This window comes from Budorcas taxicolor, chromosome 10 (assembly GCF_023091745.1).
Source record: "Budorcas taxicolor isolate Tak-1 chromosome 10, Takin1.1, whole genome shotgun sequence".
NCBI lineage: Eukaryota > Metazoa > Chordata > Mammalia > Artiodactyla > Bovidae > Budorcas > Budorcas taxicolor.
In genome coordinates, this window is record NC_068919.1 from 97,379,359 (window position 1) to 97,451,447 (window position 72,089).

The 72,089-nt window shown below is 43.4% G+C and overlaps 1 non-coding gene across 1 annotated transcript; it reads right to left on the bottom strand.

Annotated features, from left to right (window-relative positions):
• Positions 1–8,724: 8,724 nt before the first annotated feature.
• TRNAW-CCA (transfer RNA tryptophan (anticodon CCA)) lies at positions 8,725–8,796 on the bottom strand. The gene has a single exon. It is a non-coding gene; the product is annotated as a tRNA-Trp (tRNA).
• Positions 8,797–72,089: the final 63,293 nt, after the last annotated feature.

The following is a 72,089-nucleotide window of genomic DNA, read 5'->3' on the forward strand; positions in this document are numbered from 1 at the left end:
GCGGGAGACCCAGAAGGACCAATGACGTGGTTCCAATCTAAGTCTGAAAGTCGAAGAACCAGAGGACCCAACAGTATACGCTTTCAGCCCAAAGCCTGGCAGCCTGCAAAGTCATGATGTTCCGGTTCAGTCACCCTTTACCTTTCTCTCTCTTTCTCTCTTTCTCTCTCTCTCTCTCTCTCTCTCTCTCTCTCTCTCTCTCACACACACACACACACACACACACACACACCACCTAGCAAAGGTAGCTCATTTTCTTTGCATGCTTTTTAGCACCAACTACATTAGCTATTTTACTGAACGCTCTTTATTCATGATCTTGTTTAGTCCTCATAGCAACTGTGATTTAGGAACTTATTATTCCCTCTTTGGGCTTTCTTGGGGGCTAAAATGGTAAAGAATTGCCTGCAATTCAGAAGAGCTGGGTTCAATCCCTAGATTGGGAAGACCCCCTGGGGAGGGTATGGCTACCCACTCCAGTATTCTTGCCAGGAGAATCCCATGAACAGAGGAGGCTGGTGGGCTACAGCTCATGGGATCACAAAGAGTCAGACACGACTGAGCAACTAACACCATTCCCTCTTTAAAAACGAAGAAACTGAGGTCTAGGAGGTTTGTCTGAGGTCACAAGTGGAAAATTCAGAAACAGCACCCAGTTGCACTTTCTCCAGAATGCTTTTCCCAAGAAGTCAATTCATTGATTAACTTCACTCCACGCAAGTTTATTGAACACTTAGTTCAGTTGCTCAGTCATGTTCAACTCTTTGGAACCCCATGAACCACAGAACACCAGGCCTCCCTGTCCATCACCAACTCCCAGAGTTTACTCAAACTCATGTCCATTGAGTCAGTGATGCCATCCAACCATCTCATCCTCTGTCATCCCCTTCTCCTCCCGCCTTCAATCTTTCCCAGTATCTGCTGGGAAAGAGCACTCACTATGTTGCCATTTGAGGTCCAGTGTTGGGTGTGCAGCGGAGAATGGAAGAAGTAAAGCCTTGACCATCACAGAGCTTACACTGAACTGCATGCATTCTTCACAGCAGCAGTCCCCAACTATTTAAGCACCAGTTTCCTGGAACACTATTTTTCCACAGACAGGGGGAGGAGAGGATGCTTTGGGGAAGACTCAAGAGCATTACATTTAATGTACCCCTATGAGAATCCCTGGTGGCTCAGATGGTAGAGAATCTCCTGCAGTGCAGGAGACCCGGGTTCAACCCCTGGGTTGGGAAGATCCCCTGGAAAAGGGAATGGCAGCTAAGGATCTGTGTGGCCCTCTACAAGTTAAAAGCTATTCTCTGGGGCAAAAAAAGAAAATCTTACTCTTTTTATATATACAGCACAGATATTGCTGGTGCAGGAGGGCCGAGAGGAGCTGCTCCATGTTCAAGGTCAGCAGGGGCGGCAGTGAGGAGATATCACTCGTCCAAGGTAAGCAGCAGTGGCTGCGCTTTGCTGGAGCAGCCATGAAGAGATACCCCACGTCCAAGGTAAGAGAAACCCAAGTAAGATGGTAGCTGTTGCAAGAAGGCTTCAGAGGGCAGACACACTGAAACCATAATCACAGAAAACTAGTCAATCTAATCACACGGACCACAGCCTTGTCTAACTCAATGAAACTAAGCCATGCCCTGTGGGGCCACCCCAGATGGGTGGGTCATGGTAGAGAGGTCTGACAGAATGTGGTCCACTGGAGAAGGGAATGGCAAGCCACTTCAGTATTCTTGCCTTGAGAACCCCATGAACAGTATGAAAAGGCAAAATGATAGGATACTGAAAGAGGAACTCCCCAGGTTGTTAGGTGCCCAATATGCTACTGGAGATCAGTGGAGAAATAACTCCAGAAAGAATGAAGGGATGGTGCCAAAGCAAAAACAATACCCAGCTGTGGATGTGACTGGTGATAGAAGCAAGGTCTGATGCTGTAAAGAGCAATATTGCATAGGAACCTGGAATGTTCGGTCCATGAATCAAGGCAAAGTGGAAGTAGTCAAACAGGAGATGGCAAGAGTGAACGTCGACATTCTAGGAATCAGCAAACTAAAATGGACTGGAATGGGTGAATTTAACTCAGATGACCATTATATATCTACCACTGCAGGCAGGAATCCCTTAGAAGAAATGGAGTAGCCATCATGGTCAACAAAAGAGTCCAAAATGCAGTACTTGGATGCAATCTCAAAAATGACAGAATGATCTCTGTTTCCAAGGCAAACCATTCAATATCACAGTAATCCAAGTCTATGCCCCAACCAGTAACGCTGAAGAAGCTGAAGTTGAACGGTTCTATGAAGACCTACAAGACCTTCTAGAACTAACACCCAAAAAAGATGTCCTTTTCATTATAGGGGACTGGAATGCAAAAGTAGGAAGTCAAGAAACACCTGGAGTAACAGGCAAATTTGGCCTTGGAATATGGAATGAAGCAGGACAAAGGTTAATAGAGTTTTGCCAAGAGAACGCGCTGATCATAGCAAACACCTCCTTCCAACAACACAAGAGAAGACTCTACACGTGGACATCACCAGATGGTCAACACTGAAATCAGATTGATTATATTCTTTGCAGCCAAAGATGGAGAAGTTCTATACAGTCAGCAAAAACAAGACCAGGAGCTGACTGTGGCTCAGATCATGAGTCTTTATCACAAAATTCAGACTGAAATTGAAGAAAGTAGGAAAAACCACTAGACCATTCAGGTATGACCTAAATCAAATCCCTTATGATTATACAGTGGAAGTGAGAAATAGATTTAAGGGCCTAGATCTGATAGACACAGTGCCTGATGAACTATGGAATGAGGTTTGTGACATTGTACAGGAGACAAGGATCAAGACCATCCCCATGGAAAAGAAATGCAAAAAAGCAAAATGGCTGTCTGGGGAGGCCTTACAAATAGCTGTGAAAAGAACAGAAGCAAAAAGCAAAGGAGAAAAGGAAAGATATAAGCGTCTGAATGCAGAGTTCTAGAGAATAGCAAGAAGAGATAAGAAAGCCTTCTTCAGCGATCAATGCAAAGAAATAGAGGAAAACAACAGAAGGGGAAAGACTAGAGATCTCTTCACACAAATTAGAGATACTAAGGGAACATTTCATGCAATGATGGGCTTGATAAAGGACAGAAATGGTCTGGACCTAACAGAAGCAGAAGATTAAGAAGAGGTGGCAAGAATACATGGAAGAATTGTACAAAAAAGAGCTTCATGACCCAGAAAATCACGATGGTGTGATCACTCACCTAGAGCCAGACATCCTGGAATGTGAAGTCAAGTGGGCCTTAGAAAGCATCACTATGAACAAAGCTAGTGGAGGTGATGGAATTCCAGTTGAGCTATTTCAAATCCTGAAAGATGATGCTGTGAAAGTGCTGCCCTCAATATGCCAGCATATTTGGAAAACTCAGCAGTGGCCACAGGACTGGAAAAGGTCAGTTTTCATTCCAAACCCAAAGAAAGGCAATGCTAAAGAATGCTCAAACTACCGCACAATCACACTCATCTCACACTCTAGTAAAGTAATGCTCAAAATTCTCCAAGCCAGGCTTCAGCAATATGTGAACCGTGAACTTCCAGATGTTCAAGCTGGTTTTAGAAAAGGCAGAGGAACCAGAGATCAAATTGCCAACATCCGCTGGATCATGGAAAAAGCAAGAGAGTTCCAGAAAAACATCTATTTCTGCTTTATTGACTATGCCAAAGCCTTTGACTGTGTGGATCACAATAAACTGGGGAAAATTCTGAAAGAGATGGGAATATCAGACCACCTGACCTGCCTCTTGAGAAATCTGTATGCAGGTCAGGAAGCAACAGTTAGAACTGGACAACAGACTGGTTCCAAATAGGAAAAGGAGTATGTCACGGCTGTATATTGTCACCCTGCTTATTTAACTTCTATGCAGAGTACATCATGAGAAACGCTGGGCTGGAAGAAGCACAAGCTGGAATCAAGATTGCCACGAGATATAACAATAACCTCAGATATGCAGATGACACCACCCTTATCGCAGAAAGTGAAGAGGAACTAAAGAGCCTCTTGATGAGAGTGAAAGAGGAGAGTGAAAAAGTTGGCTTAAAGCTCAACATTCAGAAAACGAAGATCATGGCATCTGGTCCCATCACTTCATGGCAAATAGATGGGGAAACAGTGGAAACAGTGTCAGACTTTATTTTGGGTGGCTCCAAAATCACTGCAGATGGTGATTGCAGCCATGAAATTTAAAGATGCTTTCTCCTTGGAAGGAAAGTTATGACCAACCTAGATAGTATATTCAAAAGCAGAGACATTACTTTATCGACTAAGGTCCATCTAGTCAAGGCTATTCTTTTTCCTGTGGTCATGTATGGATGTGAGAGTTGGACTGTGAAGAAAGCTGAGAGCCGAAGAATTGATGCTTTTGAACTGTGGTGTTGGAGGAGACTCTTGAGAGTCCCTTGGACTGCAAGGAGATCCCACCAGTCCATTCTGAAGGAGATCAGCCCTGGATGTTCTTTGGAAGGACTGATGCCAAAGCTGAAACTCCAATACTTTGGCCACCTCATGTGAAGAGTTGACTCATTGGAAAAGATTCTGATGCTGGGAGGGGTTGAGGACAGGAGGAGAAGGGGACGACAGAGGATGAGATGGCTGGATGGCATCACCGACTCGATGGACACGAGTTTGAGTGAACTTCGGGAGCTGGTGATGGACAGGGAGGCCTGGTGTGCTGCAGTTCATGGGGTTGCAGAGTCGGACACGACTGAGGGACTGAACTGAACTGAACAGATATTGCGCAGTACATAAACAGATGGATAGCGTATTTATGGAGGCAGGTGATCAGGAAAAAATGTCGACAAAACTCCTTAGAGGATGATAATGAAAAGCAGGTTGAGAAATGCTGCTCTGATATGACATGCATCTACTAAGCAAATAATTACACAAATAAATATGATGACACACTGTCTCATATACTATGAAGCAATAGGAAAATGTATTATAAAAGTGAATTTCTTAAAAAAGAGTGATCTCATATTCAGAAGGTCAGAGAAATCATTTCTGTGTAAATGACATTTAAGCTGAAAACTGAAGAGTTTCCCAGGGTAAGAGCAACACGTGTGAAAGGCTTTGGGGGTGTGGATTAGTCAGAGTTCTCCAGAGTAACAAAGCTAACAAGATTAATAGGATGTACGTGTGTGTGTGTATGTGTGTGTAGACAGAGAGAGAGAGAACGATGATTCTAATGAACTGGATCATTGAATTGTGAAGCCAAAATTCTTCAGGCATGCCAGCAGGCAACAGACCCAGGGAAGAGTCAGTGTTGCAGCTCAGACCTGAAGGCAGTGCTGGCAGAACTCTTTGTTGCTTAAGGGAATTTGCACTTTGTTCTCTTTAAGGCCTTCTACTGGTTGAATGGAGAAGACACTTGAGAGTCCCTTGGACTGCAAGGAGATCCAACCAGTCCATTCTGAAGGAGATCAGCCCTGGGATTTCTTTGGAAGGAATGATGCTAAAGCTGAAACTCCAGTACTTTGGCCACCTCATGAGAAGAGTTGACTCATTGGAAAAGACTCTGATGCTGGGAGGGATTGAGGGCAGGAGAAGAAGGGGACGACTGAGGATGAGATAGCTGGATGGCATCACTGACTCGATGGACATGAGTCTGGGTGAACTCTGGGAGTTGGTGATGGACAAGGAGGCCTGGCGTGCTACGATTCATGGGGTCGCAGAGAGTCGGACACGACTGAGCGACTGAACTGAACTGAACTGATTGAATCAGGCCCCCTCACAGGATGAAGGGTAACTGCTTTTACTCAAAGTCCACTGATTGATAACTTAATCTCATCAAAATCTATCCAATGCAGAATAATACTTGACGTAATATCTAGGCACGGTAATCCAGCCAAGTGGGCACATAAAGTAATCATTACACTCTGTCTCGGTATTTTGAAGAATGGAAAGAAAGCAGTTTGGTTGAAGGAGGAGCTAGGAGGGACATGGTGCAGGATGAAGCCTCAAAGGCAGCAGCAGCAGACTGAGAGGGCTCTGCAGTCATAATGAGGGTCGGAACCAGAGCCTACATGTGATGGAAAACCGCTGGAGGCTTCCATGGAAAGGGGTGAGTTGATTTACTTTGTCGTCACTGTAACTAAGAACCACTGATGGGACAGATGAATGGAGAAAGAAGTTGTGGTACATATACAGATGAGGGAATATTACTCAGCCATAAAATGGAATGAATTTGAATCAGCTGAAGTGAGGTAGGTAAACGTAGAGCCTGTTACACAGAGTGAATATGTCAGAAACCAAACACCCGAGTATCATCAGTTCAGTTCAGTTCAGTTCAGTTCAGTCACTCAGTCGTGTCCAGCTCTTTGCGACCCCATGGACTGCAGCACGCCAGGCCTCCCTGTCCATCACCAACTCCTGGAGTACACCCAAACTCGTGTCCATCAAGTCGGAGCTGCCATCCAGCCATCTCACCCTCTGTTGTCCTGCTCTCCTTCTGTGCCCAGTCCCTCCCAGCATCAGAGTCTTTTCCAATGAGTCAACTCTTCACATGAGGTGGCCAAAGTATTGGAGTTTCAGCTTCAGCATCAGTCCTTCCAATGAATACCCAAGACTGATCTCCTTTAGAATGAACTGGTTGGATCTCATTGCAGTCCAGGGGACTCTCAAGAGTCTCCTCCAACACCACAATTCAAAAGCATCAATTCTTTGGCACTCAGCTTTCTTCACAGTCCAACTCTCACATCCATACATGACCACAGGAAAAACCATAGCCTTGACCAGGTGGACTTTTGTTGGCAAAGTAATATCTCTGCTTTTTAATATGCTCTCCAGGTTGGTCATAACTTTCCTTCCAAGGAGCAAGCGTCTTTTAATTTCATGGCTGCAATCACCATCTGCAGTGATTTTGGAGCCCCCCAAAATAAAGTCTGACACTGTTTCCACTGTTTCCCCATCTATTTGCCATGAAGTGATGGGACCAGATGCCATGATCTTCGTTTTCTGAATGTTGAGCTTTAAGCCAACTTTTTCACTCTCCCCTTTCACTTTCATCAAGAGGCTGTTTAGTTCCTTTTCACTTTCTGCCATAAGGGTGGTGTCATCTGGATATCTGAGGTTATTGATATTTCTCCCAGAAATCTTGATTTCAGCTCCAGCCCAGTGTTTCTCATAATCCCTTAAATAACCCTATATGCCATGTTACTATTTACTTTATATATCACATCTAATAATTGTCTGCTTCCCTAAAAGGAAACAAAGCAGCAGTTTAAATACAAAAAAAAAAAAAAGAAAAAAGCAGCACTGATGCTAAGTAATGATAGCAGATGTGAGAGAGCAGGCTGAGCCTCCAGGACAGACTTTGTGATGATTTGGACTAGAATAATAGACTTGTGGGGGGAAATGCTTGGGTCCCATATATACTTAGGTAAAGACTCACTGGGATTCGTTGATAGATCTGGTGTGTAAGTTTGAGAGGGAGAATCAAAAGTTTATCCTCATATTCCTGGAGTTCTTCAAGAATTCCTGCACCATCACTGTCTCAGTGAAGCTCTCCCTGATTCCACCCACTCCTGGTCATGCAGCTCTGGCAAAACTAACTTGCAGTCTTTTGCACATTTTTTTTCCTGTCTGCCTTCTCCACTGGCTCATTACTGCCTCAACTTATTTACCTTTGTATAACTGATTAGCACTGACCCAGGTTCTCATTAACTGACAAATAAATGTGTGGCCATGGAAAGCAGACAGAATTAGGAGTCCTAATTCCATCTTTAACCTTTACCAGGGGCCTAGCAATCATCTAACGTTCACCTTGCCGTCACTGAGCTTCAGTCCTTTCCTTCTTTGGAAAAGTTAATTCCTGCTCTGGGTAACTTTCTGTGGCTACTGTATCACATAAAATAATACATGTGAAATGTACAGAAAGAAGTACTGCTGTGTAGAAAAAAAAATTGATATTCCATCATTTTAAAAATAAGCCAACAACAGTATGGATACATAACAATTGTTCATTTCAGCTTATTACACGGATAAGACATTAATTTCATGCTTTATAAAGAGCGTTCTCTACTATGTATAAAAGCCATTGAGAAAAATAAGGATCAGAGTAACTGGGATTTTTCAAAGTGATAAAATGCACATAAATATAAAAAGGGTGTAAGCAGCAAATATGGTCTAATATTTCTGTTCATTAAGAACTATTCTGTTTCTGTTAAAATCAGGAGAGAAGCTCTAAAAATACTTAAGTAGAAGACAATTTTTTTCATATATATATATATATGTTGATCTTATATACATAGTGTTCAAGAGGTATTCTGTCTTGTTTGATTTTGGTTACATATCACAATGTGATCAAAAATAGATCTATTTCTATTTTGAAATTTGAAAGATAAACCATAAAATTTTCAAAAAGAAACAGGTCAATACCAGAGTTTAGACTCATAGTTAACGTTACTAATTCTCTGTCCCAAAATCTGACCATGAACATTATTATAAAATTTGAAAAACACAGTTGTGTCTAGGTTGCCCTATTTAAAAGTTAGACCACAAAAATAAACGACACAAAAATTGAGAATTGGAGATGAAATGTAAGAATATTTTATTTCTTTGTATCTCTGCTCTTATTGAGTCATGTCCGATTCTTTGCGACCCCGTGGACTGTAACCTACTAGGCTTCTCCATCCATGGGATTCTCCAGGCAAGAATACTGGAGTGGATTGCCATTCCCTTCTCCAGGGGATCTTCCCAACCCAGGAATCGAACCTAGGTCTCCCGCATTGGAGGCAGACGCTTTAACCTCTGAGCCACCAGGGAACCTCTTATTGAGTAGTAAGAATTATCTAAAGGGAATATTTCTACAAGTTTTCTTGCTGAACAAGGCATATCTTCTGGGTAATGTCTCTCTATATATATACTTATGATATGGGTGTGTAACCTAGTATTGATTTAGCATTTACTGACTTCCCTGGTGGCTCAGATGGTAAAGCATCTGCCTACAATGCAGGAGACCCAGGTTCATTCCCTGGGTCGGGAAGATCTCCTGGAGAAGCAAATGGCACCCCACTCCAGTATTCTTGCCTGGAAAATCCCATGGACAGAGGAGCCTGTTAGACTGCAGTCCATGGGGTCGCAAAGAGTCAGACACGACTGAGCAACTTCACCTTCACTTAAATGTAAGTTAAAAAGTACTTTATATTGTTATAGACAAAAGAAAATCCAAAACTAATCATCAAGGAAGAATATCTGCTCTACTCCCTAGAAATAATATATTGTCTATAAAATGCATATATGTTAGAAATCTGAAACTTGAGATGATTCTGTCTCTTCAAAGCTTCCTGTAAACTGACTGTATTAAATTCCTACTTATATTTCTCAGCACTCATGCATGCGCATACGCAGATGCACAGACAAACGTTCTATAAACAGAGGAAAGAAAAGTGAAAGTGGAAGGCGCTCAGTCGTGTCCGACTCTTTGCGACCCCATGGACTAAACAGCCCATTGTATTCTCCAGGCCAGAATACTGGAGTCGGTAGCTTTTCCCTTCTCCAGGAGATCTTCCCAACCCAGGTATCGAACCGGGGTCTCCACCATTGTAGGCAGATTCTTTACTAACTGAGCTATCAGGGAAACTCCATAAATGAAAGAATCACCTAAATAATCACCTTAGAAAGATATTTTAAAGCCCTCAGGATGTGTACTATCATCATATGTTTGTGATTTTGATATAACAGATTTAAATTCACCAAATAAGCAAGATACCTTCATGATCTGTCTTCAGAAGCATTCTTAGAATTTAAAACTTTCCTAAACATAAAATGATTTACAGATCTCTTTGTTGCATCATTCTATTTTCGGTCAAATCAGTCATACAGTCTATTGGGTCATTCCACTGGATGACTTGAATAATATTTTTCAAAGGCCAACTATCTAACTGAAGAGAGCAGTTGTGTGTGTGTGTGCATGTGTGTGTGTGTGCGTGTGTGTGTGTGTATGTGTGTGTGTTAGTTGCTCAGTCGTGTCCAACTCTTTGTGACCCCACCAGGCTCCTCTGTCCATGGGATTCTCTAGCCAGGATACTGAAGTGGGTTGCCATTCCCGTCTCCAGGGGATCTTCTCAACCCAGGGATCAAACCTCTATCTCTGACATCTCCTGCATTGGCAGGTGAGTTCTTTACCACTAGCACCACCTGGGAAGCCTGTATTATACATATGTTGTTCAGTCACTCAGTCATGTCCAACTCATTGCGACTCCATGGACTGCAGCATGCAAGGCTTCCCTGTCCTTCAACATCTCCCAGAGCTTGCACAAAGTCATGTCCATTGAGTCAGTGATGCCATCCAGCCATCTCATCCTCTGTCATCCCCTTCTCCTCCTGCCTTCAGTCTTTTCAAATCAGGGTCTTTTCAAATGAGTCAGTTCTTAGCATCGGGTAGCCACAGTATTGGAGCTTCAGCTTCAGCATCAGTCCTTCCAATGAATATTCAGGACCGATTTCCTTTAGGATGGACTGGTTGGATCGTCTTGCAGTCCAAGGGACTCTCAAGAGTCTTCTCCAACACCATACTTCAAAAGCATCAATTCTTCGGTGCTCAGCTTTCTTTATAGTCCAACTCTCACATCCATACATGACCACTGGAAAAACCATAGCCTTGACTAGACAGACTTTTGTTGGCAAAGTAATGTCTCTGCTTTTGAATATGCTGCCTATGTTTGTCATAACTTTTCTTCCAAGGGGCAAGTGCCTTTTACTTTCACGGCTGCAATCACCATCTGCAGTGATTTTGGAGCCCCCCAAAATAAAGTCTCTCACTGTTTCCACGGTTTCCCATCTATTTCCCATGAAGTGATGGGACCAGATGCCATGATCTTAGTTTTCTGAATGTTGAGTCTTAAGCCAGCTTTTTCACTCTTCTCTTTCACTTTCATCAAGAGGCTTTTTAATTCCTCTTCACTTTCTGCCATAAGGGTGGTGTCATCTGCATATCTGAGGTTATTGATATTTCTCCCAGCAATCTTGATTCCAGCTTGTGCTTCATCCAGCCTGCCATTTCATTTATTCATACAAGTTAAATAAGCAGGGTGACAATGTACTGTCTTGATGTACTCCTTTCCCAGTTTCGAACCAGTCCTTTGTTTCATGTCCAGTTTTAAATGTTGCTTCTTGACCTGCATACAGGTTTCACAGGAGGCAGGTAAGGTGGTCTGGTATTCCCATCACTTCAAGAATTTTTCACAGCTTGTTGTGATCTACACACTCAAAGGATTTAGTGTAGTCTTTGAGACAGAAGTAGATGTTTTTCTGGAATTCTCTTGCTTTTTCAATGATCAAACAGATGTTAGCAATTTGATCTCTGGCACCTCTGCCTTTTCTAAATCCAGTTTGAATATCTGGAAGTTCTCAGTTCACATACTTGAAGAAGTTTAAGCATACATTGGAGAATTTTGAGCATTACTTTGCTAGCATGTGAGATGAGTACAATTGTGCAGTAGCTTGAGCATTCTTTGGCATTGCCTTTCTTAGGGACTGGAATGAACACTCACCTTTTCCAGTCCTGTGGCCACTGCTGGGTTTTCCAAATTTGCCGGTGTATTGAATGCAGCACTTTCACAGCATCACCTTCCAGGATTTGAAATAGGTCAGCTGGAATTCCATCACCTCCACTAGCTTTGTTCATAGTGATGCTTCCTAAGGTCCACTTAACTTCGCACTCCAGGATGTCTGGCTCTAGGTGAGTGATCACACCATCGTGGTTATCTGGGTCATGAAGATCTTTTTTGTATAGTTCTTCTGTGGGGTCTTGCCACCTTTTCTTAATATCTTCTGCTTCTGTTAGATCCATACCATTCCTGTCATTTATTGGGCCCATCCACACATATATATTATATATTTTATAATACTCTGATCAATCTAAAAGAAATTTTTAAAAAGTTAAAATGTTTTGTGAATAGGATGCTTGAGCAGTTTCTTATCGACTACCATTTCATTTCACATCTGGAAGATGTGTCTTCTGTTTCTCTTTTATGGAATCACTGTGCTGAATAAGTTTGGAGGTAGTAATTGATTAAAAAAAAACTAGAATGCCATTATCAACTCTAGGTTTTACTTCCAATTTTATCTTATGAAACCAGAATCAAACTTCTATTGAGCAATAAAATTAATTAATCCTTCTGTATTCTCTTAAGCACGATTATAACGCTAACACAGAACAAAATTTTTCTGATTATTTCTTGCAGCACATTTTCAAAATTATAATAGATCTTGCGTTCTTTTTTCATTTTTATTTTTTAATTAGTTTTTTTTATTTTACTTTACAATACGGTATTGGTTTTGTTGTGTTCTTTTTTAAAGTCGTAGGACTACCTAGCAAATTAAAAATCTTGTGCATTTCTTTTTGTTGAAAGAGTAAAGTCACTATCGCTATTATTCGGTTTGCAAATATTATTATTTTACTTAGCAATTTGGAAAGCCAGTCAACAAAACACATACAAAAAATAACTGCAAGCACATTTTATTTTCTTGTGCTTTGCAGATACTGTTCTTAACAAATTGAATGTTTGTGGCAACTTTGTGTGAAGCAAGATCACTGGCACTGTTTTTCTAACAGTATTTGTTCCCTTCATACTTCTGTGCCACATTTTGATAATTCTTATAATAATTCAACCTTTTTCAATATTATTATATTTGTTATAATGACTTATGATCAGTAATCTTTGATGTTACTATTTCAAACATATTTAACTCACTGAAGGGTCGGATGATGGTTAGACACTTTTAGCAATAAAAAAATTTAATTAAGGGATATACATTGTTATTTTAGGTATCGTGCTACTGTACACTTAGCAGGCTATAATATACACGTGAGTTTAAAATGCATTGGGAAACCAAAAATACCGTGTGACTCACGTTATCATAGTATTTGCTTTATTGTGATGACTTGGAGCTGACAGACTTTCTTTCCTTGGGCTCCAAAATCACTGCAGACGGTGACTGCAGCCATGAAATTGAAAAACACTTGCTCCTTGGAAGAAAAGCTATGACAAACCTAGACAGCATATTAACAAGCAAAGATATTACTTTGCCAGCAAAGGTCTGTATAGTCAAAGCTATGGCTTTTTCAGTAGTCATGTATAAATGTGAAAGTTGGACTATAAAGAAAGCTGAGCACCAAAGAACTGATGCTTTTGAACTGTGGTATTGGAGAAGACTATTGAGAGTTCCTTGGACTGCAAGACGATCCAACCAGTCAATCCTAAAGGAAATCAGTCCTGAATATTCACTGGAAAGGTTGATGCTAAAACTCCAATATTTTGGCCACCTGATGCTAAGAACTGACTCATTTGAAAAGACCTTGATGCTGGGAAAGATTGAAGGTGGGAGGAGAAGGGGACAACAGAGGATGAGATGGTTGGATGGCATCACCGATTCAATGGACATAAGTTTAAGCAAGCTCCAGGGATTGGTGATGGACAGGGAAGCCTGGCGTGCTGCAGTCCATAGTGTTGCAAAGAGTCAGACATGATTGAGCAACCGAACTGAACTGAACTGGAACTGAACCTTCCCAGTGTCGTAGGTCTGAATGTACATGGCATTGAAGTCCTATTCTATAAGACAATAAAGCCAGTGAGTCCTGTTGCAGTGTAGGTTTGTCTCTCATTCTGTGTGAACTTTGCAACCAGCCAATTAATCCCAAGCCACTATTCAAAAGTGAAGTGTGAAAACTAAAATACGGAGTTGTCTGACTCTGCAAACAGGTAAAAATATACTTTGTGTATGTTTTAAATATATTACATACGTATTTGTATTTGTGTTAATATACACACACAGAGAGAAACACATTCTGAGTATAGTTTTACTCATCCATTCATTTCCTAAATAGCTATGGAGTGTTTGTTAAATGTCAGCACATATGCCAGTAAGTTATTGCTGCAAAAGCGTAAACCACAAAAATGTAATCATTAAAATCATAGTCATTGACTATTACAGTGTGAGTGTCTCTAGATCACTGGGAGGTCTATTGCCGTAGGCAGGGTCTGTGGGCTGGCCCCGGGTCTGTGGGCTGGCCCCGGGTCTGCGGGCTGGCCCCGGGTCTGCGGGCTGGTCCCGGGTCTGCGGGCTGGTCCTGGGTCTGTGGGCTGGTCCCCTCCTTTGTGCACCTGTAGAGAAGCCGACGGCTCAGGACACCAACAAAGGAACAAGGTGGACAGGGCTGCACCACAATCCCGTGGGGCTGATGCTCAGAACAGGCAGCCATCCCCTCTGCCTCACTCCAGGGGCTGAAGCAAATGACGTGGTGTTGGGAAACAGATTCCACCTCTCTAGTGGATTCCACCTCTCCTCCTACAAAATCAGGAGACTCAGGGTATGGATGCAGAGGCCCATCAAGAATTAAGGTCCTGGATGCCATCAGCTACACCTGCTAGAGGCAGGAATTCTCAGTTGTAGAAGTCCTCGGCAGGGATCGAAAAAAGCATAACGATAACCTGGAGGGAACAATACTTTAAAAATCTTCATTACAACAGTATTGGGACTTTCCTGGTGGTCAAGTGGCTGACTCCCTGCTCCCAGGGCAGAGGGCCCAGGTTCGATCCCCAGTCGGAGAACTAGATCCCACGTCCCATAGCTAAGGGTTCGTGTGCTGCAACGAAAATCAAATATCCTGCGTGCCTCAACTAAGTCCAAGTTGCAAATACATCAAGGAGAATAAACGTTAAAAAGAGCATTTATTTAACAAATAAAAGTATCAAAAGACATGGTTCCAGATCCAACCCAGCTGGCAAATCGTCCTGTGTTTACCGGTGGGAAGAGTCTCTCTTGGGGTAGGACACTGGGAGAGAAAGGGAGGAATCCTTTGTTCCCCTTTCATGCCTGATCCTTGAGTTGCAGAGCAGTGCAGAAAAGCAGGATGCTTGGAAACAGGCAAAGCTTGCATTCAGGGGCATCTGCCCCACCTCCTACTCATTGTTTGCACCCATTTAGGATGATAGAAGTACTCCCTGACCTTCTGTCATGATTTTTCTCTACATTTGAAATACAAAAAAACAAAAATCTGATCCCACACAGAGAATTCTCATAGACTGACCACAAAGATCTTTATCCATTTTAGGAACTTGACAGCTGATACAACAGAATGTAAATCCACATTCTTCTAGGATGAAACCCACCATACTTCAAATCCTCCTTCCTCGCCTTCTGCTTAGGCTGAGCTCCTCTTGAGGGAAGCCGCTGGGGACCACTAGTCCCTGACTTCCCTTACGTGCAAAAGACGCCCCCCAGGATACCGCCTTCAGCTCCTGCCATAAAGCTTTGCTGTGTGCCACTCGACTGCAGATGAGCCATGAACCATTGCTACATCCTCAAGAAGCGGAAGGACTTGGTCTGTTGGGCAGGGCACCCGCTGAAGTCCTAGAAGAAACAGCACACGTGGTCGTAGCGGATTCAGGGCTGTTTGTATCTTGGAAAACAGCTGTCACTTTGTGTTCAGGGAGTGATTCCAGAATATGAAGGCTGAATGTTAGGGTATTGAAGTCAGAGGTTGTCAAAAAAAGAAAAAAAAGATAAGCAAGTTAGTTTCTGATCAGAGTGAAAATAACTTATAATAAATTGATACAACTCTTCTGGGTAGAAGTGTTCAATTGGTGATTCAACGTTCAGTTGTGAGTCTGCCAAAAATGGATTTTTTGTTTGGTATTTCTTTGCATTTTTCCAGCCTTGTGTGTTTGGTGTGTGTTTTAATATCTAAATTTAAAGATGCACGTGACATCCACTTACAGTGGAAAAGGCTTACCAGCTGGCCCTCTTAGCTATCAAATGCAAATATGAAAATTCAGCACAGCACACTTCTGATATTATAATTGGCGAGTGTGGAAAATGAATTCTGACTGAAGTTATCTGTAGTTCCAACAGAAGTTGATAAAGTATTTAATAGACTTTTAATACAGTTTCTGAGGCCCAAATCACAAAAAAGCAGCTTGCCATGCAAACCATTCCCTAACTCTCCATCGGCAGGGCAAGGCTTCCAAGAAAAAGATTCACTGTGTTTTCTTCAGTGGAGTTGAGTTCATTTATAGTTCCAAGGAGAGGATCTTGCAGCTAACAGCTTTTGCTAATAGTTCCTCAGTAGAGAGACAGGGCTCAATAGATAGAGCCAAAAGGAATCTTGTAAAAGCAGGCAAGATGTTAAGAAGTGGTATAGAAAGCTCTTTAATGACAGAAATGTGGATTAAGTAAATCCTCTGCATTCTGCTAGAGAAAAAGGAGCAAGGCACATTTTAATTAGGGCCATAGGCTTCCCTGGAGGTCCAGTGGTGAAGCGTCCACCTTGCAATCCAAGAGACACCGGTTCGATCCCTGGTCCGGGAAGATCCCACACACTACGGAACAAGTAAGCCCGTCTGCCGCTACTACTGAACCCACGCTCTCGAGTTCGCATGCCTAGAACCTATGCTCTGCAGGAGAAGAAGCCACCGCAGTGAGAAACCCGAGAACTGCAAGGAATAGTAGAGAAAGCCTGGATGCATCAGAAAGACCCACCTCAGCCAAAAAGCCAAATAAATCTTTTTTAAAAAAATGTATGCCCTAGAATTTGGATGTGAGAAAATGCAGGGAAAAAAGAAATTTTCTCTACTAAAGGGTTGTTCCCATTGCAGTTGGTTTGACTATAAATTCATATAATCTCAAGACTGTATTTTATGCTGCTGATTAATAGAATAACGTCCCTCTACCCTCAAAGGTGTTCATGTCCTAATCTCCGAACTTGTGAATTTGTTGCCTTAAATGGCAGAAGGACTTAGTAGATGAGACTAGGGTTAAGTACCTTGAGATGGGAAGATGATCCTGGGTTATCTGAGTGAGCCTAATCTAATCATACTTGTATCAGAGCACTCACATTTAGAGCAGAAAATTGGCAGGCTGGAGATTTGTGATGAGGGGGAAATGGTAAGAAGGGTGCTGTGGTGCTGGCCATGAAGACTGCTTTGGTGCGCTAGGGCTGCCATGACAAAATATCCCAGACTGAGCGGCTGAAACAACCAAATTTTCTTCTCAAGTTCTGGAGGCCGGAAGTCCAAGATAAAGGTGTCAGCTGGTTTCTCATGAGGCCTCCCTTCATGGCTGGCTGGTAGCCCCCTCCTCCCTGTGTCCTCACATGCCTGTCTCTGTGGCAAGACATCACCCTGATATCTTACAAGGGCTTCAGAGGGTAAACAACCTGCCTGCAATGCAAGATCCCCAAGTTCAATTGCCAGGTCGGAAAGATCCCCTGGAGAAGGGAATGGCAACCCACACCAGTATTCTCGCCCAGAGAATTCCATGGACAGAGGAGCCTGGCGGTCTACAGTCGCAAAGCATAAGACATGATTGAGCAAACCAACACTTTCACTCACACTTTCTTCTAAAGACCCCAGTCGTGGACACTGAGATGTCTTGTAGGCAGTGAGTGAAGATCCATTGTGCAGTGCGTCTTCCCATTGGTTTTCACACCTGTATCAGTTTTGTAAAACACTTTTTGATTCTTCTAGATGTTTGTAGCTCGACTGGCTTCTCACATAAAACATTAACAAAATCCTTGGTGTTTCTGAAGAGTGCTTCCACACATGCATTCATCTCCTGTTTCTATTTTCTGGCTGGATTTCATTTGTTAAGCAATTCAAGACCTGTTTAATGTCTTTGCAGTTATTCCCATCTGCAGCAATTCTAACTCCTGGTTCAATTTGTTAACTGAAGAGCCAGCAGAAAGATTGGGAAAGGCCCAAACCAGATTAAATAATTTCTTTGGTTATTTTTCTTACCAGTACATCACTAGCCATTCCATTTTGAAATATTAACCTCATATTAATATGCTTAATTACATCACTAGCTGTACTTTTAAAGCTAAAATTGTGTTTTTAATATGCTACTGCTGTCCAATAATAGAAACTTTATAGGAAACAAGGACAAGTGAAGGCTTCTCAAGTACAAATTCTTCTCTGCATATGTTGTCAGAATCCAGCTGATGAAATTTGTCCCCCTACTCCATACCCTTTAAAAATAACTTTTTTTCCCCCAAATGTGTACCCATGCACTCTCCTTCCTGATTTGTCAGAGTGATGGACTGCAGATTATAAAATTCATGGATGCCTCCCTTTTTCCATTCTCTCACCAGACGAACTGGGCAAACACGACAGTTTTGAGAAATTGATCTATTTTATTGTTCAGATAAAAGGGGGATCTTCTTGTCAAACATTTTTTTGCAACAGAAATTCCTTCCAGGATGAGATCATTGTGTGTATTTATCTTAATCAGTCCTCTTCCTTAGTAGGCAAATTTGATAGTGTATTAAACACAATGACAGGACTCCCTAGCTCATAATGTGTCCTTTTACTCCAAAGTGCGTGGGAAAATAAAGATCCAGAACATATGGTACCTTGGGGATCCTAGACCAAGCATTCCAGCAGACTCCAAGCTCTTTCCTTTTATTCAGAGCTCTCCTTGCACTCAACGCACAATGAACTCTGTCCCTCTGCTTAGAAACAGGCTTAAGGTTTTCCTTTACCCCAGAGTTAATCTTTCTAACCTTCAAATGATATCAAATGAGTCCATGATTTGAGTCAAATGATTTCAAGAAAGAGAGAGAGAGCAAGGACAGAAGGATGAAAGGAGAGCGGAGGGAGGGGAAAAACACTCTTTTTTAGCTTCTACCCCAAACCTCTTGGCTTTATGGCTGCCTTATTCAGATAGATTTTATTCTCGGGTGTTACCAATAGCAAATATAATAGCATCTCTGCGGCACAAGTTTCTCCTTTAATAGAGATAGCAGTCAAAGGCCAACAGGGTCACCAGAGTACACCCGTGAGGGCGGCAGACCTTAGGGAAATGCCGGGGACTGAGGTTCTTCCAACCCCAGCCTCTGTTGCTAGGTGAGCACTGGACCAAGTACAGAAACATAAATACTGACTTTTATAGAAAAGACCGAATTTTTTTTTTTACATCTGTTTTCAAATTTTCTGTATGCCAGGGGATAGCTAAGTTGGCAAAGAATCCGCCTGCAATTCAGGAGTCTCCAATCCGATTCCTGGGTTGGGAAGATCCCCTGGAGAAGGGAAAGGCTACCCACTCCAGTATTCTGGCCTGAAGAATTCCATGGACTGTATAGCCCATGGGGTCCAAAGAATCGGACACGACTGAGCAATTTTGCGTATTGTATATAGATGCATACTACAGACGCCTTTGGTCTGAATGTGCTCCCCTTGTGTCCCTTTTGTTGTAAGTCTGATTTTCTTGATCTCTCTTCTCCCCAAATTCTCCTGAATCGTCATAGCACTTTGTGTCTCTTTTTGTACTTTTTATATTTTTCATTATTTCAGTAAATGTATCCTTTATCACTTCACCCCCTACCAGTAAGGGAGCCTTCAGCCAGGAGCTGGTGTTAGCATTGAGGATATTTATCATGCATCAGAGCAGGTCACCTAGCGTAGGATACCTCCAGTTTGGGTTATTTAAACAACTGAAAGACACACCAGGAACCCAGATTCTTGCCACCTTTTTCTATCCTGACAGGTGCTCTGAGGACAAGCTTTCTTCTGGGCAGCAAGCAAATATAGTGTTCCCAGGTATCACATTTAAAAATCAGAATATACTTCATTCTCTGGAACTTTCCAGGTGGTCCAGTGGTTAAAAATCTGCCTTCCAGTATACAGATCATGGGTTCAATCCCTGGTCTTGGAACTAAGATCTCATTGGCCACCTGGTAATAACTAAGACCCAGTGCAGCCAAATTAATAAATGCTTGTGTATGTTACGTCACTTCAGTCAGGTCTGACTCTATAAGACCCCAAGGACTCCTTGAGGTCCTTGAGCCCACCAGGCTCCTCTGTCCGTGGGACTCTCCAGGCAAGAATACTGGAGTAGGTTGCCATTTCTTTCATATATATATATATATATATATATATATATATATATATGTCTTTTTATTTTTAAATTAATTTTTTAATTGAAGGATAACTCTTTACAGAATTTTGTTTTCATATATTTCATTCTTATGTCTCTTGATATCACTGAAGCAACCTTTCTCAGAAGCCTCTGCTGCCAGCCACCCTTTGTGTCTTCTTGGTCAGTATTGAATCACTTGCCCCACAAACCCCTTGTTTGCCAGAGATGGGTTTAGACCGACTGGAATCTCACCTAAATCAACGTGATGGAGCATGAGCCATCAGAATCAAAAATGAAGTCACTTCAGTAAAGAACAAGAGCAATACATTCTTGAACTTGATGGCATCACTAACTCAATGGACATGGGTTTGGGTGGACTCTGGGAGTTGGTGATGGACAGGGAGGCCTGGCGTGCTGCAGCTCATGGGGTCGCAAAGAGTCGGACATGACTGAGCAACTGAACTGAACTGAACCCACAATATCTGTGACAATCTCCTACCAGATTATAAATTTCATGGGAATGAGGATTATATTCTTGAGTGAACAGGTCCAAGACAGAGCAGGAATGAAGACTGTGAATTAATGCACTGCTAATGCACTTTAGTACCGAACTTGACATCTAATAAGAACTGAATAAATATTTGATTAACTGAACAGATTTAAGAAGTCCCTTAACAGAGGTCTATCCAGGACACCATGAGAGAGGAAAATAAAGGAAGAGTACCTTTGCATGGGAGGGTCAGAGAGGTCTTTAGCACAGAGATAATACATTGGGAGCAACTATTAGGCTCTTATTAAATCTATTTGTCTTCATTAAGCGAATTTATTATTCTTTCACCATCGTTGCCAGGTGGAATGACTCAGCTACACGCCCGGCCTACTGAGGTCACAGCCAGAATTTACTATTCTTCTCTCCTTCACTAGGCTCACACAATTGGAACATATCTCTTTATCTAAAAATAACTCAATAGTGACAAGCAAGACAGCAAAGCCACCTCCTATCTGTGTTCCAGATACTAAGGTCTTGAAACCCTTACAGCGTTAAAAGAAGGTCAACCAGTAAGTCTGTGATATTCTTTTTGTTGTTGTTTTTCATCGTGGATTTTTCTTTTGCAATAGTTTTTATTTTTATGTATTTTTGGCCATGCCCTGCAGCATGTGGGATCCTAGTTCCTCAACCAGGGATCAAACCCAAGCCCCCTGCAGTGGAAGCAGGGAGTCCCAACCGCTGGACCATCAGAGAATTTCCTGTGATATTCTTACTATTTCCTAAATACCTGTCTTATTACCTCCGAGTAGTAATATCTTTGATCTGAGAGCAGAGATTCTTCATTTCTTGCCTCCAGCTTCTCCATTTTCTCACAGATTGATATGAATAAAGAATGCCACTCCACCTCAGCCTTGCATTTTCCTCCTGAATGATACCAGGATTGGGTAATCAAATCAATTTATTGTTAATCTGGAGGCATTTTCTTTCCAATGGGACTTGTCAGACACATTTATGTCCTTTGAAATCACTGTAATTGACCCAGTAGAGCTAAAACGTGGAGCAGCACCTGTCTGCTCAGGCAATCAATGGCAAAACAGGAGGTGCTGAGAGCAGAAATCCTGGCCCCTCATCCCTCCTGAGCACTTAGGCCGTGATGGGTAGGAGGAGAGTCCCGGGAGACTTCCCAGCTCCAGCGTCAGCTAATGAATGCGTCCCCATGAAACAGCAAATGGATAGCCATTCAGGATGAAAGACAGCAGCTCATAAAAGGAACCAAAGCCATGACCGCTGGTCGCAGCTGCGCACTGTGCTGGCAGCTAGCACTGACTGCCGTCCAAGGGAAGGAGGACATTCTGGACCTTCCAGCCATCCCAGGGTAGCAACTGATACTATTTGATGCAGACGAAGTGCTTGGTCAACCCACAGGATCATGAGAAATAAGATCCTCTTGTTATTCAAAGCCCATATGCTTGGGGGTCGTCTATTACACAGCAGTAGCTGCTGGGAACATTGATATCCTCTGAGAAAAATGGGAGAGGCCCTGAGGACCATGAGGGACTGATACCAGGGTAGTAACTGGTCCTGAGAGTTGCCTTGGTTTCCAAAGACTGTCCTTTTCTACTTTGGAGGTTTGTTTAGCCTCCAAGTAAACCCCTCTTTTCTGCTCTAGATGGCTTATCTCACTTGCAACAACTAATTCACCAAATCAGGAAGAAATAGGGCTCAGACCAAAAAGCTCAGCTCTGGATACTGGGTATAAGCCCGGGACTTTGAGGGTGAAGCAGGGTCTACTCCAGGAGGATCCTGGGTCCTGAGTAAAAGTCAAAAGAAGGGTTAAGAAAGAAGTGCACAGAGGCACCAGGAAAGGCCAGGCAGACAACACCCAGCCTAACAAGCAGGGCTGCTCAGATCTCCCCTCCAAAGTGCTAGGAGGGCCTGGAAGCAGGGCAGAGGCTGCGTCTGGAGGCGTGGTGGCCCTGTGTCCCTGAAGATGGCAGACAAGGATGGACACTGCCCCTGCCCACCACGCGGAGGCTGCTGGAGGGAGGACAAGAGGCCGAGAACGGCAATGTAGCCTCTGTCTGTCAGTGCCAGACCCACACCTGCCTTACCCTCAGCCTCGCCTCTCTGTGGGGCTTTCCATGTCCACTAGGAGCTTGAACGGTGAGCACGCAATGAGAGACAGGAAATGAAAGGAAAATGGAAGAAGGGAGGCTTCCCAGAGTCACCCTGGTGCAAAGGCCACCTGATGCAAAGAGCTGACTCCTTGGAAAAGACCTTGATGCTGGGAAAGATTGAAGGCGGGGAAAGGGGAGGACAGAGGATGAGACGGTTGGATGGCATCACCGACTCGATGGACATGAGTTTGAGCAAGTTCTGGGAGCTGGTGATGGACAAGGAAACCAGGCGTGCTGAAATGAACTGAGTCACCCTTCTCAGCCTCAGCTTTCTCTATGTCTGTGTATTATAACTCAGTTTGAAGGTGAGAGCAGCTTAGAGTCTAAGTAGAGTAGGTAAGGGGGCTTTGCAGGTGGCGCTAATGGTAAAGAATCTGCCTGCCAATGCAGGAGACTCGAGAGACCTGGGTTCAGTCCCTGTATTGGGAAGACCCTCTGAAGTAAGAAATTGCAAACCACTCCAGTATTCTTGCCTGGAAAATTCCACAGACAGAGGAGCCTAGCGGGCTACAGTCCATGGGGTCACAAAGAGTCAGACATGACTGACAGAGCACACCCACGTAAGAAGCAGTAGAAGACAGTCTGAGCAGGCGCGGGTCTGACCAAAGCATCGGCTTGCAGCCTTACTCCACCCGTCTGGTTGTTATTAGCAGGGCAGAGCAACTTGGGAGGAAGTCGAAATCTACATAAGTTGATGGGGCAGTTGACAGGTAAAGAGAACTCTAACTCAGAGCTAGAACTGGAGGGTAAGGCTTGTAGTAATCAGGATGGGTTGGGTTGTACCACGATAACAAACTTAAAAAGCCCTTGACTTAGAGTGGAAAAGTTTCTTTCTTACTCACAGTATCTCTGTCACAGTTATCAGTGGACCTCAGCTCATCACAGTCACTCAAAGACTTAAGCCTTGTTTAGCTGCACCCTGTGTTAGAAGCTCTGCCTGGCAGTGGCACTCCAGGTTTGCCTCCATTGCTCTGGTCAAGATAAATCACACGGCCGTACACACATCAGGAAGATGGGGCTACGTGATCCTCCCAAGAGCAGGGACTTCAACATGCGTGAAGAACAAAAGCCTGCCACGGGGCCCAGGCTGTGAAAGGACCAAGGCGGGACTCCAGACATCTGCAGGCTCAGGTGCTCAGAATCTCACCAAGTGAAGGATTTGAGCACAGAGAGGTGAGACATGCTTCTCTGAGACTGTGCAATTAGGCTCACAGAAGACTGGTGAAAGCAGGCTCCTGAAGCCAGTAATAAAAATAGATAATAGCAATGATAGCAACTGTCATCCACTGAATCTCCCTTTTGGGGGCCGGAACCTTTCTATCTCTTAGATCTATCTTATCCTCCATCATACGCCATGCATGCATCATTCTATCCTCAAGAAATAAATGGGTCTAGTGCTTCTACTTGGAGAAGGAAATGGCAACCCATTCCAGTGTTCTTGCCTGGAGAATCCCATGGACAGAGGGGCCCGGTGGGGCTGCGGTCTATGGGGTTGCAAAGAGTCGGACACGACCAAGCAACTAACACACACACAGTGCTTCTACTATACTACAGAGGAAGACTGGGTCCAGAAAGATTCTATCACTTGATCACGGTCAAGTGCAGAAACTGGCAGAGTCAGGATCTGAATGTACCTCTAGTTGCATCCAAAACCCAAGATATTTGTTCTCCGCCTGCAGTCCTATCCTGCCTCTCTCGGCACAAATGCAGAGTAGGGTCAGCAATGAGAAACACGCCATCTGACCTGCCAAGCCAGTGGCCAGATCTACAGAGATGTTCACATGAGTGGCTTGAGTGTACTGTGAGCCCACAGTATTGTGGAGGGTGGAAGGAGGAGCGCGGGGTGGGGGGTACAGGGGAGCAAGTTTCTTCTTCCAGATTAAACCCCACTGCCTGTTATCCACAGCTCTCCTGATGGTTCCATAGTAAAGAATCTGACTGCCGATGCAGGAGACGTGGGTTCGATCCCTGGGTCGAGAAGATCCCCTGGAGGAGGAAATGGCAACCCACAGGATTCTTGCCGGGAAAATCCCGTGGACAGAGGAGCCTGGGGGGCTACAGTCCATGGGGTCACAAAGAGTCGGACACAACTTAGTAACTAAACAACAATGCGTTCCTTCCACATCTATCAAGACCCCAGTGCAGCAGAAACCAGCAGCTCAAGAGTTATTTGTTGCAAGTCAGGGTCAAACTTTTCTCTTCCATGCCTTCCAGTGAGCCTTTTAACAAACACAAATCCCCAAGTCAAATTGCACTGCTGAGGAGCAGCTGTGAGGCATTCTGCCACGCAGAGTGCCGTCTCCACTGACTTCACAGATGAGGGGCTTTCACTTCGCTAGAGATTTACTCAGAGCATCGCTTCTGCTGAGCTGCACACCCATAATGAAGGCGGTCAGTGTTCTCCATCTCTCCTCCATGTCCCCATGTACTTGTTCACTTAATGTAAGCCTCAAGCCTGATAGAGTTCAAATTAAAATGCTGTTTGTCATTGATCATGAAAAATACATCCAACTATGAGACATAGTAGTTAAATTGGAATTTAATACCAGATGTTCCCCAGCTAAAGAAATAAGGCATCTCGGGGCATACCGACCACCTTGGTAGATGCCCCAGGCCTCCTCAGAGCACATCTGAGTTGTATGCTTTTTACTGGATGATATAGGTCAAATAGTTGAAAGAAGACTTTGGTCATCTCTGGAGGCTTATCTCGCTGAGAAATCAAGAGACTCAGAAAATGCATCATCTCACTGAATGATCCAAAGATCTTCAGCAACATTAAGCAATCACATATCAAGTTCCCAGTGGGTTCCAGGCTTTCTGCTCAGCAACAGGAAAATAAAGGTAAATGAGACATCATGCCTGCTCGCAGAGACTCTGTCTGGAGGGGGCTACAGACACGAACACTATGCCACAGGAACAATGCAAGGTGCCAGGGAAACACTGTGGAAACACCAAGGTGTGGGGATTTACCTTTTCTTCCACGAAATTCATAAGCCAAATTAACACGACTGCTTTCAAATAAAGCAGGGTGGGGCTTTGATTACCTGTATGATTGCAAATAACCAGATAGCTGCTCTCAATGAATGAGGAATAACCTGATTGTTGTGATGGTTGTGTTCTGTATTGGATGTGCTTTCTATTTTATTTATTGATGGATATTTATTTATTTGGCCTCACAGGGTCTTAGCTACAGCACATGGGATCAAACCCGGGCCCCCTGCATTGGGAGTGCAGAGTCTCAACCACTGGACCCCCAGGAAGTCCTGGGTGTGCTTTTTGTTGTCGTCATCCAGGTGCTCAGTCGGGTCTGACTCTTTGCAGCCCCATGATCTACAGTGTGCCAAGCTTCCCTGTCCTTCTCTGCCTCCAGGAGTTTCATGGGTGTGCTTTCTCAAAGCTGCTAAATATTTGTCTCAAAATTCAGTCAGTTCAGTTGCTCAGTCGTGTCTGACTCTTTGCGACCCCATGAATTGCAGCACGCCAGACCTCCCTGCCCACCACCAACTCCCAGAGTTCACCCAAACTCATGTAAATCGGGTCAGTGATGCCATCCAGCCATCTCATTCTCTATCATCCTCTTCTCCTCCTGCCCCCAATCCCTCCCAGCATCAGTCTTTTTTCCAATGAGTCAACTCCCCATCAGGTGGCCAAAGTATTGGAGTTTCAGCTTCAGCATCAGTCCTTCCAATGAACACCCAGGACTGGTCTCCTTTAGGATGGACTGGTTGGATCTCCTTGCAGTCCAAGGGACTCTCAAGAGTCTTCTCCAACACCACACTTCAAAAGCATCAATTCTTTGGTGTTCATCTTTCTTCACAGTCCAACTCTCACATCCATACATGACCACTGGAAAAACCATAGCCTTGACTAGACGGACCTCTGTTGACAAAGTGATATCTCTGCTTTTTAATATGCTATCTAGGTTGGTCATAACTTTCCTTCCAAGGAGTTAGCGTCTTTTAATTTCATGGCTGCAATCACCATCTGCAGTGATTTTGTCTCAAAATTATTCAACTAAAATATCAGTTTCAGCTTGGATACACAGAGAGATGAAAAATAGCATCCAAACTCCTAACAAAAGACAAACTGCAAATTGCTGAATTTTCTGGGACTCACCAGAAAGTTTAGACTATGGAGAAAGAAAATAGACACTGTGACATCTGGGAAGACAATGGTACCTGGAGGGAGAAACAGGAACCAAGGGTTTCTTTCCTTGGGGCAGAGGCTGCTGGACGTCATATAAGCTAGTACGAAGAAGTGAGCTTCCCAGGTGGGGCTAGTGGTAAAGAACTCACGGGTCCATGCTGTAAATGTGAGAGATGCGGGTTCAACCTCTGGGTCAGGAAGATGCCCTGCAGAGGACATGGCGGCCCAGTCCAGTACTCTTGCCTGCAGAATCCCATGGACAGAGGGCCCAGAAGAGCCACAGTCCATGGGGCTGCAAAGAGTCGGACACGATTGAAGTGACTGAGCACACAGATGAAGAAGCAGCAAAAATATTTTAATTAGTTGTTACAGTATAACAAATCACAATTAATTAATTGCACGAGTGTGAGAGTATGCCACCTTCAGGAGCCACAGATATAAGAGGATTCACGCTCTCGTGCACACTGTCTGTCCACAAACCCACAGATGTTCAGAGGGAGACTGGGAGAATCCCGAGAATGTTTCTCAGATACGAATGTTCTGGGAAGTGGAACAGCAGCCACTACTGAGATTTTACGTGGACCCATCTCTACCATTGTCCCTAAATAACACAGGGAAGGGTAACTAACAAAGTCTGTTACCTTAGGACACTGGTGGAAGGAAGAAGTCCACAAAGCCCAATGCTGGGGGGTGGGGCAGAATGCTTGCGGGTCCACACACGAAAGCTGGAGCAGATGCAAGATCACAGAACTGAGAGCCAGGAGTGAAGTGTCTGCTTAGCACTGAGGCTTCCTAGGAGTCTCAGAGAATTCCTCCACACCCCCAACTCTACCACCTAGAGCTAGCTATCTCAAGCGAAAGTTACGGGAGAGTAGAACTGACAGAGGTATAAGAGATATAATCTCTTCAGGGCAAAGCAGAGAGGAAAACCCAAACCCAAGAGAAAGTGGAAATTGAGAAAATGACCTCTGTTAAACCAACCCACACCCCTAACACAAGATATTGTTAAAGGAATTTGATGCCTGCGGTAAACTCGGGGTAACTATGGCAACAGCAAGCCTCAAGCACAACTTAACTCCTAACCAGACTAATTTACTCTTGCCACAACTTTAAAACCTAAGCAGAAAAGGCATGTTTATTTCTAAACATAAAAAATATTTTTTTTACTAACTACTCTCCTAGATAAGATGTCTGGGTTTTACCACACATACTAAAAGGCAAGAGAAAAGACACTGCAAAGCGATAAAGCAATCATTGGAACCAGATTTTGGTATAAAAAAACATACTGTAACTATTGGACAGAGCATTTGAATAACTTATTAAGGTATTAAAGATACTAATGTAAAAAGTAGACAGCATGTAAGTTCAGAGGGCTCACTTCAGCAGAGTTGGTACTTCTAATAAAGAACCCAAAGTAAATGCTTTCAAAAAAAAATTGTAAATGGAGAGTAATTTCTATGGGTTTTAGTAGACTGAACATGGCCAAGGTAAGAAGTGATAAACTTGGAGCTAGAAATTATCCAAGCCGAAATGCAAAGGGAAAACGAGTGGAAATAAAAACAGTTCTCGTGAACTGTAGGAAAATATCAAATGTTCCAAGATATATATGACTTAAATCACAGAAGAAGAAGACATTTTGATGGATATTAAGTATTTTGCCAAGATTTTTCCAAAATTAAGAACAGACGTCAAACTCCAAATCCAAGAAGCTCAGAGAACACCATGTAGAATTTAAAAAAAAAAAAAAATCTAACCAAGACATATCTTATTTGAATTGCTGTAAACCAAAAACGTAAGGGCATCCAAAGAACAGAGGTATATTAACGATTGGAGAACCAAAGTTACAGGAACCTTCTCATCAGGAATCATATGAACAGAAGGACAATGGGTGATATCTTTAAAGTTCTGAAAGAAAAAGGTACTGTCAACATAAATTCTATACTCACTGAAAATACCTTTTATTAAAAACCCAAAGGAAAGATTTCTCTTGTGGTCCGGTGGTTGAGAGTCTGCCTGCCAGTGGCGGGGGACATGGATTTGATCCTGGCCCAGGAGGATTTCACATGCCTCAGGGGGCTGAGCCCATGTGCCACGATTATGGAGACTAGGTTCTAGAGCCTTCAGGCTGCAGCTACGGAAGTCCTCGCACCGAGGGCCTGTGCTTCACGGTGGAAGAAGCCACCTCAGCGAGAACCCCGGCACTCCGCAGCAGAGTAGCCCTGGGTCACTGCGGAGAAAGTCCGCGCTCGCAAGGAAGACCCGGCACAGCCAACAGACCAATTAATTAAACACACACACACACGAAGGAGAGTTTTCTTAGGTAAACTAAAGCCAAGCGAAGTTATTGCCAATAGACATTTTCTTTAAAAAAAAAAAAAAAAAAAAAAAAGTAAGGAAAGCTCTTCAGACAGAAGGAATGTGTCAGTCAGAAACTTGAATCTACAAAAAGTAATTAATGATGTTGGAAGTGGAAAACAATGAAGGTAAAAATGAAAGAGCTTTTATCCATATTTGTAGTTGTTCTAAAGGATGACTGTCTAAGTGGGTTCTTTACCATGCGTGCCTCCTGGGTCAGCCTACACTGGTATCCTGACAGCGCTGATATAATCACATGAGCCCTTAAACTCAGGCTGGAAGCGGAAGTTGGAGACACTTGAAGCAGGAAAACTCCACGTAGCATTTCTTCTCTGGAGATGAACGGGACTTGTGGGACGGAGTGCTGGTGGTCTTAAACAGTCAAAGATAGTCAGCCATGGAGCAGGGAGGGACCTCAGATCCACAGCCACAGAAAACTTCATCCCACCAGTTTCTGAATGAATTTGGAATCAGGTTCTTCCTCAGTGCCTCCAAGTGGGAGCCCAACCCAGGTAGGGCTTGGAGCGTGAAACCCCAAGAATAAAAATGCCCATCAAGCCCACCCAGATTTCTGACTACAGAACTGTGAGATAAAACACGGGTGCAGTTTTAAGTTACTCTACTTGCGGTAATGTTTCACAGAGTGATAGAAAAATAATGCTTGGCCAATAAGTGCAAGCAAACGAGAAATACACTTAAACCGAAATGGAGAAATTTTCCAGAAAATTATCTCAGGTAGGGGGAAATCTGAGCCATAGGGAACATTGCTCCAGCAAGCTAGAAATAACAAAAATTGTGGTCACCTTAGCTTTGCAAAAGATGGGAGAAAATCACCAGACATAGTTGGCGGCGGGGGGGGCGGGGAAACAAGAAGGTGACCATTTTAAGTATTCAGGGCAAATATTTTCATGCAAAATTCCCTCCAAGAAGACAAGAAAAATTCTCAGATAGCAATTTCTGATGAATTTTCTGAATAAATTTCAAGAGAAATTTACTCAATTGAAATAGTGACAAGATTTGGCTCCTGAAAGACATGACTAGCAAAATTCAAAATGCTTTCGGAGCCATGAACAATACGTTGTATGATGTAGCAAACCAAGTGTCTGATTTACAAAATCAACTCGAGAAAATAGAGATAAAGAAAAAATAAGGAAAAACCAAGAGAATGATGAAGGACCCATCCCAGAGACCTAAAACATATAAAACCACAATTCCAGAAGAAGGGAACAAAGTAAATATGGGCTATGCCATAAACAACAAATATTAGACTATTTGTTTTGTAAAAGAAGAACATTTCAGATTGAAAGAGTTCACTTGAATCCGGGCAAAATCAAAGAAAATGTGCATATGTAGCTGTACACAAGTTCATTTTTTTTTAATTTATAAGAAAAAAATACTTTAGAAATAAGAAAACAGGGGAAAAGAGGGTGGGAGAAGAAGCAGACAAAATAGTTGCTGACAAAGAAAAAAATGCTCTGACATCAAAACTGCAGTAACACTGGATGTCCTCATGTTTGAGTTCAAAAACTGGTGATCCAGGTTATATTCAGTCAGAAAATCTAGTTGTGAAAATATTCCAAGTGTTTTTTAAAATTAAAAAGTCTTACTACAACAAGCCTAAATGTTTTGTGACATTCCTGGCAAAATGGGAACTTAAAATTTTTAGAGAGCCCTCTATAAGTTATACATAACTCTCTTCATAATTGTGTCAATGGTCAACCATGTTTTCAAGCATCCAAAAAGAATGCATTTATTCACACAAGAAACTGTGGGGCACAGTTAACAAAACCCTGGATTTGGAGCCATAATGCTGACTTGAGTCTAAACCCTGCCTTCTTCCTGCCTGCCAGATGTGTGATTTCCATAAAATGACTTTTCATGTTTGGGGACTTTGGTTTCTTCTGCTATGACATGGGCATAAGAATGTGTGTTCTGGGGTCCACGTCATGCTCCCAGCACTTCTTATTAGGATGCATGAAGACCAGAAAACTGATGACATACGCAAAAACATAACAAGAGGTTAGAGTTTCTGAAATTTGGGGGTTAATCACAAAAAAAAAAAACACCCAAAACAGATGTTAAAAGGAGCCACAAGATAAGCTACTAAATACTGGTACTTCCTGCCTCAAGTTCTTAACAACTTATTAAAAGTCCACGTATATTCATGGAAAAGATTGTTATCTTTAGAAGCATGGGTATAGAACATTCTAGACTTCACTTATTCCTCTGTTTCCCTTTTCACCTACACCTCCAAACAGTATTATATTATTCAGAGTAGGCATCTTCACAATAGACAACCCCGGATCTCAGGGGCTTAACAAATAAGCTGACTTTTCTCCTAAGTTCCATTGTGGGTAGAGTTGAAGGGGTCAGTCTCCCCAGTGCAGTCACTTGGGGGACCATTCTTTCCATCTAGTACCTTTCCACGAGTCCCTGGGGACCTCGTGGTTCTCCACTGGACCCCCTGATTCTGCGATTTCAGAGAAGGAAGATGTAAAACATGGAACAATGTGCAGCATCTTTTATGGGCCACGTTTGGAGGAAGTACATCCTCTCTGCCTACATCTCAGTGGTCAGAACACAATCATACAGGCACATATAGTGGCAAGAGAGGCTGAGAACCATCAGCTATCATTTTACCCAGAAGGAGGAGGGGATGATCTTGGGAAAATTTCAGTCAGTCTGTGGAATTCAACTAAATCCCTCCTTATTATTCAACTGCTCCAGACAGTTGGGGAATGTCTTCTAAATTTCTACAGAACTTATTTTTCCATCCTTTCTTTTACATATTCCACAAATATTCTTATATATTGCCACTAAAGGATATGTGTTTGATTGTCCATCAGGAAGTATGATCACTTGTAAGACAATAGTCATACTATTCAATGTGTTGTGTTTTTTTTTTTTAACTCTGTGAAGTCAAGATTGATTTTATGCATGTGATAAGCATATTAACACATTTTCCACTGAGTCAGTTCTACCCATCAGGTGGTGAAATAATTGCAGTTTCAGCTTCAACTTCAGTCCTTCCAATGAATATTCAGGACTACTTTCCTTTAGGATGGACTGGTTTGACATACTTACAGTCCAAGGGACTCTCAAGTGTCTTCTCCAACATCACAGTTCAAGAGCATCAATTCTTCAGCATTCAGTTATCTTCATAATACAACTCTAACATCCACACACGACTGCTGAAAAAAACATACTTTTGGCTAGACAGACCTTTGTTGGCAAAGTAATGTCTCTGTGTTTTAAAATGCTATCTAGGTTGGTCATAGCTTTTCTTCCAAGAAGCAATTGTCTTCAATCACATTCTGCAGTGATTTTGGAGCCCAAAAAAATAAAGTCTGTCACTGCTTCCATTGTTTCCCCATCTATTTGCAGTGACGTGATGGGACCAGATGCCATGATCTTCAGTTTTTTGAATGTTGAGTTTTAGGCCAGCATTTTCACTCTCCTCTTCCACTTTCATCAAGAGGCTCTTTAGTTCTTCTTTGCTTTCTGCCATAAGGGTAGTGTCATCTGCCTATATGAGGTTACTGATATTTCTTCTGGCAATCTTGATTCCAGCTTGTGCTTCATCCAGCCCAGCATTTCACATGATGTACTCTGCATATAAGTTCAATAAGCAGGGTGACAATATACAGCCTTGATGGACTCCTTTCCCGATTTGGAACCAGTCTGTTGTTCCATGTCCAGTACTAACTGTTGTTTCCTGACCTGCATACAAATTTCACAGGAGGCAGGTCAGGTGGTCTGGTATTTCCATATCTTTAATAATTTTCTACAGTTTGTTGTGATCCACAAAGTCAAAGGATTCGGTGTAGTCAATAAAGCAGAAGTAGATGTTTTTCTGGAACTTTCTTGCTTTCTCAATGATCCAACAGATGTTGGCAATTTGATCTCTGGTTCCTCTGCCTTTTCTAAATCCAGCTTGAACATCTGGAAGTTCATGGTTCATGTACTGTTGAAGCCTGGCTTGAAGAATTTTGAGCATTACTTTACTAGCATGTGAGATGAGTGCAATTGTGTGGTGGTTTAACATTCTTTGGCATTGCCTTTCTTTGGAATGGAATGAAAACTGACCTTTTCCAGTCCTGTGGCCACTGCTGAGTTTTCCAAATTTGCTGGCATATTAAGTGCAGCACTTTCACAGCATCATCTTTTAGGATTTGACGTCACTCAACTGGAATTCCATCACCTCCACTAGCTTGTTCATAGTGATGCTTTCTAAGGCCCACTTGACTTCACATTCCAGGATGTCTGGCTCTAGGTGAGTAATCACACCATCGTGGTTATCTGGGTCATGAAGATTTTTTTTGTACTGTTCTTCTGTGTATTTTTGCTACCTCTTCTTAATATCTTCTGTTTCTGTTAGGTCCATACCATTCCTGTCCTTTATTGTGCCCATCTTTGCATGAAATATTCCCTTGGTATCTCTCATTTTCTTGAAGACATCTCTAGTCTTTCCTATTGTATCACTTTCCTCTATTTCTTTGTATTGATCCCTGAGGAACTGACCACTCTCAGTTCTGGTAGTCATCTTGAAATTGGTCTTCAGTGGCCTGACCCTCATCATCATGACTGTTTTAGGTGCAGTTAGTCTTCAGCAATAAGTGCCACTTTTCACTGTCTTTTAAATTAACAGAACACTTAAGGACCTTCATTTTACAGCATTCCAACCAAATAAGTGCCTGAATTAAAGTACGTGATGTAGACCAGCAAAACTTTCAAAATTAATCTTTAATGGTGGATCAGCTGATAAAGAATCCGCCTGCAATGCGAGAGATCTGGGTTCGATCCCTGGGTTGGGAAGATCGCCCTGGAGAAGGGAAACGCTACTCACTCCAGTTTTCTAGCCTGGAGAATTCCATGGACTGAATAGTCCTTGGGATCGCAAAGAGTCGAAAGTGACTGAGCGACTTTCACTTTCACTTTTAATAAAGGAAAGAACTTTCAGCAGTGCGTTGAAATGCTTTCCATTATTTGGTTACTTTGACGAAAGATGGAGTGAGAACCCACACACCCCTGTAAACTTTCAAAGCAACAAGGAAATTGAGTTGCTTTTACCATTAACTTCCTATTCTGCTTTTCTATTTCCACTTAATCATGACATCTTTTCTTAAATGAATAGGGAGGGAAGTAAAAATATAAAGAGAAAGAAAATCTCCACCCCTGTCTTTCCTCAGAAACAGGGTATAAGAGCTTTAAATTTGCATTGTAATTACTTATAAAAGGAAATTTAATTCATTTTCCTCTCATAACTCATCTTTCAGATATAATTTAAATGACCCAGGGAAGCAGGTTAAAAATAGCATAGTCGATTTGTACAGAGTATATCCTGGACTTGTCAGCGTTCACTTCTTATGAATTCTGGTTTTATGAGAAGCAGAAATATCCTTATTACTCTCTTCTCAACAAGCAACGTTTTAGTTGGCTTCATTTTCCTAAAGTGAAAGTGAAAGTGAAGTCACTCAGTCGTGTCTGACTCTTGGTGACCCCATGGACTGCAGCCTACCAGGCTCCTTCATCCATGGGATTTTCCAGGCAAGAGTACTGGAGTGGGTGCCATTTCCTAAAGTAATCTGGTCAAAAAGCCTACCATGCATGTGATGGAGGTTTTTGTCCCTCCAAGCAGGCAAAGCCTGGAATTACCATTCCAAGGGCAGAAGGAATGCTGAGACTCTCAACCGTCCCCACACACTTGCCAGTTGCCTTGGGATGCTTGAATTCTATAGACGTGTATTTCCTGCTTCCTGGAGAATTGCAAGCCCCCTTTGGAAATTTGACCTGATCAGCCATTTGTACCTTGTCAATGAGTTCAACAGATAATTTTTCAGAGCTGGTATTGGTCAAGTGAAAGTTGTGTAAGTGCTGAAATCCTGGGACCTGGAGAGAAGGGATAAGACAGTAAAAAAAAGAAGGGGGGCCTGGGGGAAAATATCTGAAGTAATGAATCCATATCCTGAGGGTGGGTGTGATCAAGAGGAAGCTGACACATGGAGCAGACAGGTTGGTAAACCGCTGATATCTCACAGGGTCCCCATGAACAGCATCACCTCAAAACTGTCCAGGAAGCTTCGGGAATCTCTGAAAATGCTGACGCCTTGTTTCCAAGGCAGCAGATACAGTGGCAGTTCAGAGTTGCTATATCCACGTTGCTCAGAGAAGGCCCCCAAGTCACTCTAGAGTTCTCCTGTGATTCCCCAGATGTTCCAGCAATTAACCGTGGTCCCCAGGAACGCCTGGTATACCGCTAGTCACAGTAGCCTTTCAAAAGTAAACTCTCCGGGGGAAATGAAAAGCAGAAGACAAAGCGTAAGAGATAATTCACCAAGTTCAGCCCAGGCCCCAGAAGAAAAGGCCTGACATCCTCTGGCGTCCGTTCCTCGTTGTACTGAAATACTTTGATTTTCATAAATTTGCCCTGTGGTTCTCCCATGTCTGCCCCTGTGACTCTTTCTAAAATGTCTTTAACCCTTTTAGAAGAGGCTCATTTTCTCATTCATCAACCAACAAAACATATTCTACAACGTATTTAGCATATTAATACCCAATAAATTACTCATTATTGAATATTCAAAGAACAAGAATTCAAAGCTAAATAAGACCTTCTATTAGCAAATATTTATTGTAGGAGTATGTGTCAGGCACAGTCTATCCTCAGACTTAGCTGTCAATGCCCTCCAACCAAAGACCACCAGGAACATAACCTGTAAACCTGGGCTTATCAGCTTGTTGCCACAGGGAGCCCACACACGTGGAAAGCCATGGAGTATCTGGTTAAAGTGAAAGGGAAGTCGCTCAGTTGTGTCCAACTCTTTGTGACTACATGGACTGTAGTCTACCGGGCTCTTCCGTCCATGGGATTTTCTGGGCAAGGGTACTGGAGTGGGTTGCCATTTCCTTCTCCAGAGGATCTTCCCAACCCAGGGATTGAACCTAGGTCTCCCACATTGCAGGCAGACTCTTTACCCTCTGAGCCACTAGGGAAGCTCTGGTTAAACGGAATCTGGTTAAGGGGCATTAGAAAGACCTCATCATTGGGTTTGGGCTTGTGATAGGTTTAGAGGGGAGAGGAGGGCAAAGAATCAGGGCTTTTTTCTGCTTGGATGTTGTCAGAAAGTGAGGACAATTCTCTTCTTCAGTAGCTTAATAATTGTTTCTGGTATGTTGATAATTCTTATCTAGAAGATAGGAGAAGCAAAGCAAAGTTAAAGCTATTTTTGGTTTAAAAAAAAAAGCAGGAGCCACTCATATTAGCCAAGATTGGGGAATGCTTGGTCTTTTTTGGACAAATTCTTATTTGAACAAATTCTTATCTTTGTCTGACTGCAGACGTGACTGCACAGTGGCTTTGTTCCTGTCTCAGTCTATCACAGTCACAGTGACCTTGCCTGATGCTGGTGTTTGGTGAGGTTATATTCAGTCGGAGAAAAGCAGGACCAAACTGTGACTGACAGCTTAGCTCTTAACAATACCAAGGTCCAGCGCAGAGTCAGGCCACTTCCATAGCATTTGGCTGTCAGACTAATAAAGATGCCTTTGCTAGATGTTTCCATAACCCCAGAGATGGATCTGTAATCCACACTCATATCTCCCTTCATAAGTGAAAACCTCAACTGCTCGGGGTGCTGTTAGTGAATAGCCTTCAGCTGTCGGCCACATTCAGGGATTGCCTCAGCCAAAGGAGGGGCCTGACCCAAGGTCATGCCTGCTTCATGGAGAGACCTTCACTAAATCACTGGTTACCATAGGGGTACGAAAGCCCTGCACTCTTGCCCCAACTCAGAACAGTTCTGAAGGACTATCCTATCATCAGACCATGCCAGCAGGTTACCCAAGGTTTCCAATGAAAGTCTCAGTTCAGTTCAGTCACTCAGTCGTGTCTGACTCTGTGGCCCCATGGACTGCAGCATGCCCAGCTTCCCTGTCCCTCACCAACTCCTACAGTCTACTCAAACTCATGTCCATAGAGTCGGTGATGCCATCCAAGCATCTCATCCTCTGTCGTCCTCTTCTCCTCCTGCCTTCAATCTTTCCCAGCATCAGGGTCTTTTCCAGTGTGTCAGTTCTTCACATCAGGTGGCCGAAGTATTGGAGCTTCAGCTCTATCACAAGCCTAATTCTCTCCCTACTGGTTCCCACTTCCATCCCATCTCATCTTCAGGTGCTAATCCCAAAAGTCCTCTCTAAGCCTCTTGCAAGCTGTCTCTCTCATAGTCAGCCTCCTGGTAAACCTAGCCTGCAATAGCATCTCATACACATCTTTATTACTAGTCTTATAATTCTAGGCAGTAGTCATCTGTTCCTAGGTGCAAAATCCTTAGCACCTAACAGAGCATCTTATTCATGGTGGTCCCCAGTATATTATAAATAAACGAGAGCCCTGGGGAAGCAATCAGAAAGGTGTGCATTTAGCATCATACTGTATGCAGAAGGATGATGGGAATGGACAGGCAAGAAAAGGGAAGACTTTGGGAAGCTCAGCACAGTGAGCAGAGTGTGTGCTTAGTCACTCAGTCATGTCCGACTCTTTGCGACCCCACGGACTGTAGCCCGCCAGGCTCCTCTGTCCATGGGGATTCTCCAGGCAAGAATACTGGAGAGGGTTGCCATGCCCTGCTCCCAGAAATCTTCCCAAATCAGGGATTGAACCCAGGTCTCCCTCATTGCAGGCAAATTCTTTGCCATCTGAGCCACTAGGAAAGCCCAGTAAGCAGAATAATGACCCCTAAAAATGTCCATGCCCTAATATTCAGAACCTCTGAATATGTTAGGTTACATGGCAAGGCAGAAATAAGGTTGCAGATAGAATAAATTTGCTAATCAAGTGAGTTTAAAGTACAGAGATTATACTAGATTATCGGAGCTGATTCAGTGTAATCAGAAGGGCGTTTAAACTTGGAGGACAGAACAGAGCAGTCCGGAAAAAGGTATATGGTGATAGAAGCAGAAGCAGACAGATGCCACATTTCTGGCTTTGAAGATAGAGAAACAGCACTGGGAACCTCTAGGAACTTTCGGTCGCCTAAGTTAGGTAGCTTCTAGAAAATTTAAGAGGCAGGGACGTGGGTTCTCTCAGAAAGGAATGACGCATTCATAAAGGATTTTAGCCCAATGAGACTTCCGTTGGCCTTCTGAGCTCTAGCATCACAAAAGAATACATTTTTGCTATTTTAAGCCACCAACTGTGTAGTAATTTGTTATGGCAGAAAGAGACAGCTAGAGGCTTCAGAATTTTTACAGACGTGGGCTTAAGGGGCTGTGGTCAGATGGTAGGGACTCTCCAGAAACAAGATTGGCAAACTCATTGTTCTCGCCAAGACTGTGTTCACTTGGGACACTGTGGCACTGCTTCTGCACAAGCACACTTATGGTTAAGCCACGAATGCAGTTCAGTTATAACATGGAAGGTTTGCATGGTGATAAGGCAAAGGCTGAAGTCCTTCCTCAAGCCACAGCTTAATGTCACCAGATTATTTCATTGCTGGCCAAAGCAGGAGGGGGGTTGGATGGATTTTCTGTTGTATGAGAGCTTACATGTGTATACATGCTCAGTCATGTCAGACTCTTTGAGACCCCATGGACCATAGCCCACACAACTTCTCTGTCCATGGGATTTCCCAGGCAAAAATACTGGAGTAGCTTGCCATTTCATCCTCCAGGGGACCTGTCCACAAGGGATCAAGCTCCAGCATCACAGGAAGTCTTTTTCTTTTTTTTTAATCACTGAGTCATCGGCAAGCCCTAAGAGCTTACATAGAAATAGTGTTTTGTTGTTTTGTTACAAAACATCTTCCCCCCTGTGTGTGTCTGAAAGGCAAAACTGAGACAAGAAGATAAAAAGTAAAATGTTGCAGTTCACAAATCAATGAAAAAAATAACAATTTACCTCTTCCCCAAATGAGAGCTCGGTTTTGAAGGAGTATACTACACGTTAAAGGAGAGCTGATATCTAGCTGAGAAAGGAGAAGGAGGGCGTGAGATAAAAAATGGAAAAAGTTTATCTTGAGATTTCTTCCAACTTTAATACTATATAATTGGAATTGTTTTTAAACTAAGACAATCCTAATATGCTTTTCAGACCTTACCTGTGATATCCTACGTAAAAAAGAAAACATTCATGCATTCCTAAAAGGCAAAAGGAGCACTTTCATAGGATTCCAAGGATGGTGACAGTTAGTTAAATAAAGCAAAGCTCATTTGTAACATTTTAATGTCTCCCCGAAGTGGTGTTTATCTTTAACTTTCACATCTAATGTAAACACCAGAAGTCAAACGGTAATAAAGATCCCTTTAACTGAAAGTCAGCAAACACTCACTTGCCATATAGTTTATTCATGGGGGCCCAGGTTTTTTCTCCTTTTAAATTAGCTGTCCTAGTTACTATTTGGTCACACTGCAAATTATAAAATGTATAAAATACAATTTATAGTGTCTGTAAATGTAAAAGAGCATCTGGTCAACCCTGAAAGTTTTTTTTTTTTTTTTTTTTTTTGGTGAGGCAACACAGTCTAGTGAAAATGCAAGAGCATTTGTATTTAGAAAACCTGGCTTTGACTCTCAGCTTTTTAGTGGTTGTGACCAAGGCAAGTCACACCCCCTTCCTCATCTCAGTTTTCTCATCTGGATAACGGGTTAAAGAAAGTCATGCTCTTCTTCCTTCAGAGAGTCCAATGCCTCAAAGGACATCATGGGTATAAGAGTGATTTAAATGGGAATGTGACTCCCGATAACGACCCATTGAGTTTCTGTCCTGCTTGTAAAGTATTCCTCTGTCATGCTCCTTAAGGCTAATAAGGCGAGAGCTTCCATCCCACGCTAATACTATCGCCAGTGCTGAAAGATTGCAAAATGTGATGATAATGTTTCAGCTCTGGGGAGGGAGGGAGGCTGTGTCCCTGTTTCATCAGCTGAAAGCTTGCCCATCAGATACTGAATATCATGAATAGAAATGTGTGCACGGGAATGTGAAGAAACACTTCCCTATAAAATTGCTAATGAATTTAATCCTTTATACTCTTTACCACTTACAAGATTTGCAGAGGGAATGAAGGGAAACAGGATTATTCTGGAGAATCTGAAAGCAGGGAGAGGGCCGGAAATGAGGTATCATTTGGTCGTTCATATATGGTACACAATTCATCCACAATGAATTGAAAAATAAGAACACCCTGTATTTTTTTAAGTCTTTATTGAATTTGTTATAATATTTCTTTTTTGTTTTGTTTTGTTTTTTTGTTTTGTTTTGTTTTTTGCTGTTTCGGCCATGAGGCTTGTGTGATGTTAGTTCCCTGACCAGGGACAGAACCCAGAACCCCCGCATTGGAAGGCAAAGTCAATGCACTGTACTGCCAGGGAAGTCCCCGCAGACGAGTCTACAGCTCATTTGAAGGCCATCTTGATCTTGACCTTCCTCTCAACTCTTTCTAGAGGTAATCACCATTCAACTTCATATGCATTTAAGTCTAAGACACTTTCTTCTGTGTTTGCATACATACATCACGTTTAACTACTCACAGAAGTCATATTGTGGAGAGGCTTTTTTTAGGACATAAATAATATCACACTGAATGTCTCATTCAGAAATATAAGAATGTAGACTTCAAGTTCAGACTGCCAGATTCAAATACCTTGACTTCATACATGAGTGACCTTGGGAATCACGTAGCTTCTATAACTCATGTATTCATCTGTAAAGTGGGGACAATAACACAACTCAGCTCAGGAGATTTTGATGAGGGTTAAGTAAGCTCATTCACATGATAAAGACAGTCCAGAGCCTCAGTTCAGTTCAGCTCAGTTCAGTCGCTCAGTCGTGCCCGACTCTTTGCAACCCCAAGAATCGCAGCACGCCAGGCCTCCCTATCCATCACCAACTCCTGGAGTTCACCCAAACTCATGTGCATCAAGTCAGTGATGCCATCCAGCCATCTCATCTTCTGTTGTCCCCTTCTCCACTTGCCCCCAATCCCTCCCAGAATCAGGGTCTTTTCCAATGAGTCAACTCTTTGCATCAGGTGGCCAAAGTATTAGAGTTTCAGCTTCAGCATCAGTCCTTCCAATGAACACCCAGGACTGGTCTCCTTTAGGATGGACTGGTTGGATCTCCTTGCAGTCCAAGGGACTTTCAAGAGTCTTCTCCAACACCACAGTTCAAAAGCATCAATTCTTTGGCACTCAGCTTTCCTCACAGTCCAAATCTCACATCCATACATGACCACTGGAAAAATCATAGCCTTGACTAGATGGACCTTAGTCGGCAAAGTAATATCTCTGCTTTTTAATATGCTATCTAGGTTGGTCATAACTTTCCTTCCAAGGAGTAAGCGTCTTTAAATTTCATGGCTGCAAGCACCATCTGCAGTGATTTTGGAGCCCAAAAACATAAAGTCAGCCCCTGTTTCCCCATCTTTTTCCCATGAAGTGACGGGACCAGATGCCATGATCTTAGTTTTCTAAATGTTGAGTTTTAAGCCAACTTTTTCACTCTCCTCTTTCACTTTCAACAAGAGGCTTTTTAGTTCTTCTTCACTTTCTGCCATAAGGGTGATGTCATCTGCATATCTGAGGTGATTGATATTTCACCCAGCAATCTTGATTCCAGGTTGTGCTTCTTCTAGCCCAGCATTTCTCATGATGTACTCTGCATAGAAGTTAAATAAGCAAGGTGACAATATACAGTCTTGACGTACTCCTTTTCCTATTTGGAACCAGTCTGTTGTTCCATGCCCAGTTCAGTGCCTAGCAGATCACAAACATCCCATTAATGTTAGCAGCTAGTTTGCTGTTACTCTTGGACATGTGAGCAGCTCATATATATTTCTTATTAAAGATTTGGAAAGTCTCTGTTACTAGGATCTGTAGTGAGCACAGCAGATGTGTTGCAAATATGGCTCGACCATATTAAATTGTTCAGATAAAAGATTTCTTTTCACTAAAATAGGTTGTTGTAAAAAGAAACCTGGTACCTCTACATACTAACATTGAGTAAACATTAGCTTCAAAGATGCATTTCACATGTAAAATCAATGAATGCCAGTGGAAATGTCTTAGGTAAACTTGTGTGGAGAGCCTATAATGACAAAATCCGAATATAGTATCAGAAAAAAAAAAAAAAAAACCACACCTGAATGGCAAGAGGTAGTCAGCATGAGAAGATCTGAGCAACAAATAAAGGGGATATCAAAACCAAGCAGGACCAGATGGGTCCTATAAAATTAAAAAGATACATGCACCCTAATGTCAATAGCAGCTTTATTTACAGTTGTGAAGATAGGGAAGCCATCAAAGTGTCCATCAACAGATGAAAGGATAAAGAAGGTGCGGTATATGAACATAATGGAGTATTACTCGATGAGATGGTGGGATGGCATCACTGACTCGATGAACGTGAGTCTGAGTGACTCCGGGAGTTGGTGATGGACAGGGAGGCCTGGAGTGCTGCGATTCATGGGGTCGCAAAGAGTCGGACACAACTGAGCGACTGAACTGAACTGAACTGACTCAACCTTAAAAGAATGACATTTTGCCATTTGCAACACGGACGTACTTGGAGGACGTTATGCTAAGTGAAACAAGTCAGATGGAGAAAGACAAATATGGTGTGATATCACTTCCATGTGAAAACTAAGAAATACAAGGAACTACTGAATATAACAAAAAAGAAGCCGACTCACAGATAGAGGTAACAAACTAGTGGCTCCCAGTGGGGAGCGGGAAGTCGGGGGCAGCGGGAGACAGGAGTAGGGGATTAAGAGGTACGAGCTATTATGTATAAAATAAGCTACAAGATACACTGTGGAACACAGGGTCTATAGCCAATATTATATAATAACTATAAATGGAGTATAATCTTTAAAAACTGTGAGTCACTATACTGTACACCTACAATTTATATGATATGCATCAACTACACTTCAGTTCAAAAAAAAACACTGTTACATAAGTTTATGTGATATTTCCATTGACTACATCAAAAAAATTAAAATTAAAAAATAAGGGAAAAAATTTCCAACAGTCGTACAGCAAATGCTCCTTGAATGTTGAATACACAAAAAGTATTATGAGAAAAAAATGATATGGAGTCATATACACAGACATAATATGATCTTAATTAGATTCCCAATCTATGTGCTTGGGAAAATGAATTAAAGAGCACAGACTAGGACATTCAAAATGGTTAACTCTAGTAGGGAGAGATGCTGATTGCACACAATTTCTTTTCTCTGCTTTAAGAGTCTTCTGTGCCTTCCAGTTCTCTTCAGTAAGCAGATATCGCTCTTATAAACAGAATAATACTAAGCAGATATAAGTTGAAATGCGAAGGTGTGAACTTGCCTACCTCTCAAGCACCTTCTTTGGGCCCATGTACTGCCTCATGGTTCCTTCTGTGTTAACAGCGTGTTCATTTCACACCGGGCTTCCAGCCTGTGGCATCTCCAGGGCTGTATTCGGACTCTGCTGAGCCTCACTGTCTCCACAGTCCCAACCACTTACCTCCTGGCATCCCACCTCCCAGACCCTGCCTTGCAGCAGACCCCCAAGGGTGTGCCAGCCAAGCCCAGGAAGCCCTTTTCTCTTAGGCTTCTCCAGCCTGAAGGGTCAAGACTCTCCATCCTGAGTCTAACAAAACAGGAGAGGTTGCATTTGTAGGTATGAAGGAAGCATTGTTTTTCCAAACATCTCCCTAAGTTTTTACCTGAAGTAGAACAACCAGGATTCTGTCTTACCTATCACATTAAATTGCAAAATTCAATCTCATAAACTATCTTAGGGAGCACACCCAACATAGTCACAAAATGAAGGTTATAATATGTAAGGGAAGTAACCGAGCAACAAAGTCCCAACTCTGGGGGAAAAGATATGAAATTTCATATACTATTTATCCTGGGAGACTTTCTCACGTTTTAGAGTTACCTTGCAGTCAACAGAAGAGTAAAAAGGATAAATTATTTTTTTTAAAGATTCATCAGTATCTTTCCAACATCTTAGATTGAGTTAAAAATGCCATTTCAAGCCCACTAAAATTTATTTTGATGGAGCATATAGTTACTAATAGGTGTTTTTATTTTATATTTTCACACATGTGTAAGTGTCAACCAAGAAAGGCCAAGGTTTACAAAAATAAAAGTATTTAGGATCTTGGAATTGCAATTTAGGAGACACATTTTCAGATAAAAGTGTTCTGGGGATGAGAAAAAGTCAAGGGCTTACAAAGGTAAAAGCTACAAGCTTGCTAAACTTGTCTGGCAAGAATAATGATCCACCCCGATGCAGAAAAGGAGAGTGTTTGTCCTTAATAGGTAGGCTGCCATGAGTTATTTTAGAGTAAGGGATTTGATTAAGTGCTTCGAGCTTCTGGAACATTGGGCAGATGGTCTAGATGGTCGAGGCAGCATTAAGACAATAAGTGGTCAAAGGTCATGAGAAATGGACGATTTCCCACCGAAGCAGTAAACAAAGCACGTCCCGGTCAACAGAGAGCGCAGCCGTCCAGTGAGAACCCGGGAGCCCGGGAAACTCAGGAAGGAGAACGCCTGCCATCCAGCCGCCTTCAGAGGCAGGCGCTCCCCCGGAGAGCACTGAGGAGGTCCAGGTGTGGAGACAGGACCCTCGCCTCAGACGAGCTGAGGTGCACGTCGAGGGAATGAGTTCACTGAGCCCAGACTCCTGCATCTTACCAAACACACAAAAGTGCTGAATTCCTCAGCCTGAGATATCTGGTTTTCCTTAATTAACAATGATCCTTTGGCGTTTAGACTGCCTGCCCTTTCTTGCAAGGCTTCTCTATAACCCTGCTCCTCTGCTCACCGCCTCGGAGCAGTTCTCTCAGGGTTACCTGAGGTGCTGCTGTCCCCACCCGCCCAGGGTAGAAATCCTGAAAGTCTGAGCAGAACAGAACGGAGCTCTCAACTCTAAGGCTGTGAATGTTTCATGGCATCTGGTCCCATCACTTCATGGCAAATCGATGGGGAAACAGTGGAAACAGTGGCTGGCTTTATTTTGGGGGGCTCCAAAGTCACTGCAGACGGAGACTGCAGCCATGAAATTTAAAGGCACTTACTCCTTGGAAGAAAAGATATGACCAACTTAAACAGCATTTTAAAAAACAGAGACATTATTTTGCCAACAAAAGTCCATCTAATCAAGTCTATGGTTTCTCCAGTAATCATGTATGGATGTGAGAGTTGGACTATAATGAAAGCTGAGTGCATATGGAGAACAGTGTGGAGGTTCCTTAAAAAACTGGAAATAGAACTGCCTTATGACCCAGCAATCCCACTACTGGGCATACACACCAAGGAAACCAGAATTGAAAGAGACGTGTATCCCAATGTTCATCGCAGCACTGTTTATAATGGCCAGGAGATGGAAGCAACCTAGATGTCCATCAGCAGATGAGTGGATAAGAAAGCTGTGGTACATATACACAATGGAGTATTACTCAGCCATTAAAAATAATACATTTGAATCAGTTCTAATGAGGTGGATGAAACTGGAGTCTATTATACAGAGTGAAGTAAGACAGAAAGAAAAACACCAATATAGTATACTAACACATATATGTGGAATTTAGAAAGACGGTAACGATAACCCTGTATGCGAGACAGCAAAAGAGACACAGATGTATAGAACAGTCTTTTGGACTCTGTGGGAGAGGGAGAGGGTGGGGTGATTTGGGAGAATGGCATTGAAACACGTATAAATCATATAAGAAATGAATCGCCAGTCCAGGTCCAATGCAGGATACAGGATGCTTGGGGCTGGTGCACTGGGATGACCCAGAGGGATGGTACGGGGAGGGAGGAGGGAGGGGGGTTCAGGATGGGGAACACGTGTATACCTGTGGTGGATTTATGTTGATGTATGGCAAAACCAATACAATATTGTAAAGTAATTAGCCTCCAATTAAAATAAATAAATTTATATTTTTTAAAAAAGAAAGCTGAGTGCAGAAGAATTGATGATTTTGAACTGTGGTGTTGGAGAAGACTCTTGAGAGTCCCTTGGACTGCAAGGAGATCCAACTAGTCCATTCTGAAGGAGATCAGTCCTGGGTATTCATTGGAAGGGCTGATGTTGAAGCTGAAACTCCAGTATTTTGGCCACCTGCTGCAAAGAACTGACTCATTTGAAAAGACCCTGATACTGGGAAAGATTGAGGGCAGGAGGAGAAGGGGATGACAGAGGATGAGATGGTTGGATGGCATCACTGACTCAATGGACATGAGTTCGGGTGAACTCTGGGAGTTGGTGATGGACAGAGAGGCCTGGCGTGCTGTGGTTCATGGGGTCGCAAAGTCGGACACGACTGAGCGACTGAACTGAACTGAGTCAGAGTCCATCCAGGCCGAGAAGCACGTGAGTCTCACGTTCTCAGTGGATGCCAAGCCCACTTTAGAGAGTTCTCTCAGCAACAGCAGCTCCATTCTGATCATCCTTCTGCCGTAGTGACAGTAGTTTTATGTTTTATTTCTGCCTTTAAAATATGGTCTTGCCTTTGGTGTTTAAACTGCAAATTACAACCCAAAGACAAAAGGGAAATATCCGGCAGCACGGAGAGAAGCACCCCTTTAACACACTCACGAGGCGCTGCGCTTGCCGCTGATCTCAGCGACCGCAGTGCCTTGTCACTGATCTCGGGGACCGGACTGCGCTTGCCGCTGATCTCGGCGACCGCAGTGCGCTTGCCGCTGATCTCGGCGACCGCAGTGCCTTGTCACTGATCTCGGCGACCGGACTGCACTTGTCACTGATCTCGGCGACCGGACTGCGCTTGTCACTGATCTCGGCGACCGGACTGCGCTTGTCACTGATCTCGGCAACCGGAATGTTTTGACAGCAGACCTCTCATCACTGGACGACTGTTTTGCCAGTCATTCCTGATCTGAGAGACTATGCAAGAGAAATTCCTATTTTCTCCTCACTATTTCCTACATTAGAGGGCACAAAGTCTGCCAACCTCCCATCTCATACAACCTTTCCAGAATCAGATTTAAAAAAAAAAAAAAGCTGAAATAAAAAGCTCACAGAAAAATTCCAAAACAAAAATGAGATAGTGATGAGAACACTTGAGCAGAGTAACAAATCTCTACACTCTGATGGCAATCCAATGCCTTCAAAAGAGCCATCCACAGCTTGGACAGCCTGCTTTAGGATAATGTTTACAAATGATTTTATCCAGTTTTAATTGCCATGCATTCACAACAATCTATCAGCTTTTAAACAGTGAGACATCCTCACAGTCGGAGAGGACCCTCAAATCACCAGAGAACTCAAAGGGGCAAGCCAGAAAAATATCTTTCCCCTGGTGGTCCCAGACATACTATGGGAAGAAGCATCCCTGTACAATTCTTGGCCTCTCCACACTGTGCTAAACAGCAGACACCGCCAGGAGTTCCACTAAGTAGCTCTCAGGGAGTTGCTGGTGAACAAAAACATTCCTCCTACCATTCTAGGTTCTTCTAGCTGTTGAAGAGTTAAACTGACACAGAAGAGATTAATAGGGGCAAATCAGACAAAAATTTAATAACATGTACACTTGTGTCTACCAAAAAAGATACCCACAACCCAAAAGTTGACTTACGTTTCATTCTGTGGACAAGCTGAGGACTTCATGCCTTGGAGGCAGCATCTCAAACAACCCTGAGAAAACTGCTTGAGGAGGTGAGGGTGGGGTGCGGGGGAGGATATATAGGAGTTTTGTGAGTAAGGGCAAGTAGAAGGAACAGAAGACATCTGTTAACAAAAGAAAGCTAGATATCTCAGGCTAGGGACTTTAATGCTTTTCTAGGGATGAGATGATGAAAGAGTGTAGGTGCATGAAATCATTCCTTTTGAAAGAGAGCAGGACCCTATGGTCCTTGCCTCCCATGTCCTCAGCCTGTGGAACAACTTTTGCCAAAGAGCACGTTTAATCAGCAACCTGAAAAAATGCAGAAACAAAGGGAAAGAGTCCAGCAAGACTGAACAGTATCAGCTTAGTCATTAAGCATAGTTAAGGACTTTAGTTTCTTCTCAAGAGCTGTAGATAACATTCCGAGCCATCTCCTGCGATCTGTCTTGTAGACACTGAAACCTCCACCAAGAGAAGGAAGCTAACCACGTGATGCCCAGACTGTAGCCATGACATACGCTGCTGCAGTGCCAGGAACCGGCCTCTGATGGTTGCTAGATGGCAGGTATTCTTTATTTCCCTCCTGAGTTGCCTGAGGTCTCACCAGTTCACCGTAGATGGTGGTTGCAGTTGCTGATGACTCTCCTGTTGTTTAGTCACTAAGTCATGTCTGGCTCATTTGCCACCCCAAGGTCTGTCCATGGGAGCTCCCAGACAAGAATATCGGAGTGGATTGCCGTTTCCTTCTCCAGAGGATACTCCAATTCCCAAACCTAACACGCTTTTGTTTTCCTTTACGGCAGACCCATCTATGAGTTCAGCCCATTGACTTGATCTTTGTGGATGAACCATCAGAAAATGGGGCAACAAACCAGACTGAGATTAGCATGGACTGTATCCACATGCAGGACTTGGACCTGAGCAACCCACGTGGGTGAGTGGCATGGGCTTCCCCTCTAAATCTGTGGGCCATGCTATCCACATCTTCCACAGCGCATGAAAAAGCAGGTGACTCTGAATGGTCAAGGAGGGCATTGGAAAGAGTCATTGTGGTCAGCAGAGAAATAATTAAGAGCCGTGGACTCTGAGTCTGCCTCAGCTCTGCATGACACATATGTTTCCATTGGTGTGGGGAAGAGGGTTGGAAGTAATTCCTTGCGTTCTTTACCTGAGATGCTCCTCCCAGTGTTTCACAGCTGGTGGAGACAGAACCAAAGTCAAGACCTTCAAGACCTTACACTGGGATTGAACCTGCATCTCCTGCATTCCAGGCAGAATTTTTACTGCTGAGCCACCAGAGAAGTCACCCTTTGTTTATTGATATGTCAGGAAATATTCCGTTTCTCACAAGAGAAAGACCCAGGGAAACAAATTTCTAAAATGGATGAAGTGAGTGAAGTGAGCGCTTCCCTGGTGGCTCAGACGGTAAAGCATCTGCCTGCAGTGCGGGAGGCCCAGGTTCGATCCCTGGGTTGGGAAGATCCCCTGGAGAAGGAAATGGCAACCCACTCCAGTACTCTTGCCTGGAAAATTCCATGGACTGAGGAGCCTGGTAGGCTACGGTCCATGGGGTCACAAAGAGTCGGACACGACTGAGCGACTTCACTTTTTTTTTCACTAAAATGGATGAAGGCACCGCCTTAAATACCACCTTCAGTTAAAAGCGAAAGTAGAAGCAGAGGAGGGAGACCAGCTCTAGGAGGAGATCAAGGGAAGTACAGTCAACAAGGGTGAGACTGTGTGGAGGAATCTGCCTGGTCAGTAGACAAAGGATGCTGAAGCCATCAGCCTCTGTGACCATGTCCAGCTGTGCACCCCGAAGGGATTCAGGATGAAGGAAAGTAGAATCCTAGGCTTGTACAGAGTTGGGCTACAAATAAAGCTGAGTGTCAAAGAACTGATGCTTTCAAACTGTGGCACTCGGGAAGACTCTTGAGAGTCCCTTGGACAGCAAGGAGATCAAACCAGATAAGCCTAAAATAAATCAGCAATAATATTCTCTGGAAGGACTGATGCTGAAGATGAAGCTCCAATACTTTGGCCACCTGATAGGAAGAGCCTACTCACTGGAAAATACCCTGATGGTGGGAAAGATTGAAGGCAGGAGGAGAAGGGGGCAACAGAGGACAGAGATGATTGAATGGCATCATTGACTCAATGGACATGAGTTTGAGCAAGCTCCAAGGGATAGCAAAGGACAGGGAAGCCTGGCATGCTGTAGTCCATGAGGTCACAAAGGGTCAGACACAATTTAAGGACTAAACAACAAGTCAGCTAAGATGCATATAAAAGGACTGATTTTAATGACTCCAGATGCTTACATCTTCCTGTACATAGAAAAGTACTAAATTCATTGATATGAGATGTCTGGTTTTCTCTAACTTTATCTGTTGATGTTTGACTACTCCGTTATATTTTGGCTACTTCCCTACCTCTTGGGAGCAGTTCTTCAGAGCAATCTGAGAAGCTGTCTTCTGGACTTGAAATCCTCAGAAATCCACCAAATAAAGCATAATTCTCAACTTTTAGGTTGCTCTTTTTTTTTCCCAGGCAACAGTTGCTCGGCACATTTAAATCCTTGTCTTCTCCACGTGTGAGAGTTTCTAGAGATAAGACCAAGCAAAGTCTGCCTTCCTCTGCTTATCATTTGCAAAATCGGATCCTCTCTTTGTAATCCTACATTTCCCCTGGGCTCCATTTTCCTCGAAGTCTACTCCTAAAACTGCACAGCCTGAACATCCTCTGGACACTCCAGGAGAGTTTGAATATGCCTACTTTCTCTCATCCTCATCCAGCGAAATCTCTTATAACACAGATAAAATGGGACTGGCCTTGGCGTGGTGTGATACTCATGGAAGATGCAAGTTGAACCTAAAAAAAGCATTAATAAGCAATTTAAACTTCTACGGAAGTCTTGAATGGAAAACCTACTTTATGCTTTTGTGATCTGTGTGTATATGCTGAGTCACTCAGTCATGTCTGACTCTTTGTGACCCCATGGACTGTAGCCCACCAAGCTCCTCTGTCCATGGGATTCTCCAGGCTAGAATGCTGGAGTGGATGGCCATGCCCTCCTCCAGGGGATCTTCCAAACCCAGGGATGGAACCTGGGTCTCCCATGTTGCAGGCGGATTCTTTACCGTCTGAGCCACCAGGGAAGCCCTGGCTACTGAATAAGTTTGTTGGCTATAAGAATGCATACTCGCCTATCCCCTCTCCAGGGGATTTTTCTGACTCAGGAATCGAACCAGGGTCTCCTACATTGCAAGCAGATTCTTTACCAGCTGAGCTACCAAGGAAGCCCCAGAAAGCAACTAATGACTCCAGAGGCACCACTGGGAGGCCTATGACCTAAGTCAAATCCCTAAAGATTATAACTGGCCTCAGGTACTATAAACTCTCAAGAACAAAACCAAGACACATCTATGGTTGCTATAAGGCCCTTACTTTTTCAAAGGGTCTATAGTTTTCTGCTAAATTTCTGTAAACTAGAAAAGTCAACTAAGCAATTTATCCTTTAAGTATCCTGGTTTGTCGAAGGTTTTTGAAGCAATGATGCTGACATCACTCTATGAAAATAGGTGTCCCCCCACAGTCATCGTCCACTTTTACAAAGAAATCCACTTGCCTGACCAGAATCACCCCATCTTCTGAGTCACTTCACTTGCATTAGTTACCAAGCATCCAATAGCTTGCGATATTAGGACTTCAAATAGAATGAGACCAGCTCCCTCCACCCCTCTAGACACTCAGAGAAGTCTCCACAAGCGCTACCTTCAAGGTCAGAAATAACACATCCTCATCAAAACAACCTTAATTCCCTGCAGCCTCCAGGGCCCAAGTCCATCCACTTCAGAATCTATCTTGTACTAGAACGAGTGGCCATTTTGAAATCAAAGCATGAACTTCAGGCCTTGGCTTCTTTAAAAAGCACCAAGAGAATAGTTTGGAAGAAGAGAGGAAAGAAAGTGTCTGAAAGGGATGAGAAGTGTGTGTGAATTACTGAAAATGGACCCTTGCATTCTCAGTTGTCACCTCAAGACAGTGTGCAGCATTTCCTAGTGTGAGGGTCATTCCGGCTCCATTTCTGAGTGGCATGGTGCTGGCATGCCCACTGCAGGCTGGAGGATGTTGTCCTACAACGCAGCTGCTCCAGACCTGGGGGTATTGCATCAGTTCCGCTAAGCGAAAGTAGAAGTCACTCAGTCGTGTGTGACTCTTTGTGACCCCATGGACTATACGGTCCATGGAATTCTCCAGGCCAGAATACTGGAGTGGGTGGCCTTTCCCTTCTCCAGGGGATCTTCCCAACCCAGGGATGGAACCCAGGTCTCCCGCACAGCAGGCGGATTCTTTACCAGCTGAGCCACGGGGGAAGCCCACTAAAGCACTTCCCTTTGTCTTGGTCTGAAAGGAAGGGTGACACTCTCCCACTCTGAGCACTAGGGACGCTTGTCTCCATTTCTGTACCTCAATTTCCTCACTGTCCTCTCAGGACAGAAAAACTACCAGCAAGTGTTCCTGAGAGGACTAACTATGGCCCTTAAAGTGCTGTGAAACTGATGATTAGTTCTATTATGTTTGGCCTCAGTTATTAACATCACTGCCAGGCGCTTCCCTGGACAGAGCTTCTATTCCCAAGCTTGTGAGGAGTTTAAAGAAAGTTCCAGCTTCATTTCTCTCTTTTGTGGGATTTTTAAAAATATTTAATTAAAAAAAAAACTAATTTAATTTTTTTAATAAATTTTTTTAAATGTAATACAATTTTAAAGGTCACTTTCCACTTATAGTTGGGGCTTCCCTGATGGCACAGATGGTAAAGAGTCTGCCTGCAATGTGGGAGACCTGGGTTTGATCCCTGGATCGGGAAGATCTCCAGGAGAAGGAAATGGCAACCCACTCCAGTATTCTTGCCTGGAAAATCCTATGGGTGGAGGAGCCTGGCGGACTATAGTCCATGGGGTCACAGAGTCGGACACAACTGAATGACTTCACTCGCTTCCATTTACAGTTACTATGAAATAAGGGTTACATTCCCCATGTTGTCCAATGCATCGCTGCACCTATCTTAGACCCAGTAGCTTGCACCTGCCATTCTTCCCCCACGTTGCCCTTCCCCCAGTCCCCATCAGGAACCGCTGAGTCTGCTTCATCCAGACAACAAGTAGCCTCCACTTGTCTCTCTCCCTCTCCTTCACCCTCTTTCTCTCCTGTTTTTCTCTTTCTTGTTAATGGACAGAGCTGAAACTCTTTTCTATTTCTTCAATGCTTCGATTCGCTTAAGACTGTCATCTTTACCCGTGAATTGCCCCATCTACCCTCCCAATATCAACACCCTGGGCAAATCCCTTGAAGGTGCCAGAGCAAGATGTCCTTGCAGGTCACGTGAAGTCCATCACAGGACAACGGTGGAAAGAAGACAGCCAAGGTCTGAGAAACTCTAGTCACTGAGGACTTGGTTCAAATCCTCTCTCACCACGGATGACTGAAATGGACGCCAAGAAAGGGCTCCTAGCTGGTAAAGGAAATAGTAACATACCCATTCCGTAGACTACCAGGGAGCCAGTAACAACACGCTGTAAAATAAAATGAGCTATTTTATTGTTGAAATATGTGTCGTTTGAAAAATGTGTTGTTTCATATTCCTATTCTAAAGACTGTTTGTATTAGGTAAATATAATATACACAATGGCATCACCAACTCAATGGAAATGGGTTTGGATAGACTCCAGGAGCTGGTGATGGACAGGGAGGCCTGGCATGCTACAGTTCATGGGGTCACAAAGAGTTGGACATGACTGAGTGACTGAACTGACCTGAACTGAATATACACAAATATGTAAGTCTTAATAGAAAAACACTGGATTCATCAAAATAGGAACATAGATAACTCTGGGAGATGGAATTGTGACATTTATGAACTTCCTAAATTCTTGATAGTAAGAATTCTGAAAATACGTATTTGTAAACTTACTGCTGCTAAGTCACTTCAGTTGTGTCCAACTCTGTGCGACCCCATAAATGGCAGCCCACCAGGCTCCCCCGTCCCTGGGATTCTCCAGGCAAGAACGGTGATGCAGGTTGCCATTTCCTTCTCCAATGCATGAAAGTGAAAAGTGAAAGTGAAGTCGCTCAGTCGTGTCCGACTCTTCACAACCCCACGGACTGCAGCCTACCAGGCTCCTCTGCCCCTGGGATTTTCCAGGCAAGAGCACTGGAGTGGGGTGCCTTTGCCTTCTCCTTGTAAACTTACTACAACCCAGCAACTCTTTGCACCATATTGAAGTGCTCACACATGCATACAGATGGCCAGAGAGATCCACCATGCGCACACAGGCTCATTCCATGTTCATTAGTTTTCTCTGCCCTGTGAGGTTGGGCTCAGTCTTCCCAGCCTCCCTGAGATCAACAATAAGGGAATAAAGCATAATACAATCAGGTGAGATGAAGTTTAACTTGCCAAACTGCAGCGAGGGCCCAAAATCTCTCCTCCCTCCCTCCCTGGACAAATCCACAGCTGTCGCTCACGAGAGTTGAGCCATCTATGGAAAACATCGGGTTCTCGCGTGGCAGGTTCCACAGTTTGCTCCAGGCCCCCGAAGTCTGAATTTGCAGGGCTGTTTTAAATTCTAAGAAATAAGGGGATGGTCCTCAACTTTTTCATCAAAGGGATTCGAATCTCATTCTTCCCTGCAAATCTGAGATCAGCAGCCTTGTTTGGACCAGGCTTCTTGAGAAGGGAGTCAGTCAGTCACATGCTAAAGGAGAAGTTGGAAAGTAGATTCATAAAGCTACTTATTTTTCGTTTGGTTTTCTTTGTAATTTCGGCCGTGCTGAGTCTTCATTGCAGTGCACAGGCTTCATTGGCCTGAGACATGTGGGATCTTAGTTCCCCAACTGGGGATCCAACCTGCATCTCCTGCATTGGAAGGTGAAGTCTTAACCCCTGGACCACGAGGGGGCCCTTCAGATAGATATTTGAACCAAATGAAAAGAGACAGGACCTTAGAGCCTCAGTCACCCTACTTGAAGACGTTTGCTTTAAAAGGGATGTGTACTGGTTGAGAGCCTCAGCTTTAGGGTCAGACAGTCCAGAGCTTGATTCCCTGGGATCTCTATTGATCAGCCATGTGGGTTCTGGTAAATTTGTCTGTTACATAAAATGAAACAATAATGGGAACTATCTCATTAAGACTATTGAGACCGAAATGGAGAGGGAGAGGGCGGGATGATTTGGGAGCATGCCATTGAAACATGTATAATATCATATAAGAAATGAATCGCCAGTTTAGGCTCGATGCAGGATACAGGATGCTTGGGGCTGGTGCACCGGGATAACCCAGAGGGATAGTATGGGGAGAGAGGTGGGAGGGGGGTTCAGGAGTGGGAACTTATGTACACCAGTGGCGGATTCATGTTGATGTTTGGCAAAACTAATACAGTATTGTAAAGTAAAAAAAAAAAAGAAGAAAGAAAAAAATAATGTTTACTACCATGCCTGGCAGAGTCAGTAGGCTATATCAGTTACTGTTACCCCCATTCTAAACTTGTACACCCACAGCTTTAAGCACACAAATGAACTGGGCATTGAATTAGGTGTGGTATAGGACATATGAAATAATATATGGTTTCAGCCTAAATAACAGCATAATCCAGCTAAATAGTCTCTTCTCTCTTACCCTCTTTTTCTCTGTTTTTCTGCCTCTCTTTCTGTTTAAAGAACATCATGCGCACACATGTATGTGTTGAAAACCAAAAGATACATAAAATTGTAAAACAATAGAGAAGCAGACAGAAAGAATTCAGGGGGAAAGATAGTGGTAAAATTCTCCTTCAAAAGCTGAATAAAATAAAACAAAAAACAAGGTAACAAATTGGTGATCCTTCTCTGACCCTCCTTGACCATCCTCTCTTCCCAGCTTCTCAGCCACCAGCTCTGTTCACATGTGCATCAAACAATTAAATGACAGAACAAGTGGGAAATACCCTTAACAAATATGGTTTCCCACCCTCCAAGCTTGTGCCCTAAGGAAATATTTGCACATTGCCCATGAAAGCAAAGAAGCAAAGTGAGATGCATCTAAGTACAGCTTAGGGGATCGAGAGGAAGTTCAGGACAGCACAGCTGACACTCAGGAGATGAACAAATGTGTTTAAATGAAGGAGGAGTGATATGCAAAGAACTGTCTACAAGCACAACAACAGAAAAGATGGAAAAGAGCAAATAGATGCCAATAAAGAAAGCAACCTTGGGAAGATGTACCTCCAGGAACGAAAAGAAATCTTTCAGCAACAGTGCTTTACGTCCTCAAAGAAATTAAGAGAACATATCCTGCATGAATTCAGATGAAAGAGGAAATAATAAAACAGTTTTTAATGGAAAAAGAGATGGAATTAAAACAGAATAGTAGCATCAAAAAGCTGAATGAACACTGCATGGAAAGGAAAAACGGTATGGGCTTAAAAAAAAATCACACACGATAGAAAGAAAATGGAAAAATTCAAAGTATTCAGAAGACGATGGTCCACATGGGGAACCCACTGTAGGGACCCAACATGTAACTATTTGACCTTGAAGAGAAAGAGAACAGAGGAGCCAGTGAACACACAGCGTTCAAAGGCATAATGAAGCAGAATGCTTCTGAACTGAAATAACACGTGAATATAGATTCACCAGGGTGAAATCTAGGTAACATTTACAAACATAAAGAATATTCCTTCATTCTTGAATAAGTAATTGAATTTCAAAAGTAGCTTGCTTTAAAAAAAAAATGTAGATACTGGAAAATAGTGAACCTAGTCTACTAAATTCTGAAAGAATAAAGGGAAATACGATCCAAAAACTTTCCCCAGTTTAGGCGTTATTCCTTACGGCAGAGGCAGAAAGAAATTCTCAATTATGCAGGGATTCTGGAAGCATAAGTAATACATAATCTTCTTTAAAATATCATAGCAACATAGCCCTGCTGACTAAGATGAAAATCAAAATAAATAATCGCAGAAGTATAAATTTCTATATGAAGGGATTAGAAAGACCTTTGAACTATTTCAGCAGAAGATTTAGTCCAGAAAGTTATTTCTGACTATGGTTAGAACACTGAATGCAAATATCTTAATTCTTATTAATAAACATTTTATTCCAGTTTTATATTATAGTATTATGTTATAGCTTATAATAGCATTTTAGTTTTATTAATGTATTTACTATACCATTATAGTTTATTAAGGTTCCATTACAGTTCATTATAAGTATTTATCATTTTAATTATAATGAGCTATAATAAAAACTCTTGAGTCTACTAATACAGAACAGAAGGTAGAAATGGATAGCGGGTATATTATGGGCCATTAAAAGTAAACTGATTTTTCACCTTTCATGGGAAGAGTCAATAGTCACCAATAATTTCAGAAACTGAAGTTCAGTGTAAGTGTTTTAAATATTCAAATCAATAATATGAAGAACAATAAATTTGACTATGTGTTCCAAATTATTGGAAGGAAAATTATTACTAAAAAACATAACATCCAGTTAAATGTAAATGGAAAATAATTGTCAAAAAATATGAATTATCTTGGGATCTCCCTGTTTAAAGATAATTGGGGTTACCATGATTGAAAGTTATTAAATAATGTTTTAAATAGCAAATCAAAAGATAGTGATTGAGTACATTATTTAGAAGTAAACATAAGAAACAAGTGGCGAAAAGGTCTGCAAAGGGTTACACCTCATACATGAAACTGGAGGCAGAATGGGGGCAGAGAAAACCAGAGACCGGCTTCCGTTATTGCCCTGTTTCACTTTAAATTAGCTTTGCAGAATGAGTTATTTTTATGAATGTATTGCCTTTTTTTCTTTAAGTGGAAAAAACTAATATATGCAAATAAATTTAAACTTTTTTAAAAGGGATTATTATAATCACACCTGATAAAATTGAATTCAATGTAAAGAACATTAACTGAGCCCAAGATAGTCATAATTTTCAGAAGGATAAACAGAGGGGATAAAAAAGATTTGAAAACTTTTTGTCCAAAGAAGAAGACAACAAGGGGAAGCAGCCCTGCCAGGCAGGACTTCATCCCAGAGAGCAGGAGGGGGCTGGTTCGGAGACGCACGCCCAGAGCAGAAGGCAGAGCGGACGCTCACCAGTGGTGTCTAAACTCTGGGACAGCAACGGATTCTTGAACACTCACGTATTTACTGTTCTGTCCCAGGTCTAAGTTGCTGCACTTGCATCTTTGACCTGAGTTGTGCCATGTGGGATCGAGCTCCCTGAGCAGGTATCAAACCCAGGCCCCGCACTGGGAGCCTGGAGTCTGCATCACTGGACCACCAGGGCCGCCCCACAGTGGGCTTTTTAAACCAGTGGTGACGCAGAAACTGTGCCACCACTCAGAAAACGACCCATGCCTCACAGCATACAGGAGAACAACCCCCAGTGGAAAAATGGGTCGGGGATCTGAATACAGGAAGGAGGACGAGAAGGAGGAGGGGGCAGGGGGAGAGATGGGAGGTCGGGGAGAGGAGGGGAGCCGCAGAGAAGAACACGAGGGAGTTCTCTCTTAACCTCAGTGCAGAGAAAAGCTTTCTAACTGTGACTCAGAACCAGCCACGAGAGAAGAAGCCTTGAAAAATGCGACCGCGCCATGTTTCCGTTTCTCATAGAGAGAAACACTATAAAAAAGCAAAGTCAAAATACAATTGATTCACCAGAAGAAAATTTTTGGAAAGGATATCTCGAACAAAAGACCAAATTCCCGAACCGGGGGCAAACAAACTCTTAAAAACAGACAGACCTAAATCCTAACAGAAAAGTGAGAAAGAGACATCAACAGAAATACACACACACACAAGCAAGATTAAAAATGGTACTTAAATACACTTAAATGCACTGGAAATATTAAGCTTCATTTCTAATGCGAGGAATGCAAATTGAAACAACACGGGACTGGTACTTCTCACCTGTTAGACTGACATAGATTAGTGTGTGAGGACACATTCTTTTGGTAAGGTTGGGAGGAGAGGCACCCTCAGACATTGCTGGTGAAAATACCAAATGGGAGCAACCTGTGGAAGGAAACCTGGCAAAATCTAACAAAACTACATATGTATTTACATCTGGACTCAGAAGGAAATGGCAACTCACTCCAGTATTCTTGCCTGGAGAATCCCAGGGACAGAGGAGCCTAAGTGGGCTGCCGTCTATGGGGCCACACAGAGTCAGACACGACTGAAGCGACTTAGCAGTAGCAGCAGCAACCCACTTCTAGGGATTGGCACTACAAGTAAGCCTCCAACAATACAGAAGTAGAGGTATTCAAAAGGTTACTTATTACAACAATATCTCTAAGGTACAAAATGCTGGAAATAACCTAAATAATTATACCTTAGAGTATGAATAAAGCACGGTGTTCTCACGCTGGAGTCCTTGACAACTGAAGAAGAGTAGAGACGAGCGCTAAGAGCTGGTACGAGCAGATGTTTAGGATCTGATGCTAAATAGAAAAAGCACAGTACAAAATACAGTAGGACCTTCCTTAGCTGTGGGTTCCAAATCCACGGATTCAACCAACCACAAATCAAAAATATTTTCTTTTTCAATTCCAGAAAGTTTCACAAAGCAAAACTTGAATTTGGTGCACCAATAACTGTTCACATAGCACATTTACATGGCACTTACAACTATTTACCTCTCATTTATATTGCATTTGGTATTATAAGCAACCTAGATGTTTAAAGTATGTGGGAGGATGTATGTAGGTTGTAGGCAAATACCATACCATTGTGCATAAGGGACTTGATGTGGATATTTGGTATTTGGGGGGGATGGGAGGGGGGGGAGTGCCCTGGAAACCAATCCACCATGGATAGCAAGGAATGACTATAAATCTATAGTATATTGTTTTTCCAGTAAGGAAATGTATAAAAGCATAAATGTATCCATGCACCTCTTAGGAAAGAAATATAGGAATAGCTCAGAAACTACTGAGGTAAGTGCCAATAAACTGGGTGGGAATGAGGTGGCAAAATGGGGACTTGGGAATAGGGTAAACACTTCTCTGGTTTACTTTTTTAATAAGCAAATAAGCAACCAAGATTAATCATGATGTAGAACTCCAAATGGAACAGCAATGAATGAACCCGAATGTACTGCAAATGAGTACCATGCCTCACCGATGGAGGTGGGGAAGGAAAACCCTCCTCTAAGTGACTTTGAAAAACAGCATTTGACCGCATCCTGTGAGGCTAAAGACTAACAGCACTGTACATCAAAACTAGACTTTAGTACATTTTTCACAGGGCATTGGGTTAGCGATTGTAAAACTACATCATGTGTCTGCCAGGACTGAGCAAATAAGTCAATATATTGTGGGTAATCGGAATCTGATTTTTATAAACCTTGGCGATGGGTAAGAATCTGGTTTCTCACTATCACAGAAAAGAGTAACAAGTAACGGGGAAAGAACAGATTAAAATCTGAGGTATCAGTTTGAACTCAAAGTTAGGCAGATGGAGACAGATAACAGATCCACGGATGACAGACAGATACAGACAGGAGACAGAAACGCATAAGTGCACATGGCATACCTTCTACTACTGTCTGCTGAAGGAGCTCAGAAATGACGGTGGTGGTGTTTTGGTTTTAGTCGCTTAGTCCTGTCTGATTCTTTCGTGACCACGTGGACTGTAGCCCGCCAGGCTCCTCTGTCTGCGGGATTCCCCAGGCAAGAATCCTGGTTGCCATCTTCTTCTCCGGGGATCTTCCCGACCCAGGGATCACATCCGTGCCTCCTGCACTGGCAGGCGGATTCTTCAGTGCTGAGCCCCCAGGGAAACCCAGAAACTATGGTGCCTAGTGGAAATGAGCACACCTGAGATCCAGATTTTGTTTTCTGAATATCATCTTAGAAAAAAGGAATGAGAGCTCCTTGTGAAATCGGTTGATACCAGGACTAAGGCAAGCAAATTACAGGAGGAACCCCTCAACATTCAAATTTGCGAGACCTTGATCATCAAATTAACTAATGACAGTAATAGATTATAACCCAGAGAATAAAAATAAGTATCCATGAGCCCTTACTCAAGTAAATAAGTGGGTGAACAAATAAATAAATAGGCAAAATGGGGCAGCTTCTCCTTACAACAGAATTCTAACTAATGAATAAAGGAAGAACGAAGGAAATACAAAGTCTCCATTAGACAAACACAGAAATAATGTCACAGGCAGGAGGCAACTGAAATTCTCTGGTGGCCCAGCGGTTAAAGCTCTATGCTTTGCCTTCAGGGGGCACGGGTTTGATCCCTGGTTGGGCTTCCCTTGTGGCTCCGCTGGTAAAAATCTGCCTGCAATGTGGGAGACCTGGGTTCAGTTCCTGGGTTGGGAAGATCCCCTGGAAAAAAGGGATGGCTACCCACTCCAGTATTCTGGCCTGGAGAACTCCATGGACTGTGTAGTCAGTGGGGTTGCAAAGAGTCGGCCACAACTGAGAGACTTCCACTTGCGGATCTAAGGTCCCACGGGCCTCCTCAGGATAGCCAAAAACGAAAAAGAGGCGAACAGAGAAAGAACCAATGAAGGGTGCTAAAACCAGTGGGTGAAGGGCTGGTGAGAAATGGAGTCTTTGCGTAGTCCCTAATACCTCCCCGTGAATTATTTATTAATTTCAAAGAGAATAATAGTGACTTACTAGCGGAGAAACCTGGCAGACACTATGAGAAACAAGTGATCAAAGTAATAAGTCCTCACTGCTGAGAAGACTTAACATCCTGTACACTCTGACATCATACACTGAGAAGGGCACATCCCTTCTGTGGGATTCCTGCCCAAATACATAACCTCAATTATCATGAGAACACATTGAACAAATACAACTGAAAGAAACACTGGAAAACAACTGGTCTGTCCTTTTGGAAAGTCTCAAGGTTGTGAAAGACAAAGAATAACTGAGAAACAGACTACAGGGGATAAAGACTGATAAAGTCTATAGATTAATTAACAGTATTGTAACAGTGTGAACTTCCTATGTTTGGGTTATGTACCTTGTCAACAGTAGGGAATGGAGGTGAAAGATAGATGGGACTTGTACTATTTTTGTGATTTTCTATTAAATTTATTGTTTTTACAAGGACAAATGAAATGTTTAAAATTGTGATATAAAATAACACAGAAATAGATTCATTTACTATCTCAATTTAATAACAAAGAGTAAATTTTATGATTAAGTGCAATCAAAATGAAACATGAAATTGGTGGGCTTCAGACAAAGTGGACAGAGTCACACACACACACACACACACACACACGAGCACGCGCACGTGTGTGAGCCTAGAAAGACAAAGAAATGTAAAAGAGCGACTTCCAGTGGCTCGATGGTCAAAAGTCCCCCTGGTGATGCAGGAGACGCAGGTCTGATCCCTGTCCTGCTGAGATCCCACAGGCCACAGAGCAGCTAAGCCTGGGTGCCACAGCCCTCCACCTATCCTCCAGAGCTGGGCAGCCACGGCTCCTGAGCCCAGGAGCCCAACCCTGAAGCCCGCATGCTCTAGACCCCGGGTAAGGCAACAAGGAAAGTCACCGCAGGGAGAAGCCCCTGCCCCGCAGCTAGAGAGGAGCCCCCACTCACCACAACTAGACAGGGACCCTCGCTCACCACAAGTAGAGAGAGCCCCCGCTCACCACAACTAGAGAGCCCTTGCTCACCACAACTAGAGACAGCCCTCACTCACCACAAGTAGAGAGAGACCCCGCTCACCACAACTAGAGAGAGCCCCCCCTCACCACAACTAGAGAGAGCCCCCCCTCACCACAACTAGAGAGAGCCCCTGCTCACCACAACTAGAGAAAGCCCCCGCTCACCACAACTAGAGAGGAGCCCCCGCTCACCACAACTAGAGAGCCCTCACTCACCACAACTAGAGAACCCTCTCTCATCACAGCTAGAGAAAGCCCTCCCAACAACAAAGCTCCAGAACAATCAAAATAATCAAATAAATTATTTTTAAAAGTAGAAGTGTAAAGTAGCCGACAGTTTGTTCACAAGCCAGACCTAAGCACAAGCATGTTATCACTGGTAACTTTAGGGTACAGAAGAGAGAAAATTATTTAAATATGAAAGTGGTTGGTTCCACTTCTCTTGATTAAAACAAGAAGCTTTATGCTGCTAAGAAACAAATGGAAACGCAACCTTTGTTTTGCCATGCGCATCCATGAACATTTTGATCTTTCAGTGATGTTTCCACCCCATGTTGCCCCTCAAGCAAATGGAAACAGCAGAAGTCCTGTACACATGTTGCACGGAATTAGTGTTGGAAGCACACCACCATATATCATCTTTGAGCCCAAATGAGGAGAAACTGGAGTTCTGTAAAAACTTGGTTCTCTAATGAATGATGGTCATACAAAACTGAGGATATAAAATGAGACAGGTCCCCAAACGATCAATAACAAATACAATCTGCACTGATTACTATGACTTAACTTTCGTTTCCTGGTAGTAACCTGAGTGATGGCATCTTTCTGTTCAGTTAGTTATCACCATCAGCACTGATCTTGTTGAGTGAATTCCATTTTTTTTTTTTTTGGCAAACTTTAATGTGAACATTTTCAAGCAGAAAAAGGAACTTCACTTAGATTTGACAAGTTATTTGCCTATTTGTTTATTCCTATCCATCCATCAATCTATCTTATTTTTTGATGCATTTCAGAATAATTAGAAGACATTTCTACATTTTCCCCTAAACATTTCAGCATGCATTTCACTAACCAGGAAGTTTCCAGGGAGCCACTCTGCTCTCTGGATCTTCTGGTTATGAAGCAGTTCGCAGTTCCTGGATTCTCTCCTCACCTCCGTTTCTGACCTTGAGTGGAAAGGAAGCCTGATCTACAAAGCTGACCATATCAAAAGTCCTGAAACCTCCGTAGCTGTCCCCAGTTGCCGGGCCAGGTGTGATCGTCTCAGGGTCATGAGAATCACCATCCTGAAAGAACCCACTCACCTGTCTTACTCTCAGGTGGGCTGTGAGAACAGGGAAGTGGTTACTTTTTCATGAACACGGGCTGTTCTCTGTCCATAGGAAGTGCTGAAGATGAAATTAAATATTGACAGCATATGGTGGTTAGGGTAGAATATTTACTGCATAGTAGTCAACTCAGATTTTTATAGTTACATGACTTCTTCTCAGAGAGTTTCATAGCTCACATATTTTCAAAGAAATCAGTGATGCTGGAGACACTGAGGGCCCCTGGTCTAACACTTCCCTTCCTCCAGACGCAGTGCAGTAGCAATCTCAGGTTGCATTCTCTCTTGTCTGCCACTTCCCACCGTTGACTTATATTGAGCTTAATTCAGCCGAAACCCCACTTTATTTTCCCCACAGTACCCTTTTAGTGTAGATAATTTGTGTTTATTTGTCCATCCCGGTGATTGGTGAGTAACGTTGTCCATTAAGCCGAGTTGGATGCATCATCAACCAGAGAAAAACACAGGGAGTGGAAAGTCAGTAGTTGGCGATATTTATGACATTCCTCAGAGGGTCAACAGAAGAAAGATGGTTCTGCCATCATGACCCTAAATGCTCTATGACTCGTTGTTTGGATGTTGGAAAATGACATCTTCTGGCACCCTTCCTGTGCAGAAACGTCCAGCAGGAAGTAGTAGGTACAGAAACGCATCTTGGATTCGTCCCATAGCTACAGATCCTGTGAGGCTGGATGCTAGACTGCCTCCCCTACAGAGTCTAATCTCCCACGGAATCCGGCTCAATATTGTGCCCAGAGCATGGATTCCATAAGCCTGTTTTTACTGGAACATTCAAAGGAAGAGCCAGCTCAGAATTCAGCTTTCGGCAATGATATTAACTTCCTTGAGAACCAACATTTTGGGAAATACAAAACCTTAAAACTCTAAATCACATATGCTTACTCAGTTAAAGTAAGCGTTAGATTTAAAGGTAATGAAACGTATTTTTAACTATGCTATTTCAAACTAGCCTCCCGACGTCCAAGAGGAAATAGCGTATTTAGGAAGCTGGTTCTTTAAGACTTCAGTTCCTTCTCTCCTCGGTTCTGTGTGTGTTAGCCCCTCAGTCGTGTCTGACTCTTTGCCACCCCATGAACTGTAGCCCACCAGGCTCCTCTGTCCATGGGATTCTCCAGGCAAGAGTACTGGAGTGGGTTGCCATCTCCTTCTCCAGAAGATCTTCCTGACCCAGGGATCGAACCCGGGTCTCCTGCATTGCAGGCAGAAGCTTTACCATCTGAGCTACTAGGGAAGCCATCTCTCCTCAGGTCTACCATCAACTGACAATTTCATCTTGACAGCCAGGTCTCCCAGTCTCTGAAATACTGTCTGGGAGTGACTGCCTGCAGCTTGTGTATTGTAAGGAAGACACTGTGGACATGCTTCTAAGCTCAGAGAGAAACAGTGTTATGAGTGATTAAAAAATCGACCATGGACCACTTATCAAAAAAAAAAAAAAAAAAACCCTCTAATTGCAAATTCCCTGAAACAGAATCATTAGTTTTGCAATGGCCATTTTTACTGAGGGCTTCCCAGGTGGCTCAGTGGTAAAGAATCCACCTGGCAATGCAGGAGAAGAAAGAGGCCTGAGTTCCATTCCAGGGTCGGGAAGGTCCCCTGGAGGAGGGCATGGCAACCCACTCCAGTAATCTTGCTTGGAAATTCCCATGGACAGAGGAGTCTGGCGGGCTACAGTCCATGGGGTCTCAAAGAGTCAAACACAACTGAGCGTGCACACATGTTTATTGACTGAGCTTTGAGTGACAGTGGCTTTCCTCATAGCTCAGTTGGGAAGAAGCCACCTGCAATGCAGAAGACTCTGGTTCAATTCCTGGGTCAGGAATATCCACTGGAGAAGGGATAGGCTACCCACCCCAGTATTCTTGGGCTACTCTTGTGGCTCAGACAGTAAAGAATCTGCCCGCAATGCAGGAGACCTGGCTTCCGTCCCTGGGTTGCAAAGATCCCCTGGAGAAGGGAAAGGCCACCCACTCCAGTATTCTGACCTGGAGAATTCCACGGGCTGTACAGTCCACAGGGTCACAAAGAGTCTGGCACAACTGAGTGACTTTCACTTCACTTCATATTGAATGACAGTAAACCTTTAATCCAATTTTCTGTTGATTGGCAGGGCTGTTGTTTGGCCTGAGGTCAAACTGTCCATCCATGCCTCTACTGGAGACACACGGACACTCCTAGGTAATCTGACTCAGTCTCTTGTGGGGTCGCTGCTCCTTTCTCCTGGCTCCTGGTGCACACAAGGCTTTGTTTGTGCCCTCCAAGAGTCTGTTTCCCCAGTCCTGTGGAAGTTCTGTAATCAAGTCCCATCAGCCTCCAAAGTCAGGTTCCCTGGGGGTTCTCATCAGCTCGGTGGCTAACGGCGACCTCCTCCAAGAGGGCTTATGCCACACGCTGTGTGACCCAGGTCTGCTGCAGCCAGAGCCGGTCTCCAAGAGAGGCTTCAACAGTACCTGAACTGTGAGCTTCCAGATGTCCAAGCTGGATTTAGAAAAGGCAGAGGAACCAGGGATCAAATTGCCAACATCCGCTGGGTCATCAAAAAACACTTTGACGTTTGAGTTTGATGTAGATGTTCGAGAAAAACATCTGCTTCTGCTGTATTGACTATTCCAAAGCCTTTGACTGTGTGGATCACAACAAACTGTGGAAAATTCTTCAAGAGACGGGAACACCAGGCCACCTGACCTGCCCCCTGAGGAATCTGTTTACAGGTCAGGAAGCAACAGTTAGAACCAGACATGGAACAATGGACTGGTTCCAAATCGGGAAAGGAGTCCATCAAGGCTGTATATTGTCACGCTGATTATTTAACTTATATGGAGCACATCATGCGAAATGCTGGGCTGGATGAAGCACAAGCTGGAATCAAGATTTCCGGGAGAAATATCAATAACCTTGGATATGCAGATGACCTCACATTTATGGCAGAAAGTGAAGAAGAACTAAAGAACCTCTTGATGACAGTGAAAGAGGAGAGTGAAAAAGTTGGCTTAAAACTTTTTTTTAAGCTCAACATTCAGAAAACTAAGATCATGGCATCCAGTCCCATCACTTCATGGCAAATAGATGGGGAAACAATGGAAACACTGACAGACTTTATTTTCTTGGGCTCCAAAATCACTGCAGATGGTGACTGCAGCCATAAAATTAAAAGATGCTTCCTCCTTGGAAGAAAAGCTGTGTCCAACCTAAACAGTATTTTAAAAAGCAGAGACATTACTTTGCCAACAAAGCTCCATCTAGTCAAAGCGATGGTTTTTCCAGTAGTCATGTATGTGAGAGTTGGACCATAAAGAAGGCTGAGCACTAAAGAATTGATGCTGTTGAACCGTGGTGTTGGAGAAGATTCTTGAGAGTCCCTTGGTCTGTAAGGAGATCACACCAGTTCATCCTAAAGGAAATCAGTCCTGAATATTCATTGGAAGGACTGATGCTGAAGCTGAAGCTCCAATACTTTGGCCACCTGATGCGAAGAACTGACTCATTTGAAAAGACCCTGATGCTAGGAAAGACTGAGGGCAGGAAGAGAAGGGGACAGAGGATGTGATGGTTGGATGGCATCACTGACTCAATGGACATGAGTTTGGATAAACTCCGGGAGCTGGTGATGGACAGGGAGGCCTGGTGTGCTGCAGTCCACGGGGTTGCAAAGATCTGGACACGACTGAGCAACTGAACTGACTGACTGACCGGATGACAGCCTTTTTGTGTTTATTTATAGCTCACAGCTAAATGAGTTTTGTACTATTACTATCCCCATTTTATGGATGAGAACACTGAGACTCAGGTTTCACAGCTAAAACTCCCTGAATGGAAACCCCACAGAGTGCAGTCTGGGAGCAGGAGTCCTGACTGGCATATCTTCCTGAGATAAAGTGAGGGCCTCTCTCTGTCTCCCCTGATGAAGAGGATAGAGGAGGTCACCTTGGTGACCTGTTGTCCCTCCGTCAGGTGCATCCTCTCCAAGATCAGCTCTCTGCTGTCCTCTAGTGGCCACTGGCCACACTGCTTTTCCTGAAATGTGGACCCCTTTCACTCTGTAGCCCTGGGTAGTGGGCTGGATGCACAGTCACTGTTACTTAAGTACACGGACTCCAAGAAGGATACAGAAATCATTTCTTCTGTCTTTCTCACCCCTAACTAAGTAATTCATTATGAGGGGAGGACAGTTGTTTCGTTGTTGCTGTTTTTAGGAAAATCAGTTATTTGAGGAGCTGAGACGTTTGTCTGGTCCTCATCTTTTTGACCTGATATAACACATTCGGACAAGAAAATCTCGCCCCTCTTCGTCCTCCATTTCTCATCAGTCTAAACTTAAATTTTCACCCTCTCTGTCACTTCTCTCCATCCCTCTTTTGGCCCACTCGCATACTGGTTTGCATAAAAGCAATCTTTCAAAATGCTTTCAATAGTAGCACTAGGCCATATCCAACAATACCACATACTCCCCCTGTTCTGATTTAAATACAAAGGAACACAGAAGTGTTTGATAATAATGACTAGCTTTGATCTCCTCAAAAAAAAAAAAAAAATCCAAACATTCTGCAGCATTAAAGGAAATAAAAGGAACCAGGGAGAATAGCATGGTGACCTATCGTAAATGACAAGAGATATTAAACTGATGGATGGGCACTGGAAAGATGGCTCCCTTTCAACTCTGTTCAAAGATAGAAGGCAAGAAAATGTAACATCCATAATTTACTTCTTGCACCTAGAAATGTAGTGATTTTTTTTCCCAACTCGTGAGTAATAATTGGGTAAATATTAACCCACTGTTATAATCATTGATTAAATATATACCAGCTTTTATGAAGACCTCCAAGTCTTCAGTATAACCTTGTTAAAAAGTCCTCTACTTATACCCAAAATACCTAGGAGATGTTTCTGCCTTCCTCTAACCCAGTGGCATCTCATGTAATTTATCAACCCCTCTCCTTAGAGTTTTTTGAATTAACTCTCGCTTTTCACTGTCTCCCTGGAAACAAGGCTGTCTGGGTATAGAACTATTTCAGTTAAGAGAGGAAACAAAGGAAATAAAATGCCTCAACTTTTCTGAGGAGGGAGAGCATCAGACAGCTTACAGAGGGGGCGACTGGACTCCTCCGAAGCTTGGGGTGTGAAAGAAAGGGTTGTCACGGCTGCTCCGTCAGCAGTCAGAGCAATTAAAGAAAAAGCAGTTTTGCCAAGACTGCCTAAGTCAGTAAACAAGCAGTTATACTGGAAATCTGACACATGGTTGACAGGTATGATTTTTCAAGTTCCAGAAAGTTTTACAGCCCAAACAAAATCTATCTTCTTGCTCCGTGTTGGTTCTTGAAATTATATCAGAGTGTGGCTAAGCCTTTTCAAGCCCCAGTCCCCTTAGGGGGAAAAAAAAAAAAAACATATCTCAGGTCCTCCTGTAATACTATTCAAAAGTTCAAGTTAAATAACTTACCTGGAAACCATGGCTCAGCTCTACAACAGGTAAGCCATAATCAGGATACTAGCCTCTCACTCTCTGAGGCTGGTCCTCCTAGAAATAGACGTGGAAGCAGAGATCTGTATATGCAAGTTTACTGGAGGGTGTTTCAGGGGGAAGGGCGATGAAAAGAGCCAGGTGGCAACAGATTGTCGTACTGAGTGGAGAGTATGACAGACAGAAATTGAACAGCCGTGCAGACACCACAAGGGCCTCCGTCCACCTCCAAGACAGTCACGGATTGAGACAAACAGCCTGGGCCTTCGTATTCTGGCATCAAAGGTCATGTGTACGTGCATGCAGGGCAGCAACATTGTGAACACAGTGAAGGCCGGCAGAGTGAACGGACTTGTGGATCCAGTTGGGGGAAGAGAGGGTGGACCAGCTGAGAGAGTAGCGTGGAAACGTACACAGCAGCGTGTGGAAAACAGACAGCCTGTGGGAATTGGCTGCATGACTCAGGGACGTCGAACCCAGGGCTCTGTGACAGCCTAGAGGGGTGGGATGGGGTGGGAAGTGAGTCAGGGTCAACAGGGAGGGAACAGGCAGCTACTGACGGCTGATTCGTGCTGATGTATGGCAGACACAGTATTGTAAAACAATTATCCTCCAATTAAAAATAAATACATTTTAAGCTACTTGTTACCATAAGTTCCTTCGCTAAGACTGTGAGTCTGTTTCTGTTTTGTAAGCAGGTTCATCTGCATCATTTCTTTTTACATTCCACATAGACGGCGTGCCATAGCATAGTTCTACTTTCCTGTCTGACTTACTTCACTCAGTATGACAATCTCTAGGTCAAAGTCATTGAATAAAGGCTATTCCTGGGGAAGGGGCATGCCCTTGAGCAAGGCAGCTCCCTAAAGCCAGGGGCAACTCCTGGGAGGGCCCCGTCAGTGAGCTGGCAGAGTTAGTGTTCCCAGCAGTTGGAGTGACAAGTGTCCCCTTCTACAGGGAGAACCTGAGCCAGGTATCGGAGCATCTCCTAAGCTCACCAACCAGATTAGCAATGTTCTCTTTTGGGTAGGAAGCAAACGGGACCCAGATAAGCATCGTTCTGACAAAAGTCCAGAAAATATCGTTACTGCATCCTCTGAAGTCTGAAAGCACTAAAGCTCCCTAAACCAAGTTCACAACGGGCGTCCACAGAGAGAGTTAGGGCTGTCGCGGGGGACACCAAAGCCCCTCCTGGTTCTCTAAGCAGAAGACAAACGCTCTGCTCTTCCTGGTCGATTGCCTTGGCCTGTCGATAAATCTGGGTGAACCCCCATTGATCCAGCCCCTCGAGGCAGGATCGAGTTTGCAATTATAGGAAGCCCCTCCATCTTCTGTGAACACTCTCCCACCATAATTCTCTGCGCTCCACATTCTGGAGCGAAGAGGAGATTTTGGTAAGAATGCAGATTCACTCATTGTGTGCATTTAAGTCAGTCAAAATTCTAGAGGATTCATTGCACAAGAAGGCAACTCCAGAGATTAGGCTCTTCTCATAGGGTACATCGGCCTCTCAGGTAGCTCAATGGTAAGGAATCAGCCTGCCAATGCAGGAGATGCAGGTTTGATCCCTGGGTCAGGAAGATCCCCTGGAGAAGGAAATGGCAACCCACGCCAGTATTCTTGCCTGGAAAATTCCATGGATGGAGGAGCCTGTTGCGCTACAGTTTATGAAGCTACAGAGTCAGACACAAGTGAGTGAATAAGCGCTGACACACACACACACAGACACACACAGACACACACACACACACACAGACACACACACACACAGGGTACACCCTGTTTCCTACAGATGCTGGAAAGTGGTTATGGCTCTCAAAGCTTCACCTAGATTCTGTGCCCTGAGGGCTTGTCGTCAGCTCTAAAGCAGACGGTTCTGGAGCCCAGTTTCCCACCATAAATGGATTCAAGCATTTATGTGTATATCCTGTAACCCACCTTATCTTTTGGCTGTTTGGCACAAGGCAACTCACAGAAACATAACTCAGCTTTCATTTTCCACCTCCTCTCTGAGCCTCTCTGAATTCCCTGGTGCTTACCACTTCATTGGAAACCCTCCGTCTGATTGGCTGACAGAAATTGTGTTTACCATCTCCTCCAAGAAGCACTGCTCCACGTACAAATAAGAACCTGACTGGCAAACTCGACAGATTTGGGGTTTGTGTGTGTGTGTGTGAAAACGGCAAATCTGTGAGCCAGTTAATAGGATTTTAACAGACCAGGCCTTGCTTTGCGTGTCGTGCATGTGTTGGGAATTCTCCCCATCATTTTGACCTTAGGCTAAAATGTTCTATCCAGGAAAAAATGCAGGAGCAGCTTTTGTGCCCTCAGCAGGGGACAGAAAGTCTGGGACTCTGTTTGGACCCCTCCCTGAGCTGTGATGAACCCTAATTCAACGTCTAGAAATCAAATGTATTTAAAACTCATCAGTAGCAAGAGAAAAACAGCAGTGCATTCTCCCTCGAACCATCCCCTGCTGTTTATTGACCCCATCTAGTTTTCAGTCAGAGGACCCGTGGAGGGAGTCAGAGCAATTTGCTTCTCGGTTCAAGTTCAGGTTTTGCCGGGAGAGACAGAAAATCATTACCAGCTGGAGAAAGTTCAGTTATTTATAGAAAATGATTAGACGCCCTCTACCCTGGTCCACGGTCAGCTGTCCGCAGTCCCCGAACCAACCACCCTCACAATTTACACTTTGGTCGGCAGAGGATTAAACCATCAGGGCAGGCCTTCCACCTTGCCACAGGGCAAGTGAGCGCAGAGGCCTGCAGTCCAGCGTGACTGGGGAAAGAGCTTGAGGACTGGGAGGCCGTGCAGGGTGGTGGGACAGTGGGGCCTCTCCCCAGGAGGGACCTAACTTCTCCGGAGGAGTGGGCAGAATATGCAAGGACCACACAGAGGCCACTGTGACAC